Source organism: Pipistrellus kuhlii, unplaced genomic scaffold (genome assembly GCF_014108245.1).
Source record: "Pipistrellus kuhlii isolate mPipKuh1 unplaced genomic scaffold, mPipKuh1.p scaffold_m20_p_2, whole genome shotgun sequence".
Taxonomy (NCBI): Eukaryota; Metazoa; Chordata; class Mammalia; order Chiroptera; family Vespertilionidae; genus Pipistrellus; species Pipistrellus kuhlii.
Window position 1 is genome coordinate 75,211,036 of NW_023425515.1, and position 72,089 is coordinate 75,283,124.

The following is a 72,089-nucleotide window of genomic DNA, read 5'->3' on the forward strand; positions in this document are numbered from 1 at the left end:
TCGGTCCCCAGTGGAGAATGTGCAGGATGCAACCAATTGGATGTTCTCTCTCATCATTGATTTTTCTGTCTCTGTCTCTCTCTCCCTCTTCCTTCCTCTCTGAAATCAATAAGAATATATATAGCATATACTAGAAACCCAGAAAGTAGATCTATACATATTTGGTATGTGAAAGCAAAAAAGGAATGTATAAATGGAAACATTGAATCATCCTTCAATTTTATATCCTTTTCTAAAGTAAGCTTTTGATCAATTTGATTTTTCCTAACAACAAATGTAACTGAACATGGATGTGATGTGATACAAACAAGCCTTCTGGAAATAAAACTTGCATTGGTGGGGCTGCATTTTAAGTGGTTTGTTTTGTTTAATTAGGGGTCAAATTGACACTCAGAGAATTAGCTTGGAATTCTGAGTAATGCAGCAAATATAGGTCATATGGAGAACCAACCCATCCTGACTCTCACCTTCACACTTAGCTTCTTTGATTCAGAGTGTGTATAACTTCTATAAGTTCATGTGGTATTTGCATTAGGAATTGGTGTTCCTTAATATTATCTTGTTCATTTTGAAAACTCCCTCAGAAATTATAATTTCTGTTATCTTTCGTGGTCTCTCTTCTTAGGGAATTAGGTAAAATAAATTCCACCATGTATGTTTATTTGTTTGTTTGTTTGATCTATTCTTCCCTTCATTAGGATATAAAATTCAGGAGAGCAGTCATTTTTTACTATTTAGTCATGGGTATATTAATGATCTGGGACACACTATACTAAGTATTTGCTAACTATATACCTATAAATTAACCCACCAAATAATGATGCACTCTTTTCTTTGATCTCCATTTTATGATGATCAATTCAAGTTTGTCTTTGTTATGTGCTAGATTTTAAAAACAAAAACCACTTAATACATGAAGACTTATATCTCAATATACCATATCCAATTTTGAATAATAGACAAATATAAATATATTAGAGGCCTGGAGCATGAAATTTGTGCACTGGGGGGTCTACCTCAGCTCAGCCTGCACCTTATCCATTCTGGGACCCCTCAAGGGATGTCTGACTGGCGGTTTAGGCCTAATCCAGCAGTCGGACATCCCTCTCACAATCCAGAATTGGTGGCTCATAATCTCATAATCACTCGCTTGCCTGCCTGATTGCCCCTAATCACTCTGCCTGCCAGCCTGATTGCCCCTAATGGCTAACCTGATGGCCTGATAGCCCCTTAACTGCTCTCTTGCCAGCCTGATTGACACCTAACTACTCCCCTACCAGCACGATCACCCCCAACTACCCTCCCCTACAGGCCCGGTTGTTCCCAACTGCCCTCCCCTGACAGTCATCTTATGATGACATGGGAGTGCCCATCTTGTTACTACATGTGGCATGCAACTTGTGATGACATGGGGGCAGCCATCTTGTGATTACATGGGAGTGGCCATCTTGTGATGACATGGGGGTGGCCATCTTGTGATAATGGCCATCTGGCAATGCAAGGGTGTGAGGGTCAATTTGCATATTATCCTTTATTATATAGGGTTGGCTACAAAAGTACTAATACATACATAAGCACTTAGTCTGCCTTAAGTGTACATTCATGACTCAACAAGTATATACAAAACATTAATTTTTTAATTTCATGCCCCTTACTTAGGGACTAATTTTAAAACTTAGTTAAGTTGTATGAGTTCCCTGTAAATGCTAGAGATTAAAATCCTTCTCATTGATAACATTGACAAATATGTTCTTCCATACAGTGGGCTTTCTTGTTGTTTTGTTGATGGTTTCTATTGCTGTATAGAAGATTTTTTATTTTAATGTAGTCCCATTTATTTGTTTTCATCTTAGTTTCCATTGTCCTAGGAGCTGTATCAGCGAAGATATTGCTTCGACATATGTCTGAGATTTTGCTGCCTGTGGATTCCTCTAATATTTTTATGGTTTTTCGTCTTATGTTCAAGTCCCTTATCCATCTTGAGTTTATTTTTGTGTGTGGCTTCACACATGTATGGTGCTCTGGTTTCACTTTTTTGCATGTATCTGTTCAATTTTCTCAACACCATTTATTGAAGAGACTGTCTTAACTCCATCTTATGTTCATGCTCCTTTGTCAAATATTAATTGAGCACACAGTAGTGGTTTAGGTCAATTTCTAGGTTCTCTATTCTATTCCATTAGTCTATATGTATGTTCCCATGCCAGTAACAGTGTGTTTTGGGAAGATAAACAACCTAATCAAAAAATGGGCAATGGACCTAAATAGATACTTTTTGAAAGAGAACATAGGAAGGCCAAGACACATATGAAAACATGCTCAAAGTCACTAATCATCCAAGAGATGCAAATCAACATGACAATAAGATACCATCTCATACCTGTCAGAATGGCTATCATCAACAAATCAACAAAGGACAAGTGTTGGGGAGGATGGAGAGAAAAAGGAACCCTTGTGCACTGCTGGTGGGAATGCAGACTGATGCAGCCCCTGTGGAGAACAGTATGGAGTTTCCTCAACTTCCCTTTGACTCAGTGATCCCACTTCTAAGAATATCCCAAGAAAACAGAAACACCAATTAGAAAGGATATATGCACCCCTATGTTCATAGCCAAGATTTGGAAACAGCCTAAGTGCCCATTAGCTAATGAGTTGATTAAAAAATTGTGATACATCTACACAATAAAATACTATGCTGCATTAAAAATAAGAAATTCTTACCATTTGCAACAGCATGAATGGAACTGGAGAGTAGTATGCTAAGCAAAATAAGCCAATGAGAGAAAGATAAATATCACATAATCTCACTCATTTTAGAATATAATGAACAATATAAACTGATGAACAAAACTAGATCCAGAGATAGAGAAGCATCTATCAGACCGTCAAATCTCAGAGCGAATGTTGGGGAGGGTGAGGGTAAGGGTGAGAGATCAACCAAAGGGCTTGTATTCATACATATAAGCCTAACCAACGGACACAGACATCAGGGGGTGAGGGTATGAGTGGAAGAGTGGAGGGTCAATGGGGAGATAAGGACACATATGTAATATCTTAATCAATAAAGAAAAAAAACAAAACCTAGAACTAGGTAATCTTATTAGTATCATAAAGAGGTTTGTGATTCTGGGCTTTGTAAAATTAAAAATATTTTTTTTTGTTTGTTTTTCTTACCCAATAAAATCCGAAGTACTTTTTCATAGGCAGATTTCACGTGTCACATGCAAAAGTCATCACAACATTTTCACATTTAGAACTTTTTGTGATCCTCAAAGCATTTAAAGGTACAAATATATATGATTATCCCCTTTTATAAATTCAAAAATTAAACAGAAATATAAATGCTATTCTAATGTCATGGTAAAGTTCAGATCTGGGAACAGTGTAGCTTTTTCATAATTACATTTAACAATATATAATACACTAATTCACTTTTTCAATATAAAGGGGGAAAAAAGCTGCCTAGTGTTTTGGGAAATGCTCTATGTGTTGAAATCTATTTTAGTACTCAAATATTTCATTCCATGGCTATTTAATTTCTTGATTTTCATGGCAAGGTAAAATGATGACATCTTAAATTTGCTTATGACAAAATGGTGACATTTTTTAATGTATTAAATTACATCACTTTGTAATGATATTCAGAAAACTCAGGAAGAGCAAATTAATATGACAAAAATTTTGGACTTTTATTTGCTCTCCAATGTTTCTTAACTGCCTCATGAAAAAAGTGTTACCAAAAAAAAATCACGTAACTTATAGCCATGGAATGAAATATTTGAGTACTAAAATAGATTCCAACACATAGAGCATTTCCCAAAACACTAGGCAGCTATTTTTTTCCTTTTATTGAAAAAGTGAATTAATGCATCATATATTGTTATGTAATTATGAAAAAGCTACACTGTTCCCTAATAACACTTTTTTATTAATTGAATATTGATATAAAGCCTGGGACTTTGCTAATTGCTTTACATATTTTATATCATTTAATATTTACAAAATTTCCACAAGATAGGTATTTCCCCATTTTATAGGTAAATTTCAAGCATTTTTAAATAGCTAAATAAATTGTCCTATTAGACATATAATTAATTTATCATCCAGGTTTCTCTGTTTAAACAAAAACTTTTGCCCTTGCCAGTTTGGCTCAGTGGATAGAGTGTCAGCCTGTGGACTAAAGGGTTCCATGTTCCATCAGGCCAAGAGCACATGACCAAGACTAGATTCCCTGCTCCAGTAGGGGGCATGCATGAGGCAGCCAATCAATGATTTTCTCTCATCGTTGATGTTTCTATCTCTCTCTCCCTTCCGCTCTGAAATCAATAAAAAATATTTTTTTAAAAATCCTTTTGTTGTACTTTATAGTACATTACATTATTGTAATTCCACATGTATAGTTACATTTATGAATGACTTATTAATTTTTATAGAAATTAATATTTCCTATAAGCAAATAAGGATAAAAATCACCTTTTCTTATATTTTTTTAATATTGGAATTGGGAATTCTTAACATAAATACAAAAACTGAAATTTTACTCAAAAGAAAGTGTTAAACTACATGAAATTATAATAGGAGTAGATGCTTAATACAAAAGTGTAAATCTCTGACAACTGTGAAACTCTGTTCCCAATATTTAATTGGAAGAATCAGGTTTGACTCCAAAGAATGGATTTTATCCTGTGCATTTTGCAGGCTCTTGACAATTGTTTGCATAGTCAACTAGATTAATTTTTTCCGGAGAAACCTAAACAAAAATATAGGAAAGCAGTGTTTATTCCATCAAGAATTAGAAGAGAAAGAAACACATGTGTACAGATCTCTTGAAATCTGATGTTATCATCAGATTTCAAGCTATAGTATTGTTTATATCAGACTTGTTATACAACATATTAAAAATGAACTCATTAGAAAGTTGGCTAATCCCTGAACACAGAGAGTGTTGCTGGGAGGCAAATGCTAGAAAACCTCATGTACAGCTGTCAGTCTTTTTTTTTTTTTTTAATATATTTTATTGATATTTTACAGAGGAAGTGAGAGAGATAGAGAGCTAGAAACGTCAATGAGAGCGAAACATCGACCAGCTGCCTCTTGCACACCCCCTACCGGGGATGTGCCCGCAACCAATGTACATGCCCTTGGCCGGAATCTAACCAAGGACCTTTCAGTCCTCAGACCAACGCTCTACCACTGAGCCAAACTGGTTTCGGAAGCCTGTCAGTCTTAAAGGGAACTATCAACAGGCTTCAAACCCTTATGTGAATTACATCATTGCTCATAGCATTTAGCAAACTTGGCGTGCGCCAACGCGCACACACACACACACACACACACACACACACACACACAAACACACACACACACACACACACACACAAAAAAAAAAAAAAAAAAAAAAAAAAAAAAAAAAAAAAAAAAAAAAAAAGATGTAAGACACAGCTCCAGTGATACTTCACACAGTGTTTGGCCAGTAGCCTCTAACAATAGTGATAAAATCAATTAAAGGTCATTTTTATTTCTATAGATCGAAGGAAAAGACAGAAAGATAAATAATTAACAGGGAAAAGGTCATAGCATAATAAAAATTCTCAGTAAAGTTAAAATTGTACAAAAAAGCACTTGAAAATATGGTAACCATTAAAGAAAATTTTTTTTGTTTACTTTCATTACAACCACAGTTTCACCTTTTATATTGCCTTAAAATTAATTTATGATAATTATTACAATGTCTATCAGAATATTTGCTTAAGCATGTGGATTTTCATAACTTACCACAAAATCCTTCTAGGTATTATTAAATTTATGTGATAACCAAATTCCTAGAAAAATACAATTTTAAAAATTAGTGGGGGGGGAAAACTGTTAATGTACAAATGGGAATTTATATTTTGTCTGGTCCAAAGGTAAACCAAATAAACTTTCTATCAATATACTCTGCCTGGATTTCAATTGAAATTGAAATTAATCTCTTTATAATGATTGATATTTATTTAAAACTCTTTGACTTTTAAAGACTTGTATAATCTTTAGCAAGGCTATATTTATTTCATTTTCTCACAGTTTAACTCTACTGCACTTGCCATGAACACTACAAGTGAAAAAATTTAAGTAATTAAGGCTTGATGTAATTTACTTACAGGAGATTACTCTTCTATCCCTCCCCCCACCCTTATTTTTAAAAAATAATACCAAGAGGCTTTTGGAAATTTTGCAATGCAGCCCTGACAGTTCCTAGTTCAATCCTTTGCATAGGACTGCTCTGGATTCATCACATGTCAAACAGCCCCACCACGAGATGAACCATCAGTAAAAACTTAGTAAATGCTCCAGGAAAAGGTTTCTGCTTAGTACAACTAAGTTCTCCTGAATATTCACTCATTTCAATTTTCAAATTAAATTAGTCTGGAATAAGGTTTATTTTCTAACTTTACTTGCCCTTGACTGTGGACAATAAATGACACTAATTGAAATTATACCCACAATAAGCTTTGTTTAGGGGAAAAAAACAAATTATTTACTTTTCTTCTTGAAGCCTAATATATTAACTTTTAATTACAGTTTGCCAGACACTTGAAGAAAACCTTTATTTCCTTCTAGAGTAATTTCTAGGCCACACTTAGAAAATTCCTTTTAAAAACCTTTTTTATTTATTTTGAACCAGGCAACAAATGTGATTACTTCCTGAGTGTTGGCTGATGCAGCCATCTCTATATTTTAAGTGACTCTCTTCTGCTTATGGTGACAATTGATGATCAGATTTAATGGTTGCATAACAATCTTAAGTTTACCCTGTAAATATTAGCAGAAGAGACTTTAAAATTTCTCCTTTTTATTAAGCTTAAAATTTACTTTTAAACAGCATTCTCTTTAGCTCATTTGCATATATAGAGGGGTTAAGGGAGGTCTCAGTAATTTTTTTTTACTAGAATCAATTGCTTAACATTTTGGCTTCTCACTTAACTGAAATTATATGAGACCTTGATTATATTTTAAAAAGCTAATTTATTAAGTAATTAAAGTAGTCATCTTTATTGAAAAAGCAAACTTAGTCATTTGACCTATCAAGTACAGATGCAGCCCCATCCCCCAGTCTATCTAAAAGAAGGTTGTCTGGGGCTTTTGTCTTTAAAATTCCATTGCTGAATTTTAAGAAATATTTAGCTACTAAGTCTTGCCCTCCCTTAGAGGCCCAAAACCTCATAACATTTCAAATATATGTATATAAATAAAATATAGTCATTAATTTTTATTTTATAAAGCTTTCCATGTGATTTCAAGTATATTAGATCAGCCTAATTCAAAATTGTTTCTTTTAAGTGGAGATAATAAATTCTTGAACCACACCAGGGCTCTTGGAATGCTCCAAAATTATCTTTTCATTAAAGTCTTGAAATTTAACTTGGAAAGATCATGATATTATATACTATATATTATATTATATTATATTATATTATATTATATTATGTTATGTTATGTTATGTTATGTTATGTTATGTTATGTTATATTCTTTTCATAATTATACTAAAATATAAATTAAGTTTAAACTGGTTTTTATATTTAAAAATTTGATCAATATCATATAATTAATCTATTTCTTTAATTAGACCTAGGTTGAAATTGTACCACATGGACTATAATATATTTTGAGTTACTAATTTTTTCAGAGAAAATACATTAATTACTTTTTCAAGAATTAATTTTTGTACTTTATGTATTTTGTTATTACAACTATATAATTTCTCACAATTTAATTTGAACTTTAAACTCTTAGAAGCCTTACATTTTTGGTAGCAAGTTAGATACTTAGAATTTTTCAGATTAATAATAATTTTATATATTTTAAGAATATATTTCAAAAATATAAGACATTTAATTAATAGATTCAAATTTATACCCCTACCCAGTTTGGCTCAGTGGACAGAGCATGGGCCTGCGGACTGAAAGATGCCAGGTTCAATTCTGATCAAGGACATGTACCTTGGTTGTGGGCACATCCCCACTGGGAGGTGTGCAGGAGATAGCTGATAAATGTTTCTCTCTCATCAAGGTTTCTAACTCTCTATTCCTCTTCCTTCCTCTCTTTAAAAAAAAAAAAAGGCAATAATATATATATTTTAAATTACCCTCTAGATTATTGGAGGAATCACAATACCAGCTATCATGTTATACTACAAAAGCCACTATAATCAACACAGCCTGGTACTGGCACAAGAGCGGGCATATAGGCCAATGGAACAGAACATAGTATCCAGAAATTCACTGTAGCCATTACACTCAACTAATATTTGACAAAAGCGGCAAGAGTATACAATGGAGTAAAGATGATCTCTTCAATAAAAGATGATGGAAAATTGGACAGATAACATGCAAAAAAATGAAACTAGACCTCCAACTTACACCATGTGCAAGAATAAACTTAAAGTGGATAAAAGACTTAAATGTAAGTCCTGAAACCATAACAGTCTTAGAAAAAAACAAACAAACAAACAAACAAACAAACATAGGCAGTAGCATCTTAGACATTTCTCTTAACAATATGTTTGTGGATACATCTCCTAGGGCAGTGATCAGCAAACTGCGACTTGTGAGCCACATGTGGCTCTTTGGATTTTTAGCAAAGGGCTCTTTGGTCCCTTTAATTTTTTAGCAAAGGCCAGCTTAGAAGTACCCTAACTAGGTAAATAACAATGTACCTATCTATATAGTTTAAGCTTAAAAAAATTTGGCTCTCAAAAGAAATTTCAATTGTGGTACTGTTGATATTTGGCTCTGTTGACTAATGAGTTTGCCAACCACTGTCCTAGGACAAGGAAAACTAAGGATAAAATAAACAAATGGGACCACATCAACATAAAAAGCTTCTGCACAGCACAAGAAACCATAAAAAAAAAAAAATGAAAAGGGAACCCACTGCATGGGAGAATACATTTCATTTACGTTTTTATTCCACAAAAATGAAGGAGGTATACAAACTGTTTTCATAAATGAATACTAAGCCAAAATCAACTATCTATACAACTCCTCAATTTATAAAATTAGGTCATGAGGAAGAAAATGACTGCCCCTTGTACTTCTTGTTTTAACTAAAACGCATGCAAAATTTACAATCATCCTACACTGTAATAGCTGTGAGGAACAGGTCTTGATACCAACCTTTATAACTACCGAGTTCATTTATGTTCTTTCTGTGCCTTTGCAATTTATTTCTAATTCTAATGTAACATGCCTTTTTCTCTTTATTGTCTGTAATCTTTCCTTTATAAAAATTTCATTTTAGGCCATTTGAAGAAGAGCATGTGTGATCTTCTAGAGGCAAAGACTTTGATAAGGACCCTAGTATAAGAGGGTTAATAGTTTAATTCAGAACAGATGAATGCGTTAGTCATTTGGAACATTTGCTATATCAATTGCCAGGACACATTTCAGCTTACTTTGAAATAATGGTCAACACATAATTAACAGAAGGGTGCTGTGAAGGTGAGAATTCCAGTGAATACTCTGTTGGCTTTTTTGTGGTTTTAACTTTTAAGTCAACCACATGAGAGGGCAGGAAGTTTAAAGATGACTGTGAAATAAAATGAGAAACATTTCCTATATTGCCCAATGGTTGTTTTTGTCTGTTTATTTTTAATGTTATTATTAATCCAATCAAATAAATTTTCTTGAAAATGATAGTTTTCATATGTTATATATGATGCCAATAAACAATTAATATATTATGTTTTATATTTAATATAAAATATTTCTTGCATACATAAAGTCACAAGGTAGACCAACTTTGGTATAATAATTACAAACATAAAATAAGAATTAATTGCTTAAATATGTGTTTATGCAGCTCAATTTCATAAGGTATTGGTTCTAAATTAGTTTGTCTTTAATCTAGAATTACAAGATCCTAATATTGTTTGAAATTTAAAAGTTATGTGCAATTTTCTTTTACATGAGACACCCTAGCATTAGTCATTTTTGTTATGGACAGATCATCATAATGGGATAAAATTCATGAGTGATTTTATATATATTATTATGACAAGAAAGAAAATGTTCTTTGGTCTAGAATCTCTAGATAGTATCTCAGTGGTTAGAGTATTGGCCCAGACTGAAGGCTCATAGGTTGATCCTGGTCAAGGGCAAGTAAGTTGGTTACAGGCTTCATCTCTGAGCCCCTGACGGAGCGTGTGTGGGAGACAACCAATCCATGTGTCTTTCTTGTCTCACATTGATGTTTCTCTCTGTCTCTTCCACTGCCTTCCACTCTCTAAAAATCAATGGGAAAAATATCCTTGGGTGAGGATTAACAAAAAAAAAAAGAAAAAGAAAAGAAAATACACTTTAATAAAATTGCTAATAATTTTGACCAATTATGAACTTTTGTAAGAGTTACATTTTATATTATTATTTAAAAGCTAAAACCTATTTAGTTACCAAGATGTGGTGTTACAGCCTGCCCTATTCTTTAACCCATCATGTTGCCTGAGACAATGGATCCTGCTGTATTTTACATGGGTAAGGGTTTGCATGTTGTCTGCATATTTCACAGGAAACTTCTGCAATTTTATTCCTAGGCTTAATTTATTCACTAGGATGCTGGGACAGTGAGGGACACTGGTTGATAGAACTCAATGGCTCTAAAATCTATTAAGTCTATGTGCAGATTTAAAGTGAATATTTTGAAGAATAGGTAAGACGGGCTCTTACAACAAAAGTGAAAAATGCATCTTCAGCTTCTGGCTGTCAACAGTATGAGCTCAAGTCCACACGTGTGACTTGGCTTCTTTGTTCGGCAGACACCGAGGAACACCTCTGCTGTGTACTCCCGGTTCTGCTTTCCCTGCTGCTCCAGGCCATCCGCCGGCCAAAGTGTGTTAGCCAAGGCTCTTGTAATCCAGCAGGCCAGGTCTGCATACTGTGTGCATACTTACTGTCTACACTCTACAGTAGGGGTGTCGAACTCAATCAGAGAAGGGGCCAAAATCTAAAATCCAGCCTAAATCGCGGGCCGAATGGTTTACTGAACAGTCATAAACTGTCATTGTGATGGAAACGCAGCGGAGTGCAGTGATGACAGCGTGGTGCGGGCCACATTGCAAGGCCTGGCGGGACGGATTTGGCCCGCGGGCCTTGTGTTTGACACATGTGCTCTACAGGGTTGTAAGTGATTTCCTGAACAGCCCAGACTTCACTTCTTTTTGCAATTTTCTATCTATAAACTACGATTTACCATGTTTAACTCATATGATTGTCATAAAGCACAAGGTTCTTGCCATTGTACTTTTTCTATAGTTTAGATATAGCTACTGGAATTATTAGGGATAACAATTTTTAAAAAATATTTGTGCAATAAATATAATATAGTTGCTTTATTATTATATATTATATGATATATTCATTCCAAATTCTTACCTTCAGAAGGTAACAGTAATAAGAACCTGATACTGCTACCTATGTAATATCTCAAAACATTACCAAATCATTTCTCTAAAGTTTTCCTGTTATTTTACTTTTTTTGAAAAATCAGTTATTTGCTAAAATGTATAAAACTGATTTCTTAAAAAGATATCTTGCTTTTTCCTACTCCTATTCTAATTAGTAACTTTTGAATAGTGATATTGTTGTCTGCATGTTTCTCTTCCTCATTAACAGATGGTGTACAGGAGGTATACATTGTTTTCTGATCTTACAGATAAAGTTGGATTTTGGTTCAGATGGTAATTATAGTAAGTTAAAAGACCCTATTAATTTATAAATGGATTTAATAAAATAAAATATTTCATGCTGTTGCCTTTTATAAAAGGCATTCATGAGATTTGGGCTTTTTTCTTAAATCATATATAAAGTAAAAAAAAAATGTTTTATGTATTGTCTCTTTGTTTTGTGTCTTCATCATTTGCTACAATGCTTTCAGTTTGAGATAAGTCAGAGATGCATTAAAATAGTTTTGAAAAATAAATTTTATGGTATGAACTTCCTTCCCCACAAGCTCTGAAGTTCTAGCCAGCTTAGTACTGAGATTGTTACTCAATAAAATAACATAATTATATTTAAATATACTTTTATATATTAAATATACTATTATTATAAATTCATATTACACAGAAATGGGTAAAATTACAGGTAAAATAATGTAGTAACTTTCCCTTATGTAACACTCTTAATAGAGTATGAAGAGAAATAGCTTGTAAGCCTAGGTAATATGACAATTATATCCAAATATGACAACTCATGGTGGCTTTTCACAGTTGTTTTTAGCAGTTTTCCTTCTACAAAATGTACTTGCAAGCAGTTTTTCAAATAAAAGTGAAGCTTTAAAAAATAATCATCTTCATAGCTTTTCTTTCTCTCTCTCAGCAAATTGAGTGGCAAGGGCATTTTCCCAAATAGATTAAACTACTTTTTTCTTTTCTAAAATTTGTGTATCACTCACCCATGTCATATCTATGAATAAAATGTACTGTTTTCTTAACTATTTTCATACTTTAATTTTTTCATTTGGCTAATGGAAATATAAATTTAATATAAATATAATATAAAACTAGAGGCCTGGTGCGTGAAAATTGGTGTACTCAGGAGGGGGGAGAGGGCGGCCTCAGCTTGGCCTCTACTTCCTCTCACAACTGGGACCCTCGGGCAGGGTCCTTGGCCCTGGCCTGAGATCAGGGCCTATTTGGGCTCCCCCCCCCCCCGCCTCTGGGGCTACAGGCAGCTGGCCCGACCCCTGCTGCTGCCACTGCTTAACATCTGTGCAGTTCTGCCCCGACCCTCCCCCCCCCCCCCGCCACTCACGGCCTCCCTATGAAGGTGACAGGCTGGGGTGCAATGGCTTGGCTGGCCTGGGCCTCCCTCTTTTTTTGCTGGGGGGGAAGGACCAGCCCTGAGAGGGGCTGTCTGCCTACTTGATCACTCCTAACCACTGATCTGCCTACCTGATCACCCATAACCCCTCTTCCTGCCTGCCTGAATTCCCCTAACCACTGGTCTGCCTACATGATCACCCCTAACCACTCTGTCTGCCTGTCTGATTTCCCTTATCTGCTTGCATGAGGGCTGGGCCAGCACTGACTTCTGGTTGGTCAACCTCTGGTCATTACTGGTCTTTATGACCCAGGGTTTTTATATATTAGGATTTTATTTAGGCTAATCCCAGAACCCAACTAGTATTTTACTGCTTTTTAAAATTTTTACTTTTATATATTTTTTCCAATCTAATCAGTTTAGTTATAAACTCTACCTTTCAAAATGCATATAATAGTAGCAAAGTCTGAAGTTATCCCATTTTATTAAGGTGAATTATCTCATTCATAATACAGTGCCAATCCCCCAAAATTTCAAACTAAAGATAGTTTATTTGGGGGGCTTTATCTCATTCATTGTCACACTGGGTGACTCACTAACTCTGTGATATCAGGAAGGTTACTTACCCTCCTTAAATTTCATTTTGCACTTTGGTGAAATGAGTATCACAATATAATTATAAGAATAAAAGGAGTTGATACATATAAAACATTTAGATCAGTACATAGAAAATAATAAATCCAAGAATGTTAGGATATTTATAACATATAAGTGAGAATAATTACTACTAATAAAGGAAACATACCTGTGTCTGCTACACAGCTTAAGACATTGATCATAACCAATATCCTAGAAAACTCCCATGTTCTTACCCCAAATCGTACCCTCTTCATTTCTTTTAAGACCTGGTAACTCTGAATACTGTGTTTACCACTTGCATGCTTATTTTTATACTTGCCCCACACACATGTGTATCAGTCATGTGGTATATTTAGATAATATATTGTTTAATTGATCATATGTTTGATCACAGATTCAGTGAATGTGCCAGGGATGTGCAATTGCATTGGGCAAGTTCTATGCTTATCTCTAGGAACCCTTGAAAGTCTGACTTTCACTTTGGTCACCAAAAGGGGGAGTGTGTTGCTGGGACTGACCAGCAGACCCTGAGCAATGGGTAAATGGATTACTCTGTCACATGTTTCTGTGAAAGACAGGGTTAAGGGACTGCCTGGATAAAGGAACTGGACAGCCCCATTGGCCTGCCTCCTTAGGCTTTTATTGTAGCAACAGCTTGAACTAAAATTACTCTCTAGATACAATCAGCTGGGTAAGTGAGAAAGCACATGCTCTACAACACATGTGTCAAACACAAGGCCCGCTGCGGGCCAAATCCGTCCCGCCAGGCCTTACAATGTGGCCCGCACCGCGCTGTCATCACTGCACTCCGCTGTGTTTCCATCACAATGACAGTTTATGACTGTTCAGTAAACCATTCGACCCGCGATTTAGGCTGGATTTTAGATTTTGGCCCCTTCTCTGATTGAGTTTGACACCCCTACTCTACAAGGTTGGGTCTAAAGACTAAACATAGAGATTCCAGTAAAACACCCAGGGGCTCGGCCTTGTTTGGAAAAGTTAAGGCAGAAGCTACCACCTTCAGCAAGGCCCCCCTGAGATCCCTGACCTTTCAGAGAATTCTCCTTACAGGCTCCCAAACAAGTCCCCACTGTGGGTTAACTAACTGGTTGATGGTTTATAATGTTCTGCTTAAAATGCAGAAGTCCCTTGGAAGCACTCAAGCTTAGTTATTGATGATTGTATAAGTCTCTGTTCTCTAGAGAAACAGAAAAATAAGAAATTATATGTAAATGTGAATGGTTCAAACATACCAACATATAGAAATGTTCTTTTCTATAGAAACCCATTTTAAATATAAAGACTTTAATAGAGTCAGAGTAAAGAATATGCCATATTTAACAGTACTTAAGAGAAAGCTGGAGTAACTACAGTAATTTCAGACAAAGATTTCAGAACAAGGTATAAAGGGACATTAAGTAATCAATTCTCCAAAAAAACAAAGATGTTAAATGTCTATGAACCTAACAACAGTGTCACATTTCTTAGATGTTGGAACTGAATTCTTTCAGAAGTATCAGCTTTGACATATATTAAATGTGACTTGAAGATGTTATATGGAATGAGTTCTAATATTTAAATTATATACAATTCCTCCAAAATTTAACAAACTGATAATTCTAATAAAAAATAAAATATTGACATTATAAATACATCTAGATAAATTCTTTCTCTACTTAAGTGATTTGTATCCAAACCACTGATTTTGTAAAAACAAAACAGCAACAAAACACCATGGCTTTTCATGATATCCTGCCTGGATTCTGCAGTTGTATTACATTTATAAACCAAAGTTAAAGTTATACAGATAATTCATAGGTATATTCTTATTACTTAGGAAAAAGGCATTAGAGATACTTATTTTTAACCTTGTTTCTCTCTTCAGGATAATTTTATTAAATATTGCAATAAAAAAGACAAAGAATAAATTCTTATTCTGTATTGCCCTAGAGCAATGACAATCAGCTGGTGAGCAGTTTGCCTAATGAGGCAGTTATGACACTCAAAAGGTTCCCTGAAATAAAAGTTATTTGGTATTCACAAAAGTATATCACAGTCTCTTTTTCATGCACTATGGTATGGGCCACGGAATATTACATTAACTTAATGTAATTTATTCTGTTCCTTAAGATTTTAATATATATATATTTACTATTTTAAGATTTGAGATGCAAACATTTTTCTAACTTACAAAAGAGAAAGGAAGAATGTGCTGTCTACTTTAAAATCAAATATATTTGCATTCACTTTTACATTAGAAGTGGTGCTTTAATTAGTTTTCAAATTACACTCTAAAAAATTATTCCATCAAAAAGTTTATTTTATGTATATACTGTATCTCACACTGGCAATAATCATTATATTACATGCATACATCATAGTGATCATCTAGAGAGTTTTTCTTAATATTGTCTGCTGGGTCTATTACAAAACACAGTCACCTAGATTCTTTCTTTTTTTTTTTTTTTTTTTTTTTTTTTTTTTTTTTTTTTTTAATTTTTTTTTTTTTTTTTTTTTTTTTTTTTTTTTTTAAATATATTTTATTGATTTTTTACAGAGAGAAAGAGAGAGGGATAGAGAGTTAGAAATATCAATGAGAGAGAATCATCCATCAGCTACCTCTTGCACATCCCCTACTGGGGATGTGCCTGCAACCAAGGCACATGCCCTTGACCAGGACACTTCAGTCTGCAGGCTGATGCTCTCTATCCACTGAGCCAAACTGGTTTCAGCTCACCCAGATTCTTTTCAATAAGTCTGGGATGGAAGTTCATTCTGATGTATAGTGGAAAATAAAATGATATGTGTATTTTTACCCAATAATAATATAAGTTAAATAATTTTGGAGAGATGTATGAACCAAGATTATGTAAATTATATAAATACAAAATGGTAGATACATAGTAGTTGGTAAATAAATGTGAACTAGTATATTTACAAGAGGTCAAAAACTGACAGCAATAATGAGTGGATTCCAAAGGTCAATTTATATAAAAATAGAACAATTACATGCAGCATGTTCAAAAAAACAAATAAGGAAATTGACTAAAATGTCATACTATTTTAGGACAAGAGCATACAGAGAAATCCTACTATCACCATTGTCAAAATTTTAGATGGAAATTTAAAAAGCTAGCTGAAATATCCCAATCAACCCTTTTATAGCTAATAAATAGTATAAATGTGCTTTTCATTGAGACCTTCCTTTTCCTAAGTAAGTACTTTCATAAGTTTAGACAGACAGATTCAGGGGGTCACAATCACTTTAGTTTTCTCCCTTTTCTTCGCTCAGCAGTTACTAAGGGTACCTTCTAATTTCTTGCCATCATTCATCTCATCTGTAACCAGTGAGCCAGTTACTGTATATACAAATTTGTGTCTGCATCCCATGCAGACAAAATCAACTTGCCTTTTCTTCTACATGTTTACCAGCAATATTCCCTATCTACAAATGCAAAGCTTTCCATTTTCACTTTCCTTTAATATATTGTACTCATTCTAATCTTTCTGTAACTTGGGGAAGATAAGCAAAGTTTGAGATTTACTCCCTTTTGACACCCACATTGTGAGAGCATACTATATTGTGCAGACTGAAAAATTCATTGAATGAAAAATGATCAAATAAAAGATGCCTTATCAAATATAAAAAATATATCAATAACTATCTTCAAATATTTACACATGACAGTGATCATTGGAATATAATTATTTTACACTAATTATTTTATAGATAGCTAAAGAGAAAGTAGATCTATTCTGATAACCTATATATAGTTATTTAATGTATTACATTACAAATTGAAAACAACATGGTTTGTGAACATATACCCTGTTTCCCCGAAAATAAGACCTAGCGCATGGAAAGATAAGACATCCCCTGAAAATAAGACCTAGCACAACTTTGGGAGAAAAATTAATATAAGACACTGTCTTATTTTTGGGGAAACAGGGTAGTATTTCAGCGGCATGATAATTTGAAATTGCTGAAGGACTAATGTAATCACACATAATTTTGCTTTCTGCAAATAATAATAATAATAATAATAATAATAAAGTTGAAACTGAGGCAAAACCAAAAAGGTCTTCCTATTCTTCTTCTATATTCATTATTTTTGTGGCGAATATCTAGCTCATGGGGAATAGTTTCTATTGCATATCATAAGTCAACCTTTCCTCTACACTTTTCCTCAAGTGAGAAACCGGAAGTCTGTATGGGAAATAATTTATGCACATTAAAAGGCATATAATGTTTAAGAATCTATAATAAAATTAATGTATAAATAAATATATGTGAATATCTGATTATAGCTAAACATTTTTCAAAACAATTATGACTCACTTTAAATACTATTCCAGGTGATGACATTTTTACAAACATATTGTCAAGTTACATTTCAGAGATATACTACTATTATTAGTTAGAACAAGGGTCTTAAAGTCTGGACCATTTTTATTAAATACTAATCTTGCTAAATAATAAAACTTAGCATAGTATTTTGCAGACCAGCTGTAAAAAGAATGAACTTCACAGCAACTCAGCTGAATTACTAAATGTTTCAACTGCAAAGAAGAAATAAATGTGTAATTGACCAAATAGTGTCTATAAGGAATGCCAAGCCTCCCTTCAGGGAGACAGTTTTGGGTATGAATATCCTGTTTCCTTTACTTACTGCAAGTAAATAAAACTACCTTGTGACAAGCATGTCTTTTTTTTTTTTTAATTAAGCACCACAAGGGATAAAAATCCTTTGAGTTGGATAACATTATGTCTCCAAAAATTATTTAAAAAGCAAACATTTTATTGAAGTCTATTGCTGGAAAAGAACTAAATTCATACATGAATAAAAATTAACTCTATAGTTTACTTTAAGGCTTCTTCTTATTAGGTATAAATGTTTCCCCCAAAGTATACTAAACTGAAGTAATTTTGAGCCAATATTGTAAGACAAGGTATGGAAAATTATAAATGAAATCATAATTGCCAATGAGACAAGAATTTCATTAGTCTGGTTTTATTGGTTTTATTTTTATCATACTATTGAGTATATGAGCATGGCTAATTAAAAAGATATTTTAAATTAAAGTTTTAGCTAAATGTTTTAGCAACCATTAAGTAGACTTTTATAAAATTTCTTTTTATTAGAAGAATCAATTTGTGCCACAAAAGATACAAAACGTATACACAGGGTATGTACTTGTTTTCAAGGTTGTAAATAACTTTATTTTAAAGTTCTTACTGAGATGTTTTGATATTCTATGTAAATCTTTTAGAATCTCAGCTTCCCCGGGCTCATTGTGAAAATATAGAAATATCGAGTACAAAGTATACATTTATTTTTCTATTTCTTGGTTAAAGTTTATGGCACAATTAAAACAAACTTTATACAAAAATGTCAAGAAGCCCTTATGATATGAATAAACTTAAAATGCTTTATTTCCATTTTCCTGTTTATATCAAATCTGTGAAATGTATTTTTAAAGTTTAACGAAAAATAGATATATATTAATAGCTTAGGGTTACATGCACAATAATTTTAAAACTGTTACATTGAACAATAAAAATTTGTCATTTTATGGAAAAATATTATTTGAAACTTTGACAAAAGTGCACATTTTCAAGTCCTTGTACATTGTTTGCAAGAACATGAAAAATAAGTTTGTTTAAATATGTTTTGCTTTTGCCTCTTATTCTTTTTTAAATTGTTGTTAAATATTAGATGTTACAATAGATTTTATAGCAATAAATTAGTATTACTACATCAGAGAAATCATTGTATGTCATCTTTATTTCTTATCTCTGGATAATTATTTATTCTCTTTTTAAAAATATTTTTTCAAATTTTTTCAAATTTATTGTTAATAAATATAATATAATTTTAAAGGGTAAATATTATCTATACCAAGACTCACATAACAAATTTTAAATTTTCTTTGTTTTATGCATCTAAAAGCTTTTCTCATTCTGCATTTTCTGATTTTTTTGTTTTGTTTGTTTGTTTTACTCAATTGAAAAGGCACCTTCAGTATTATACCTGGAAATTTTTCAGTTTCTACTACTATGTGTCTGCTGGGTGATTTGGGCTGCCAACAATAAAATATAAAAATAAAAATCACAATTGATACTGATTTTTCTTTAGAGAATTAATATAAGAAGCAGAAATTTTAGCTCACTCTTAGGGAAAAATTAGTTCACTTCTGTATATCTTAACCTTTAATGCAAAGAAAGTTACAGTGACTGGTGACATAATAGCAGAGGCCTATTTCATTTACCTAGCCTCACTATTTTGTTGTTTTTTCCTCATAATTGCTTACATTAATCTATATAGAGTGTGCCTTTATCTAGACTCGGGGCATGTTAAGAGAGTTTCAAAAGTTTTTATTTAATTCTATACTGAGAAGCCTATCAAAATTATAAAATTTCATAATAGCTTAAGCCTGTTACATTCTCAATATTATTATTCTCAATAATGATAGTTATTGTTTGTACTACAATAAACATAATGAAGCTTCCTTTTTTAGATCCCACATTTAAATAATTGTCTTCATAGCTTAAATAAGAAAAAGCAGGACAAACTGAAAATCACTGACTTTTCTTGACCACTGAGGGAACTTAAAAGACAAACAATTCCAGAGTCATACTGGATCATAAACTGTTAGGAATGCTTAATGGTAGTTCCTAAGCTCATGTCTGAGTGTGGACTAGAATGGAAATAAGAAAGTGCTGGGGGCCACACAGTCTTAGAAGGGTCCCCACACTTTCATGAGTTTCCTGCAGAAAACATACCATATTCACACAGTGAAGATTTGAGAATGAAACCATTAGCCTGGCTCTGGAGGATGGGAGGAAGAGTAACCATTCTGAAATATATCCAGACAATTCTAAAATGTCAATTTCCACTCTCAAGGAAAAATACTTTACCAAAACTTTATCCAACCTAGGGAAAGGAAACTTTCCCCCCACAGGTGCCCCTAGCCTTCCTGTCTCAATAAGATTGAGAGGAAACAAGTATCACTTGTGAAGGTCAAAGCACAGGTACCCATGACCAATAAAGACTGAGATTGAATTACAGGGCTGCAGACTGGTTTCTGTTCTTCACACTCTCACACTACCAGCACTCCAGTAAATAAGAGTGAGTTACAGACAAGTTAGGTAAAATGTACAGTGTTTACTGAAGGAGAACTTCTTAAGGAGATCCAAAGACAACAGATGTAGCAAAATAAGGATATCAGAGAAATTCAGGCATCTGGTTCTTACAACTCCAAGAAACTTTAAACACCACCCAGAATAACATAAAACTACATATTAGCCGAAACTGATTTGGCTCAGTGGATAGAGCATTGGCTTGCGGACTGAAGTGTCCCAGGTTCGATTCCAGTCCAGGGCATGTACCTTGGTTGTGGGCACATCCCCAGTAGGGGGTATGCAGGAGGCAGCTGGTCAATGTTTTTCTCTCATTGATGTTTCTAGCTCTCTATCCCTCTCCCTTCCTCTCTGTAAAAAATCAATAAAATATATTTTTTAAAAAACAACATACTAAAATTTTAAACAAAACAATACAAACCATGTTTATATATAGAGAAAAAGCAAATTCTATGGGGAGAAAAAACAATAATCAGAAACAGTCTCAGATATGGCACAGGTGTTGAGATTATTAGACATGGAATTTAATAAACTATGTTTGATAATATTATGGTCTCTAATGGGAAAAAAAGAATACATAAAACAAATAATGTAAGTAGAAAGATATAAATAATAAGAAATAACAAGAAGAAATAGTCAAAAGCACAGTAACAGAAGAAAATGCTTTTGATGGGTTCATCAGCATGCTTGACAAGGAAAAACAAATTAATAAATTTGAATATAGGTCAATAGAAACATCCCAAATGAAGTAAAAAATATTTTCATTCACAGAAAATTTAAGAATCATGTGACAATTTCAAGAGGTATAACATTCAAAGTCAGGAATGTTATAAGCAAAACATTTACATTTAATTATATCAAACCAAACTTAAGAAAACCAAGACATTGCCCTAACCAGTTTGGCTCAGTGGGTAGTGTCGGCCCACAGACTCAAGGGTCCCAGGTTTCATTCTGATCAAGGGCATGTACCTTGGTTGCTGGCACATCCCTAGCAGGGGATGTACAGGAGACAGCTGATTGATATTTCTCTCTCATCAATGTTTCTAACACTCTTTCCCTTTCCCTTCCTCTCTGTAAAAAGTCAATAAAATATATATTTTTAAAAAAGAACACCAAGACAAACATAAAATCTTGAAGGAAGGTGGAGAATTAAAATATCCTATCTATGTAGAATAAGGGAGAAAAGGCTATGGAATTCTCATCAGAACCAAACAATTATAAAAAGTAAAGTATCTAAAGTATTAAAAGAAAAAAGAAGTGTTAAAAAAACCAACAAAAATTGTATAACCAGTTGAATTATACATTAAAGTAAAAAAAAAAAAATACTTTCTCATATATTATAAGAAAAAAAAAAAGTGGGGTGGGGGGTGGGGAGATGTATTGTCAGTAGACCTGACCTGAGAAAAATATTTAGATGTTTTTGAGAACAGAAAAAGGGGATAAATGGTTATTGGGTAGAAAGTCATATCTACATAAAAAGGCAGTGTATCACTGAATTAGAAGATAAGCCATCGAGTGGGAGAAATGGAAGAAAATATATTTAAAAAAAAACCACAGCCAATAAATAACTTAAATAACTGTTATTCAAAATATACATAGAACTCTTCAAACTTAATAATAATAATAATAATAATAATAATAAAAGAAAACAGCCTGATTAAAAAATGGCCACAGACCTTGAGAGATCTAAGAAATATATAGATGGCAAATGACAAATGAAAACATGGTCTAGATCATATGTCATCAAGAAAATGCAAATTAAAACAACATTGAGATCACCAGCCACCTATTAGATTGCCCACAATAAACATCACTGAAAACACCAAATGCTGATGGAAATACCTAGTAGTCCAGCCACTTTGGAAGACATTTTGGCATTGACTTTTAGAGCTAAACAAATGCTTACCATGCAATTCAGCCATTTTGCTCTTTGGTATTTACCCAACTAAGTGAAAAACTTATATATACATACAAATCTATTTGCAAATGTTTAGAGTAGCTTTATTCATAACTGATAATACCACAAACTAAGAAGTAAGTGAATGGATAAATTATGGTACATGCAGACAATGGAATATTCCGCACTAAAAAACAGAGCTATCAAAACATGAAAAGATGCATAATACTAAGTTAGAGAAGTAAATCTGCAAAGGTCACATAATATATGATTACAACTACTTGATATTCTGGTAAAGGCAAAACCATGGAGAAAATAAAAGTATTAGTATCTATATGATACTATAATGATAAAGACATGCCATTATACATTTTTTTCCAAATTCACAGAGTTCACTACACCAAGATTGAACTTTAATGTAAATATGAATTTTGGGTGACAATTATGCATCTGTTCTAATAATTATACCACTCTGTGGCAGCCATTGATAATAGAGGAAGGTATGCATGAATGAAGGCAGAGGGTATAAACAAATCTCTGTACCTTCTATCTCTATCTCTATCTGACCTCTATTTCTATTTCTACCATCTATGTGAAACAATCTCCCAACAGTGGGTATCAAGTATGTGCTACCTTAAGTGACTCTGGAAGAATCTGTAATAGTAGAGCCAAAAGGAACTGAAGAGAAGTATTGAATAAGTATTCAAACTATATCCAAATATGACCATACCCTGGTCACTGTGTCTCTTAAAACTATTAAAGCATTTATCCCCACATACTCTCATCACAAACAGGATCCTCTGTTCTATAAGGTTTCTCTTAATCCAGATTTTTTTGTTGGTTGAAGCCTGTAATGTTGTAAACACTTACTATAATTTGACATTGCTACTTTAGCCTAAGGAGATGATAACTTTTCCTGGGGAGTTATAACATTATTTTTATTTTTCTTGAACTTATATAATTTTATTTTTCAATTTTAGTTGACATAAATGATTAGACATTATATAATTTACATCCCTATGACTATTCTGTAACTAACAATTTGTATTTTTTAATCCCTTTATCTTTATACCCATTTTCCTAACACTCCTCCAAACTGGCAACTGACAAAATATTTTCTGTATTTTTGAGGTTGTTTTTATTCTGTTCTGTTTGTTCATTTAATTTGTTTTTTAGATACCAAATACAGATGATATCGTGGCATTTGCTTCTGATATATGACTTATTTCACTCAGCACAATACCCTCTAGAGCCATCCCTATTGTTGCAGATGGCAAGATTTCATTTATTATATTTATGTGGTTGAGTCATATTCCATGTACCACAACATTGCTTCTTTATCCATTTATCTATTGATCAACGCTTATGTTACTTTCACATATTTATGATTTTATAGCAGTTTTATGATGATGTATTTTTAATAATTTTTTTAGTGTTTATACTTCTTGTTTAATTTTTTTATTTTGGGGTCTAATTACATATGGAGGCATTTCTTGTTTTGTTTCATGTAAAATTTTTAAATTTTATATTTATTGTTGCAAGTATTATAGATATCCCCTTCTCTCCCATTGACCCCTGCACCCAAATCCATATTTCCCCAGGAAGTCACCACACTATTGTCTAAGTCCATGGGCTATGAATATCAGCAGTTGGGAGCCAGCAGTCTTGGATTGTGAGAGGGATGTCCAATTGCCCATTTAGCCTGATCCTGGTGCATGAAAATTTAGTCTTGGAGCCCTCAGGAGTAGGAGGTGACCTGGTGATCAGGGGAAGGTGAAGCCCCCATCACACCTTTGCTGCTTCTATTGTTTACCGAGCAAGCCTAGGCCAGCCCTGGTTACCTGAGCCTCAGATAGTTCTTGGCGGCTAGGCAGTTGTCATCTGAGGCTTGCCTGCTCCTTGGAATGGCCCTGGACAGCTGGGGGGGCTGAGGGCTAGTCCTGGTGCACTGAGTGCCTGCCAACTCCCCCACCCCCATTGGGCTGAAAGGACTGGGGGACATGGGTGGGACTGAGTGCCACCATCTTTTTTACTGTATGATAGTCAATTTGCATATTCCTTCTTTATTAGATAGGATAGTATCCCATGGTATAATGTACCACAACTGTTTTATCCACTGGTCTGCTGATGGGTACTTTTGCTGTTTCCAAAGCTTAGCTACTGAAAACTGTGTTGCTATGAACATAGGGATGCATACATTATTTCTGACTGGTGTTTCAGGTTTCTTCTGATGTATTGCTAAAAGTGGGAGAACTGGATCAAATGGCAGTTTCATTTTAAAGTTTTTGAGGAAACTCCATAGTGACTGAACCAGCAGACTAGGGTTCCCTTTTCTCCACATCCTTGTTAGCACTTGCCATTTATTGATGGTAGCCATTCTGACAATTGTAAGGTGATAACTCATTGTTATTTTAATTTGTAGCTCTCTGATGATTAGCATTTTTGAGGACTTTTTTTTATGGGTCTCTTGGACATCTGTATGCCCACTTTGGAGAATTGTCTAATTAAGTCCTTTGCCCATTTTTAATTGGATTGTTTGCCTTCCTTTTGTTAATTTATCAGCTCTTTATATATTTTTAAAATTAAGCTCTTATCAGATGTATCATTGACAAATATGTTCTATGATGCAGTGGGCTCCTTTTTCATTTTGTTGATCATACTATCTAACCTCCATATTTTAAAATGTTTTTGAGTGTTTTCACCCTGGTTGAATTCTAATTTTATGCCATTGTGATACGATTTTCTTGATATGATTTCAATTATCTTGAACTTGTAGAAACTTGTTTTGTATCATAATATGTGCACTTGAGAAGAATGTATATTCTGCAAGCTTTGTGGTAAAATGTTCTATAAATGGCCAGTAAACCTACTGGGTTCACTGTGTAATTTAGAGTCATTGTTTCCTTGTTGATTTTTAAAAATATATATTTTATTGATATTTTTACAGAGAAGAAGGGAGAAAGATAGAGAACTAGAAGCATCGATGAGAGAGAAACATCAACCAGCTGCCTCCTGCACACCCCCTCATGGGGATGTGACAGCAACCAATGTACATGCCCTTAACCAGAATCGAACCTGGGACCCTTCAGTCCACAGGCCGATGCTCTATCCAATGAGTGAAATTGGCAGATTTTTTTTTTAAATCAGAAGATCTATGTTGTAAAGTCAGTGGGTTGTTAAAGTCCCCTACTGTGACTGTATTGCTATCAAAATCTCCCTTAAAATCCACCAGAAGTTTTAAAAATGCATTCAAATGATCCTATATTGGAGGAATATATGTTTAACAGGGTTATATCCTCTTGTGGGATGGATCCATTTAGAACTTTTTAAAAATCTTTATTGTTGAAAGTGTTACATTGGTCCTCCTTTCCGTTTAGTGTATGTAGTGACTTTTTTGTCTCTTGTGCTAGCCTTCATTTTGAAGTCTATTTTGTCAGATTTGACTTTTGCTATCCCAGCTTCTTTTTGTTTCCATTTACATGACTTTTCCCCATCCCTTCACTCTTATCTGTGTGAGTCTTTTGTTCTCAGGTGGGTCTCTTGTAGACAGCATATTTTGGGTCATGTTTTTGTGTCCAGTTAGCTACCTGATATCTTTTGATTATAAGATTTAATTAATTTACATTTAGGGTTATCATTGACAGGAATTTATTTATTGCTATTTTAGTTACTTATACTTATGTTTCTCTATCTATTTATACTTCTCAGTATAGCAGTCCATTTAGCTTTTTTGTTTGTTTGTGTGTGTGTGTGTGTGTCTGTGTGTGTGTGTCTGTGTGTGTGTGTCTGTGTGTGTGTGTCTGTGTGTGTGTGTGTGTGTGTGTGTGTGTCTGGGAAGTTCTTTATTTCACCAGCTACTTTGAAGGATAGCCTTGCTGAATATAGTAACCTTGTTTTCCAATCCTTGTTTTTCATTACCTTGAATCCTTCTTTCCATTCCCTCTGGCCTGTATAGTTTCAGATAATAAATCAGCTGACAACGTTACAGGAGATCCTTTGTAGGTAACAGATTGCTTTTCTCCTGGCACCTGTAAGGTTCTCTCTTTGGCTTTAATTTTTGGCATCTTAATTATGATGTATCTGGGCATGGGCCTTTTGGGTTCTTCTTTCTTGGAATTCTCTGTGCCTCCTCAACTTTTGTGACTTTTACCTTCATCGGGTTAAGGGAAGTTTTCTGCCATTCCTTCTTCAGAAAAGTTCTCTATCCCTTACTCACTTTCTTTGCCTTCTAGAAATCTAATGTTGCAAATATTGTTACATTTCATATTATCCCACAGTTCCCTTAAGCTGACCTTCTGTTTTTAATTAGTTTTCCTTTTGGGTCCTGTATTTTAATCCATTGATATGATCCTTAGCTTCCCTAAATCTGCTACATATTCCTTCCAATGTGTTTTTGATTGGTGCTAATTCATTCTTCATTTCTGACTGGTAATTTTGCATAGTTTCTATTTTTTTTTTCTCAATGCTGTTGAGCATCCTTGTAATCATTATTCTGATATCTACATTTGATTTTTTTTAAATCTCCATTTCATTTAGTTCTTCTTCTGGAGAATTCTCTTGTTTTTTCATTCGGGCTTATTCTTTATATCTCTCCATTTTGGCTGCCTGTTTGGGTTTTTGTCTGTATATTATGTGAATCTTCTTTGACTCCCATTAACTGGTGCAGGAAAATATCAAAGGTTGTTTGTGACTGGCCCTGAGTACAGTTTGGAGCTATTGTAAGTCCATAGCTTGTGGGTCCCTCTGCTGGGTGTGGTTTTCTTTGGAAAGGATCAAGATGGGTACCCAGGTCTACTTTTCCTAGCCTGAGGTCCTGAAGCTGATTAGGCAAAGACTCAGAGCCTCTAGACATCTATAGCTGTCTGCCATGCTCTAAACAGTGCTGTTTGTTTGTTTTCACTTCTTTTTCTTTTTTTTAAATTCTCACCCAAGGATATTTTAATTTAATATAATAAAATTTTATTTTATTTTGAGAGAGTGGAGACAGACAGAGAAAGAGAGAAAGATTTATTAGTTGCCTACCACACACATGACTACCAGTTCCCAAATTCAAGCATGTAACTAAGGTACATGCCCTACACCTGGAATCAAACCCTTTGGTTTTCAACCACTGAGCCAAATCTGCCAGGGCTTGACAGCTTCTTTTAATGCTGAAAAAAGAAATCATTTTATGCATTAGTTGTACCATTAAGCTAAATAGTCTTTTAAAAAATAAACCTCAATATATCCCCTGGCTTTTCTTTTTCAATTCCCAGCCAAGGCAAGTGACCAGATTGCAGGCTTTATCCCCAATGTGGGGCATGCAGGAGGCAGCCAATGGATGGATGTTACTCTCTCTCCCTCTTTCTTCCTCTCTCCCTTAAATCAATAAAACATATTTTAAAGAACAATACAATAAACTAATCTCTATAATATGAAATGTTTCTATTGAGCTTACATGTATCTTAATATGTGTTATATTCTCTACCAGTGTCATTTGGGAGATCAGAATTTGACCCAGGCTTAGATGTCAAATTGGTAAATCATCTTACATTTTGTTTTACAAGAAAACAAAGCTTTTAGCATTTTTTATGTAAATCAAAAAAATCATGATTTTCCCACATTTCACAGTAAACCTTGAGATGCCACAATGTTCCAAAAGCATAGTTTTCATTCTTTCATTATTACATTTGATCCCTAGTTTGAAAATTATTGTAATTTTATTTTGATTATTTACTATAGAGAAATATGCCGTCTTAATCTTAGTCTATTAAAAATTAATGAACTTGAGGACAACCGCTTTGATTGTCCAATAATATGTATATAATATCCTGGCCACCAAAGTGATTCTTTCTTGTGCAATTTTTTTTTAACTTTAAATTCACTCTTAGCCAGGGTTGTGAAACCAAGAATACAGTTAGAATCCTATCTTAGATCAAAAGCTTTCTATTTTTTCATTCTTCAAAATTAATCAATGAAAGTAGAAAGGCAAAGCTCCCTATTGGTCAAGAACAGCAGTAGCATCAGGGATCCAATAATATTGACACCATTATTATGAGCATTTATGATCACAAAATTGACTTTATGCATTAGTCTAATAGTGTTTTGGTGTGATTTCAAGCACTGAAAAATACCGCCCTCGGTTAGGTGGAGTAAGTCCCAGAGTCAGGGCCTATTGGCGTAGAGAAGACTGAAGAAGGCTAAGTCATGGCCTGGCTCTAATGTAACATATGGTTTGGAAATAAACACATACTGCTTGTACGGGAGGAGGCATACTCTGTGGTGGGTGGGATGCATGATAGAGTGGAGCAACTATGTAGAGTTCAAACTCTGTACAGAGCCTAGCTGTTTCCAGAAGATATAGCCTTGGGTCCTAGAACAGAAGCCTAGAAAATAAGACTTTGGGTTTGAAAAGAATGGGATTCATGACAACAGCCAGAGGCTTCCTCTTTTCCCAACCTTCTGCGGAAATGATAAGGGAAAAAGTAGCAAAACTGACAATGGCTTGCTATAAAAATATGTGAGATTATTCCTAATAGTGGGAGATATTTGATAAATGTTAGAATTGTAAGGGATTATAAGATGTTTTTAAATCCACACATATACACCAATAGACACCTTACATATTATGTTTGTACATGACTTAAATAGTACTGCCCTTAGGATATAAATAGTAATACTATTTCTGTGAGATAAACTGGTTTCTAAGCCTAGTTTCCTCAGGTACTGCTTGGCCTCACCATTGGGGAGATTTAGTAACTAGACCAGTGGTCTGCAAACTCATCAGTCAACAGAGCCAAATATCAACAGTACAATTGACATTGCTTTTAAGAACCACAGTTTTTAAACTTAAATTTCTTCTAATACCTCTTCTTCAAAATAGACTCGCCCAGGCCATGGCATTTTGTGGAAGAGCCACACTCAAGGGGCCAAAGAGCTCCATGTTGCTCTGGAGCTGCAGTTTGCTGTCCACTGCCTTAGACACATAAAATAATTGCCTTAGTTGAGTTCACGTCATCTATCCTCTAGTTTTGATATGGAGTAAAGGGTTAAAAGACTTTCAAGTTCATAGCAGAGTTTCCATTGGATAAAAGGGATCACTCTGGTCCACTGATACTAGCTGGAGCCTGGAATGCACTGATGTCATGCACATGTCATGGAACACTGCTGAAAGCATAGCGATGATTTGCATCATAACTGCCCTTGTGGTGTCTTAGGCACTGGTCAGAGAAGTGATTGCTGAAGTCTCTCAAGTGACTTGTTATTGGTTGTAATCTGTTTATATTGATTGTACTTGTTGTAATTGGATTTCTTGTCATCATCAACTTACAATATGAAAGTAGAGTTTGGGTAGAAAGGTACTTGATTTGAGTGACTCTATAGAGTTGAACCATGAAGCCTAAGGAAAAAAGAAAACATCTGGAAAGCAAGTATTTCATCAAAACTGCAAGGATGTCAGGAGGTATGAGTTAAGCACATTCTCAGGGCCCAGGGTAACCAAGTAATGTTTTCTAAAGAAAGAGAGGGAGAGAATTTCAGTTGTGACGAAGGAAAGGAGAGAGGGAGAGATAGATAAATGGGGAGAGAGCTATAGAGGGAGAGGAAGGAAGGGAAAAGAGGCAAGATGAAGGCAGGATGGGGGAGTGGAGAGAAAGTTTAAGAAAGAGAGAGAGAAAGGAGATGAGAAGAGATCAGGGGAAACAGAGAGCAGGGAAAAGGAGAGGCAGGAAATAACTTGGAACACTTAAAGCTAGTTGTGTAAGGAGAGTATAATGTCAGAAACATAGACTATTGAGATTAAATGTGGAACTCTTCTGTGAAATGTAAGAAAAAATGGTAGGGGAGGGTGGGGGTAAGTGGGAGTGAGCAACCAAAGGACTTATATGCAAGCATATAAGCCTAAACAATGGACACAGGCAATAGGGAGTGAGGGCATGAGTGGGAGGAGTAAGGAGTAACGGGGGGGGGGGGGAGAATAAGGACACATATGTAACATTTTATACAATATAATAAAATAAAAATATATAAAAGAAAGAAAAAAGAATAACTGGGATGCATGAAAACACAAAACCACACAACAATCTGATAATAATAGTTAAAGTAAAGGGATGCTTAGGTTCTTTCTGGGAAAAATGGGAAACCTAAATAATTTGGCTACTATGGAGATTAAAACCGTTGCTCACTGGTGGGAGGGTGACAGATTGGAGCCACCCCCAAAGTTCCAATGGTAGCTCACATTCTAAAGAGGACTAATATTTCTAACTTAGTTGGCATTTCTGCATCCTCCAGTGGACCTTCAGAAAAGGCTGTCTTCATTTCACTTTAAAACAATATTAGTGCATGTTTAGAGATGTTATTAAACACAAAATATGAGACATGCAAACATACATTCAAACTTATTCACATATACACACATATACTAGTAGAATATAAATAAGTCAAAGAAAAAGTGAAATTAATCTAACATAATTGCTCACCAGTTATGTACCAGATCCAATTTTTTGTCTCTCTAAAACACATAATATCTCTACTTTATTAGAATAGATAAGCCTTTAGTGACTAATATAAAAATGGATCTATTTCTTGCTTATACCACAAATCAGCACATAAGCCTTGGGGCAAGTCTCTTCCATGAGATAATTTATGGGACTAAGCTGATGTAAACTTTATCATTAACATGCAGCTTTCAAATAGACTCCAGGAAATCAACATCCCAGTCACCTAAAAAAGGGAGGTGCATTGAGGGGCACATAGAAGATGTCTGAGACAGTGTTTGGAAGGGGCACATGCCATTTCTTTCGTAGAAATCACATTGTCAGAACTACCTGTAAGGGAAGCTAATATTATAAATATAATATAGTTGTATATACAGATAGAAATTAGACAGCAGTCTGTTCTATTTAAAAATAACCTTCTTTGTGCAAACCTATGATATTCATTATCACAGTAAATATGAATGCACATATAATACTTTTCATAGAAACCATATTACCCTGTCCAGAAAGGTTGAGGCCATGTGTATGTTTAATGAATATTTACATAGTAGACCTTTTTCATTAGTATTATTGTTATATACTTTGTATTGCTTTACATCATTTTTTTACTTTATATTTATTGTTTACACTATTACAGATGTTCCCATTTTCCCTCCCGACCCCTCATCTTTGGCAACTCCGCAGCAAACACTCACCCCCTTCCTTGTGGCCATCACAACACTGTTGTCTGTGGGTCATGCATATATGCTTTGGCTAATCCTTTGACCTTGAACATTTCCCATCTCCCCTCTCCTCCCCTCTGATAGCTTTCATTCTGTTCCATGTGTCCGTGCCTCTGTTTCTATTTTGCTTGTCAGTTTATTTTGTTCAATAAGATGCCACCTCTGAGATCATATGCTATTTGTCTTTCTCTGACTGGCTTACTTCACTTAGCATAATAATCTCCAGGTCCATCTATGCTGTTGCAAAAGGTATGATTTCCTTCTTTTTTAAAATTGCATAGTATTTCATTGTGTAAATTTGCCACATTTTTTAAAAACTTATCTACTAATGTACACTTTGGATGTTTCCAGATCTTGGCTATTGTAAATAATGCTGCAATGAACATAAGAGTGCATATTATTCTTTCAAATTGGGGTTCAATTTCATTAGGGTATATTCCCAGAAGTGAGATTATTGGGTCAAAAGGCAGTTACATTTTAATTTTTTTTGAGGAAATTCCATACTGTTTTCCACAGAGGATGCACCGTCTGCATTCCCACCAACAGTGCACTAGGGTACCGTTTTTTCCATATCCTCACTTACACTTGTTTATTGGTTTATTAATGGTGGTTATTCTGGAAGGTATGAGCTGATATTTCATTTTTTTGTGATTAAAAAATCATCATTTTTTATATAATGGAAGAGGGGGACAGAGAGAGAGAGAAAGAGAGAGAGAAAGAAAGAGAGAGAGAGAGAAAGAGAGAGAGAGAGAGAGAGAGAGAGAGAGAGAGAGAGAGAGAGAAAGAGAGGGAGAGAGGGAGAGAGAGACTGTTGTAAGAGAGAAACATCAATGAGCTGCTATTTGCATGCTCCCCAAATTGGGATGAAACCCCAAACCTGGATATATGCCCTGACTGGGAATCAAATCCAATGGAGCCACACCAACCAGGGTTTCTCTATGCATTTCTCTGATGATTAGTGATGTTGAATTTGGAAATGTGTCTATTCAGATTTTTGCCTTCTTTAATTTTTCCTGTTTTTAGTTTTATAATTTATTATATATTTTGGAAATTATCTCTTAATGTGATGTAACATTGGTAAATATATCCTCCACTACAATGTAACATTGGTAAATATATCCTCCACTACAATATATCCTCTTCATTTGTTGATGGCTTTTTGTTTGTTTGTTTGTTTGTTTGTTTTTGCTGTGCAGCCAGCTTTTTGTTTGTTTAAAAGACAGATAAATATACACGTAACAAACATGGACCACATGTCTGTATTTCTAATTTCTCAGCAAATTAGCAGCATAGACAAAAGGCAGTGGCCCTAACTCCAGCTGGAAAGCAGGAGCAGCTTCTTTTTCAGATGACTTATCCTGCATTTCTTTTAAAGACAAGCTAACTGGTGCTAATAGGGATGGACAACTGAGTTGGATGCAAAGTGAGGTTGGGTTCTAGACAGAACCCAGAGCTGAGCTAAGTGTTTCTTCCCATTAGCTGACACAAGGGGTGGATGGGATGACAATGGGAGAAAAGGGGTGACATATGTAATACTTTTAAGATTAAAGAATTGTAAGGGAAAAGCGCTTACACGGATTGGAGCAAACCCAAGGAGATCAGTGGACAAAGGTGTTCTATTTGAGGCAATAATAGAAGAGGGACTAAGTGAATTAGAGTTTTATCAGGGAAACATTGCAGAACATGTTCCTAGGACCTGAGAAATGGCATGTTATATTACCAGGAATGTGTGAAAGTACTAATAATTTAAAACAGGACAAAAGTGGTAGGATACTCAAGAACTAAACTTGAGATAGAGTACAGACATACACAAGTCAGAGACCCCATCACATCCATATATTTTCATAGCCAATATTTAACATTCATAGACATCTCTTATCAGACCCATTTGCACTCACATCATTCATTAGAGTCTTCCACAAAGCATATAAATTCTCCATGCTCCATAGAAAGATGAAATTTCTCTGACTCCTAACATACCCTGTTTTTAAATTTTATGGAAACTGAAGGGTACAATATATGCTTTCTATGTGGTTTCTTTCTCTCATCATTGTATTTGTATAATTTATTCATTCTGAATGTGATTTCAGTTTGTTTATTCAAGGTATATCATTGCATGAATGTAATTTTTTTATTCATTATACTTTTCTGAGCAGTTGGTTGCTTTCCATCTGATTTATGTGAAAAGGTGATGTTCTGGGCATTATATTTACATGTACTTTACAATATGGACATTTCTGTTTGGGGAACACTTAACATTTGGACTGCTAGGCCTTAGCTTGCATATTCTATATTAACCCTTTCAGAACTCAATTTTTCACCATTTTATTTCTAAGGCAATCTTGTGTTACTGCATACTTAATTTACACACTCTTCTCTGCACTCTCTGCTCTTTTTTCAAAGTACAGGATCTACAAGATTATTTCTCTTTCACAACTTGCTTTCCATATCATCACATGCTTTTTTTAATTATTGATTTTTTACAGAGAGGAAGAGAGGGATAGAGAGTTAGAAACATCGATGAAAGAGAAACATCGATGAGCTGCCTCATACACAACCCCTACTGGGGATGTGCCAACACCCAAAGTACATGCCCTTGACCGGAATCAAACCTGGGACCTTTCAGTTCGCAGGCAGAGGCTCTATCCACTGAGCCAAAAACTGTCTTGGCAATATCCTCACACATGCTTTAATTACTTCCTCACATTTTGCAAATGCACTACTTCCACCAGCTTCAAAGGGAATATTCTCAGTAATAACATTCCATATTAAAACTACATAATATGTAAAACACACACACAAATCCAACAGTATAGAAAAAGCAATGTACACACATAAATATGTGCTTAAACAAACATACTGATACAAAGCACACATGTCATCCATGTCACATAAAACATATCCCATATTCATAATTGCTAACAACAAATCAATCACACATTATTAAATCTTAACCCAGTTTTAACCAACAAATATGAACTTAAACAGCAAGCACATTACATCCACTGTACCATACTGCTAAAATGTGAATAATACATTTACCAGAAACATTCATGAGAGATGATGATATCTTAAACTAGGGGTGTCGAACTCAATCAGAGAAGGGGCCAAAATCTAAAATCCAGCCTAAATCGCGGGCCGAATGGTTTACTGAACAGTCATAAACTGTCATTGTGATGGAAACGCAGCTGAGTGCAGTGATGACAGCGCGGTGCGGGCCACATTGCAAGGCCTGGCGGGACGGATTTGGCCCGCGGGCCTTGTGTTTGACACATGTGTCTTAAACAGTTAAATAATGAGCATTGAGCTTTGTTAACAATGAAACAGAAAGAGTAACATGAGAACAATGAATAATTTATTCGAAAATTATATTTTCACTTCTCTCTATATATGTACCTCAATTTAGATACCAATATATACATGTAGAATGCTTCATAAAACTTGCATCACATATTCCCTTTTTGTACATTTTTTTATGAGAAAATAGTGTTGACATCCACTATTTAGTTCATGCATACTGTCTTTCAGGCATACTTCTAAGTACATGATAATCCATACCCATCACCAGAAATATCACCTACAAGATATCCAATCCCAGTGACATCCACCAAACACAATTTTAATAAATGTTTACTTAGAGTTTAGAGAAAATGGAATTTTAAATGGGAAAGCCATCTTAATTTTTATGACAACAATTATCACATGTGGTAATAATGCCTAACATGTAATGTCCACCCAAAATGTAGTTTTTTAATTGACACACACCCCACAAAAATGCCTCAACTCAATGTGCTTTTTTATTCCCTGACCAGGACCCTGGAGCACTCAAGAAGATGTGCCTCAGCCTCAGTCATTTATGGAGACCCAAGGCTGCCAACAGGCAGCAGGAGAAAATGCATCCACCTCTGAATATTTCTCCTGTGTTTCCTTACCATCCAAGCTTTCCCATCATGATGAGGATGGTAAGGGATATACAAAGGTGGGATCTAAGCTTGACCAAGAGATGCAGCTCAGCTGCTCGGCCCAGTCTCTACTGATTTCTCTTTCCCATGATAAACAGGAACAGACTGTACTAAGTACTAGACTGACAGAGTAGTACTAAGACTTCTTCAGAGGGACAGGTAGAGAGTGTGCCTTCAACACAGAGGAAGATCTCTTAGCTCACATTTCCAACTTAACAGCATGGGGACTGCTGTGGCTGAGGTAGTGGACAGTGCTGATATGTGTTTGCAAATTTACTCAGAATCTGCCCCTCAGGAAGCAAAAACTGATATCCTCTTCACACACTCACACATTTGTATTCCTTCATACCAGGTAACTCCCCATTTCTCCTTTTAAATTTTTCTCTCAAACACACAGACCTTCATTCCACACCTGTCTTCCCACTCTCTAGTAGCATTACGTACATACACTCTTACCTTGATTTCTTCACACTTACCCTATTACACACTAAATCTATAAATTACTTACATGCTATCAAACAGATAACCTGTTTTAAAATCCTCCTTCTAGGCCAAACACTTAAAAACTCATATGCCTCTAAGAAAATGAACTTTGATATATTATCTTTCTAATCCATACGCCACTTCAGCCACCAAGACTTTTCCCATTCCCTTTTAACAAAATCAAAAACACTCATGGCATATATCCCAGAACATCCATACAACTCCACACAAACATATTTACATGATTATGCCATGTACATTCCTCAAATAAAGCATACCACACACATTATTACACCATGTAAACACCCCAAGTGAGGAGGCATACCACACACAGAATTCTGAAATATCACACAGAGATATCCTTTCACTCTACATGTTCCCATATGGCATGGCCATCTTACCTCCTACAGCCCTCTCACACACATTCTAGTTTTCTTATGTTTGAAACTTTATTTCCTAGGATTCCATCAATTACAACAAAATGTTTCCTATCTTGGAGACCTTAATATGCCTGTGTCCCAGTCTACACGGAAATGGAAGATCATGGAGGGGCACACAGGAGGTTTGTATGGTGATGCCTGTTAGTGGCATATGTAAATTTCATTTGTTTTCATTGTATAAATGTAATGTCATGGTGAGAACTACCTTTAAGGGAAGCTGATAACTATAATATAGTTGTATGTCCAGGTGGAAAGGAGAGAGCAGTCTCTATTCCATTTAAAAATAAATTTTTTTGTGCAAACTCAGTCACCCATGACACATATTGACACAAAGCATATTTCTGTGCATTTTATATTTTCATTGGAATCATTTTACACTTTCCATAAAGAGAGAGCTGTGTGTGTATTCACTGAACATGTCACATAGCAGACTCTCATTGTTTGTTTAATGGACAGATAAATACACAGATAACAAGCATGGACCACATTTGCATTATTTTTATTTAATTGCTCAGCAAAGTTGAATTTAAGAGAAGATACTTTGCAGAACAGACACAAGGCAGTGGCCCTGACTCAAGAATGGAAAGCATAGAAGGTCTCTTCTTCGGAAAATTTAGTCTCTAAAGACAGGCTAACTGGTGCTGGTAAGGAGGGACTATTGAATAGTACACAAAGGGATTTGGGATATAGACAGAACCCAGAGTTGAGCTGAGTGGTTCTGCCCATTTGTTGAAAATTAAGTCAACAAATGGCCTCTCAGTACAAAACCTCAAACACTTCTGCATCATCTTCAATATGATCAGCAGTGAAAATAATGTATTTCAAGGGAAAACACTGAAAAGGACTAGAATGAGTGCAAGGAGATCAGTGGAGAACAGTGTTTGAGGAATTAATAGGAGATGACCTAAAGGGAGGAGAGTCTTATCAGAGGAAAATGGAAGAGTATGTTCCTATGAGTAAGACAAGGGCATGTTATGTTACGTGAAGCACTAATAACTTAAAGTAACACAAGTGGTAGGATACTCAACACTGAACTTGATGTAGAGTACAGAGATACCCAGTTGAAGATCCCATCATATCTATATATTTTCATAGACAAAGTTTTACATTAGCAGTCATCCCTTATCAGTCATCCCTTACACTCACTTTCCCCATCATTCATTTCCTTATAGTCCCCCACATGCATCTACATTCTCCATGATCTATTTTTTTTGTCTATATCATACAAGCAGTTAAAATTTATTTGTCTTCTAACACACTTAGATGAGTATTTCTGTTTTTAAATTTCATGTAAACAGAAGAACACAATATATACTTTGTATCTGGCTCCTTTCTCTCATGGTTTTATTTGTGTGATTTATTCACATTGTATGTGATGTTAGTCTGTTCATTCAGTATATCATGCATGAATATAATTTATTTACCGATTATACTTTTCTGAGTATTTGGGTTGCTTTGAATCTGAGATTACTTAGAAAGTTGATGTTCTGAACATTACATTTTTATTTGGTGAATGTTTAAGGGTTAGACTGGTAAGTTTTAGCTTGCATATTCAGTCTTAGTCCCTTTAGAACTCAATTTTTCACAATTTATTTTCTAATGCAATCTCCTGTTACTGCACAGTGAAATTACATTCTCTGTACTCTCTGACATCTTTTTCAAAGCCCAGGATTCCTGCTCTTCTACAACTTGTTTTTCACATCCTCGCATTCATTAAACATTTCCTCATATTTTGAAAAAAATACGTTAATTCCGCATATCTCACAGAAATATTCTCGATAATAACATACCATACCTAAACTTCATAATGTATTAAACATGTAGACAAATCTGTAATGATAGGAAAGCAATCTACACACATAATAATGTGTTGAAGTAACTCACAGACACAAAGCACACATGCTATCCTCATTCAGACAAAAACCCATGCCATATTCAGATTTTCAAACAACAAATCAATCATACATTATTAAATTTTAAGCCAGTTTTAAAAATTTATTTTAATTGATTTATTTTTTTTCTTTAACACTTTTTTAAGCCAGTTTTAACCAACAAATTATTAACTTAAACACGAAGCACATTACACTTACTGTGTATATATATTTATATATTGCTAAAAATTGGAATATTGCAATTACCAGACACATTAATGAGATGTGATGATAATTATAAACAGTTAAATAATGAGCATCAATCTTTGTTAACAATGAAACAGGAACATTAATATAATAATAATCAGCAATTAATTTCTTCAAAAATTAATATTTATATTTTTACATATCTCTATTTATTTCTAAATATAGATACATATGAATGCAGAGTGCTTCTTGAAACATGTACCATGTATCAACTATTGGTATAATTTTTTATGAGAAAATAGAGTTGATATCCATGTCTAGTTCCTAACATACTGTCCTTCAAACATGATATTAAGTGTTTGATGATGCATATAGATCACCAGAAAAATTGCATACAAGACACTCACTCCCACTGACATCCACCAAACACACCATTTAATGTGTTTACTTATAATTTGGAATAAATGGAATTTCAATGGGAAAGTCTCCTTAAATTCTGAGAGAGTAATTGCCATGTGAAGTGATAATGTCTGATATATAATGTCCACCCAACATGTAGTTTTTTAATTGACACACACCCCACAAAAATGTGCTTTTTTATTCCCTGACCAGGACCCTGGAGCACTCAAGAAGATGTGCCTCAGCATCAGTCATTTATGGAGACCCAAGGCTGCCAACAGGCAGCAGGAGAAAATGCATCCACCTCTGAATATTTCTCCTGTGTTTCCTCACCATCCAAGCTTTCCCATCACGATGAGGACGGTAAGGTATATACAAAGGTGGGACTTGGGTTTGGTCAAAAGATGCAGCTCAGCTGCTCAGCCTACTCTCTACTTAGTTCACTCTCCCCTCAGTTCAGGAGAGGGCTTCAGGGCAGATGAATAAGAATTATGAAGAGTGACCAGTAGGGAGTGTGCCTTCCAGGACAGGGCAAGGTCCCTCCGCACAAATTTTCAATAAAGCAGCAGAGGAACAGCAGTGGTTGGGATAGTGTGCAAGGCTGACATGTGTATGGGAGTTAACTTAGAAACTTCTCTTCAATGAGCACAAACTTGGATCATTACACACTCATACATCTGCACTCCTTCATATAAGCTACTACTGGCCTGGTGCATGAAATTCATGCACATTAAAAGGGAATTAATTAGAGGAAATAATTTAATATTGCTATTCTTTGTCTATGATAAAAGTGATGGCGAAGAAGAAATAAAATTAGTAAAATGTATATGAAAATATCCCTCATGTCAGAGTCTGGGCACACTGTGGGACCTACCCGTGCATGCCTCTAAATTGCAAGAGACCCAGATCTGGCTGGCTCCACCCCTGTCAAGCCCCGCAGGGCAGGGGGTGCAGCCTCAGGTCCCCCGGCTCAGCCTAATGTCCCCCGGCCCAGTGCTTTCTCAGGGGTGCAATCTCAGGTCCTCTGGCCCTGGTGCCAGGGTGGGAGGTGCAGCCTCATATTCCCAGGCCCGTACTCAGCAGCCCTGCATGAGGGCGCAAGGGTGCAAGGGCACAAGGGTGTGACACCCATTTGTCTAATAGCTCTTTATTATATAGGATTGCCTCATTGCCCCTCCTTTTCACTTGTTCTCTCAAATACACAGGTTTATAACCCATCTATAATAGCATTACCTAGATATATCCTTACCTTCATTCCTGCATACAATCATTTTCAGACTCACCCGTGTACACACTAATTCCATAAATAATTAACATTCCCATCACACAGATAATCTGTTTATATCAAACCCTAGAAGACTTTCATGTCCTGAAGGAAATGAATTTTCATCTGCTGTGTGTCTAACCATATGGCACTTCAGTCACCAGCCTTTCAGACCTTCATGAGCTGAACAGTCTGAGAGCTCAAACACACCTTCACTAACATCCTCAGTCTTGCAGTAGCATAGTAATACCCAGTACCACTCCAGCACTACTCACATGTGCTATCATAACACATAATAAATATGCACACAACTCATTAGCCATTGCCTTTTAGCAACATCACAAAACATTCCCACATATGTCCCAGAATATAATAGACCTCCACAAGTACGTACATCTAATCCTCATTCATTCCCACATAGTTATACCATGTAAATATATCAGATAAAGCTCACTACACCCAGAATTCTGCAATGTCACATACAGATGTACTTCACCTGCTCACGTAGATCATGGCCCTTGTAGCTCCTACAGCCGTCACACACCCATTCTAATTTTTTTAATGTTTGACATTTTCTTTCATAGGAATCAAGGAGACACCTGTACCCAAGGACCTGGTGCAAATGGATATGTCCTCTGACTATTTAGATACCTCCAGTTCTTCACATTCATCTAGTAATAAGGAGAGTGGGCTCAGGAAAATTTACTATATGCGTGTACAAATGAAAAGGGGTGTGGCTGTCTTGTACCATACAGAGTTTGGATGGGAACCTCCCTCAAAAAGGATCAAAATGGAAAAAATGATCTACACTACAGCGGTCCATAGAAATGCCCCCCTCTCTCACACGTCTGGGGAGAACCTCCTCAATGACCCTGAGCCCAGAGTAGACAGTCCGGCCCAAGAGAAAAGGGAGAAGGCTGGCTGGTGCGCAGCACCTTCAACTCCGGTGTTCTATCGCAGGGTCCCGTTGCAGAGGCCGCTGGACAGCGGGTTCAGGTGCCTGGCCTGCTGCCACGTCTTTGCTAGCCTAGCGGCCCTTCAGCAGCATGTGGAGCATGGGGTCCAGGAGGGCTTCAGCTGCCATTTGTTTCATCGAGCCATGGCTCGTCTAAAAAAGCGTAAGAGGAAGAATAAGAAATTAGTAAAGTCAACATTAAGTTGCCAGGAGGAAAAATAATTTGACAGGATGACAAACTTGTACAACTAAACAGATTGTTTTCAGCCCCTAAAAGAGAGGAAGTGAAGCAGGTTAGACTCCACGGAGGAGGCTTCATTCCCCTCAGCAGACACAGTATCCAACCTTTTTTCCATTTCTAGCACCACCATCTCTGCGACCACACCACCAATCTGAGCAGACAGCTGCTTCTAATTCTAAGACTAAGGGACCAGAAGGCAGACCACACCATCCCAGATACTGCCTTATCCTCTTTCCTAATCTATTGATTATACCCACACTTACAGCATCCATAAACACATGCTCGATGCAAAGGAGTGTAGAGTATTTAATAGTACAGATCCTAATACCCCTCCCCTGCACTGACTTCCACATTTCCACGAAATTGGACTTTTTAAACAATTTTACATATTTTTCTAAACCTTTCTTTAAATAAAGATATAGCTTTTCAAACATCTCCCTATAATATATTCACTTGCATGAATATTTTGCTGGAAGAAATATATGATTAAAAGAAAATAAGGTATTGCAGGAATGGAATCAAAAGCAATTATAGCCCACCCCTTATTTTCTATGCACTTATATACACACAGGTGCATATACACTTCTTATATTTACATATATCCATGGGGAAGGATGGAGCACAAAATGAGTAGTTTCAAAATATTCTGATATGAATATATATATAGGTGTCCAAAATGTCACAATGAGTATTTAAGCTCAATAACTTAAAACTCAAATAAACACAACTTGCATGTTTAATTATTTGTATGTTTTTATAGTTGTTTAAATTTACACATTTTCAAAGATCATTTCAATTTTTGTGCCTCCTAGAGGCTCAGAAACAAACAAAAAAGAAAATTAACATTCACAAAACTAAACAGGAGAAAGGGAATCAAAACAGTTCCCCTTTTACATAATGATTTTTCAATTTGTAGCATTTATCCTGAAATTATTAAAGCTTAAAACTGCACTGTGACATTTGTACAACTGCATATACATGTATTATCTTGAAACTGTACAGTTTGTGCTCCATCCCTCCCTATGAAAATGAATGTATACGAACTGCATATGCACCTGTTTGTCTACAAGTACAAATAATCTAAGTTATTGATTATAGTAGTTGCTATTGGTTTCATCTTACTAGTACTTTTTTCTTCCCCTCTGAAAAGAAGCTGTTTTCTGACTAAATATGTTGGCATGTCAGTCAGACCAGCGAAGTCATTACTTCTCCACCATCAATGAACCTAAACATAAACATACATTCATGTTTGACCAATCTGTACTGATAACTTGGAAAGTTAAAACAGGAGAGACAGAGATTGATGGGTGGTGGTGATGGGAGTGGTGTTATCCTTTGTCTGCAACTCCAGTTAAGGTTTTTCCACTGCTAGACTTGCTTTAATTCCTCTCTTTTGAAAGACCAGGCTGATTTAATGGTGACTTTAAGACACTAAGCCTTCACACTAACTTTTAAACAAGTTCTTGATTGTTTTTCCTCCATTAGTCTAAGCCCTTTACTGTCGTCTGTAGCCTAAAGTTCCTTAATTGATACAAATTCGTATCAACATGATCATTCTTCCATTTTAATGTTTGAAATTATATAACTGAGAAAGGAGTGACACATTATATTCTGCTGATTTATATGGAAAAAATAAGGGATATGCATGTAGTCAGTATGTATAATTGGTTAATTGGAAAGTGTATTAAGTAGACATAGTACCCAATCTTTTCATGCATTTATGCTACCATCATCTCTAAACAATACCAGCAATATTAGCAGATAATTCATTTTTAATACCATTTACCACTTTTCTGAGGGAGAAGAAAGCAGATCTCACCATCCCAGAAACTGCCTTACACATTATTCACAACTTTATTATACATCCCGCATATACCTTCCATGAATACATACTTAATGCAAAAAAGTTTTACATTTAGAATTCTGCATACACAATTCTGATAATAAAAATTGTAATACCCCTCCCCTGCATTCACTCCTCACATTTCTATGAATGTGGTATTTGTTAAGATAGAATATATTAGAGCATAGCATGTGATTGCAAAGTAATGTGTATTTATCTGTTCCACTAAGAATATTGTTAAATGGCCAAATATTGTTAAATGCTACCAATTTTTGTTTTGAATTTACTATTTATTCTTATTTTCTTTATGATAGTAAATATTTGTAATATCTGCATATATTAAGCCATTTTATTTGCATAAAAATGCACATATGTATTCTTTTGAGATTCAAAATCCTCCATATGCTTGTCTTCATTTTCTTCCTCATTCCAATATACCTAATAATAATTATACTCCAAAATACTTTAAAAAAATTTAGTATTTTCTACAGCGCCTACCAGAGAGTGTTTAAAGTATCTAAATTATAGTTTGTGTAGTAAGGATAACTTTTAATTTTCTACGGGTAGAAAATTGAGCCCCTATAAAAAATACCATACTATTGTCCTTCTCTATATACTAGATGTACCGGTTTATAATGGCAGATTTTGTAATCAAAGAAAACAGGATAATTTCAATAGAAACATCAAAATTACTTTGCCATGTCTTCTGGCCAGTTCTGGTCCTTTCTGGAACATCTGGTTGTTTTATGATCAAAACGTGGTTCAAATTGATTAATTGTTGTTGGTAGTGTTCAGTATTAAGGGTTTCACCTGGTTTTAGAAGCTCATAATAGACCACACCTTCCTGATCCCAACAAATAGAAAATTGTCTGCTTTATGAAGAATTTTGGCCTTGCAATTGATGTTGATGGTTTACCTGGATTAACCCATGATTTTGTGAGTTTGGGATTCTCAAAAGAAATCGGCTTTTCATCATCAGTCACATGGATGCAAAAAAACTTTATTTTGTGCCATTGAAGCAATATTTTACTGATGACTTTTCGGTTTTCCATTTGTCTTTAGTTCAATTGATGTGACATCCATTTTGTTTCCTTTAAAATCTTTCCCATTGCTGGTTAATGATCGCAAATTGTATGCTGAGCAACGTTTAGTCTTTCTGCAAGTAGTTTTTGAGTTTGACATGATCTTCATCCAATAATGCTTGTAATGGTTGGTCTTCAAACTTTTTCGATTTACTTTAATGTTCTTTATCTTTCACATTGAAATAATCACTTTTAAAGCATTTAAACCAGTGTTCACAAGTATCTTGAAATTGGACTCGTCCACCATAAGCTTCCTGAAGTATATGATATTTTTTTCTTCAAAATAAATGAATTAAAACTTCCTGCAAATGCTCTTTTTTTATTAGGGGGAGAGCATGAAATTTTTAAGCATACAAATATCTATGATGTGAACACCTTCAGCAAATTTGACATATGAAATTTTAAAGCTTGTTGTCAAAATAGCATACATATCAAATGCATATATATCAAATATATATATATATTATCAAATATATATATTATCATATATATATATATATATATATATATATATATATATATATTTCCATCTATTGAAAAAAGTTCGCCTTATTAACTGGTACACCTAGTATACATTTGCTTCATCAGTTCACCTTCTTTTTTACCCAATCTTCTTATCACTCTCTCCAGTGACAGTTGTCATTCCGTTTTATGTTAAGTATTCTTCTGTTCTTTTTTTGTCAAATTATTTTGTTCATTAGAGTCCACATATAAGGGAGATCATATAGCACTCTCTTTTTCTGATGGACTTTTTTTTTCACTCAGCACAATGTCCAGATCCATCCATATTGTCACAAAAGATTTTTTTCTTTTATATGACTGAGTTGCACCTCTTTATGTAAATATAAAACATATTTTAAAATTTATTTTTTATTTTAAAAAATCTTATCCTTGAAAGTTATTAAATGAGTCCCCTTTTCTCCCCATTGACTCCTTTTAGCCTGCCCATGACCCCTACCCCAGCCTTTCACCACACTACTGTCTCTGTCCATGGGTTATGCAAATGTGCATGCAAGTTCTTTGGTTGATCCCTTCCCACAGACACATACTCCTGCCTTCCCTCTGAAATTTCATAGTCTGTTCCATGCTTCGGTGTCTCTGAATCTATTTATCAGTTTATTTTATTCATTAGATTCCACATATTAGTGAGATTATGCAATACTTTTCTTTCTCTGACTGGCTTATTTTGCTTAGCAAAATATTCTCCTGGTCCCGCCATGCTTTTGCAAAGGCTAAGAGATGCTTCATTTTTACTGCAGCCAATATTCCATGGTATAAATGTATAACAGCTTTTTTATCCACTCTTCTACTGAGGGGCACATGGGCTGTTTCCTAATCTTAGTTATTGTAAATTGTGGTGCTATCACCATAGGGGGTGCAGAAACTCTTCATGATTGGTGTTTCAAATTTCTTATAATATAATTCTAGAAGTGGGATCAATGGCAGTTTCATTTTTAAATTTTTTGAGGAAACTCCATAACTGTTTTCCGTAGTGGCTGCACCAGTCTGCATTCCCACCAGCAGTGTACTAGGGCCCCTTTTCCTCCATATCCTCACCAAGACTTGTCATTTGTTGATTTGTTGGTGGTAGACATTCTGACACCTGTGAGGAGATAACTCATTGTCATTTTAATTTGTATTTCTCTGATGATTAGTGACATAGTGACATTGAGCATTTTTTTCCATATGTCCGCTGCCATTTGTATGCCCTCTTTGGAGAACTGTCTATTTAGGTCCTTTGCATATTTTTTTAAATTGAATTGTTTGCCTTCCTGTTTTTAAGTTGTATGAGGTCTCACTGCATTGGGCCTAAACAGGCAGTCGAACGAGGGGTACCAGATTAGAGAGGGTACAAGAGGCTGCGTTGAGGGACACCCCCCAGTGAATGAATTTTGTGCACCAGATATATATATATATATATATATATACTTTTTTTTCATCTTTTTTCTTAAAAGGAGACTAGAGTAGGCAGCAAATAAGCCTAAGTCTGGTGAGTGAAACTAATTAAGCTATTAATAGAAGAAGAGAATGAGCAATAAGAAGTAGAACAAAATCATAAAATAAGAAATAAAAACAAAAAATGGTTAAAATAATAATAAAAATAAAGAAAATAAAAAAATTAGTTTCTTATGTAAAAGATTTTTTTAAAATGAAGTAGTGAAGTTCATTCTCTTTAGCTGAATATTTAATGTCCCATGGGGACTGGTCTAAGACCATTTTCTACTGTTTTATCTGCCATGTCTCAGCTTCCTGCTAGATAGTCAGCACATGTTGAAGCTGGTGATCCACTGATCCTTAGTGTCAGATGCCATAGCCTGGGTGTCAGCCAGGTGGGACCACTCTGCCTACATTTTTTTTTCTTTTGTCTGCTTGCAGTTGTATTTACACAAGCATCTATTTCTGACACTGCCTTTGGGTAGATGTGTTTCTGTATTAGTTTTGGGCAGCAAAAGTCCCCCCAACCCAGCTCTGAAGGGCTCCCTGATAGTATTTGATATCCTTGTCTCCCTGCCTAGTTCTAGTCTGAGTCTGGCTATACTGTTGGAGGGGACTGATCTTCAGGAAAAAAAATGTCTGTTTATGGTTGGAGGGATCATACTGTCCCAGAGCTGGCCTCCTGATTGCCTCTCCCTATTTTGTTACCTAGCTTCCACAAAAGCACCTTCCCCTGCATCACAGCTACAGTGAGTATTTGTGATTAAAAGATCCTGGGTTTAGTGAGTAAAAGCAAGGAGATTATAAAGACAAAACAACCACACAGATATGCACATGACTGTGTGGCCAGTGCAGAACTCCAGGCTGCTTTTCTGGGTGCAAACTCCCATGACTATAGGCTTAGATCTAGGGTCCCCCACTGCCAGCACCCCCGTGGACACCCCTCCACAGTTGAGCCTTACACTTATCCCCAAGGGGTATGGTGTTGGTTTAGCTCAGTCCAGGCTGCAGATGTTTCTACCTACAGCCCAGATCCCAGATCCCACGAAGTTCCTGGCCAGCTCTGACCTTTCTGTCTACAGATTGTGTCCCCAGCTGTGTTCGATTGGCCAGTTCTGGGCGGATGTCATTCAATTTAGCTGTTTGTTCTATCTGCTTCATGAGAAGGCACCAGACCCCCCACTTATTTGACCATGATTTTTGTCTCTCCCTGAACAAACTTTGTGGATCCCATGGGTGGGAGGCTGGAATCTTTGTATTTGTGGGTTTGCAGCCATGGCAAACCCTGGCCAGTGTCCGAGGTTTTCCCGGATGGAGGAGAAGGTGGGCCCCCAGTCACAGCTGCTCTTCCCTTCCCCAGCATCATTTATTGAAGAGACTGACCTGACTCCATTTTATGCTCTTATCTCCTTTGTCAAATGTTAACTTCACATATGTTTTGAGTCAATGTCTGGACTCTCTGTTCTGTTGGACTAATTTATTTGACTGTTCTTAAGCCAGGGCCAGGCTGTTTTGATTACAATGCCTTTGTGTAGTAGAATTTGATATCTGGTATTTTGATCCCTCCAAAGTTGTTCTTCTTTCTCAATAGTGCTGCAGATTTTTTTTTCTATTTTTATATATTGTATTGATTTTTTTCAGAGATGAAGGGAGAGGGATAGAGAGTTAGAAACATCGATAAGAGAGAAACACTGATCAGCTGCCTCCTGCACTCTTCCTACTTGGGATGTGCCCACAACCAAGGTACATGACATTGGCTGGAATCAAACCTGGGACCTTTCATTCTGCAGGCCAATGCTCTATCCACTGAGCAAAACCAATTAGGGCAGTGCTGCAGCTTTTAAGGGTCTGCTCTGGTTCCACATAAATTTTTGGGATACTTGTTCTAGATTTTTTAATTAAGCTGTTGATATTTTAATAGTAATTGCACTGAATATGGATATTGCCTTTGGTAGTATGGAGAGTTTAATGATTTAAATTCTAACAATCTATGAACATGGTATATTCTACCACTTATTTATATATTCTATCTCTTCTTTCAATGTTCTGTATTTCTCAGAGTACAGGTCTTTTACCTCCTTGGTTAAATTTACTTCTAGGTATCTCAATTTTGTTTTGTGGCAATGGAAAATTGGATTATATGATTGCTTCCTTTTTTAAAATTTTATTTTCTATTTCTGAGAATTCACTATTGGTGTATAAAATACCATTGATTCCTGGGTGTTAATTTTGTATCCTACTACCTTGCTGAATATATATATATATATTCAAATTAGATCAGGATGCCGTAATGGTCATGACCTGCTCAGGAGGAGGGGCCAGACACAGCCCAAAGCCTGAGAGAAAAACACACAGGGGCACGTGCTCCTAGGCCCTGCAGTATGGCTGGGGGCAAGCCCCCAGCGGGGACACACACACACACACACACACACACACACACACACACACAGAGCGCCTGCTCCGAGCCTCTGAGGCACAGTCTGACATGCCCTCATCCTTCTCCCTATCTCATATCCTGGAATTATTGTTCCTTATTTTGACAATCACTTGTGTGAACCAAGTAGCACCATCACATCCCAGTTAAAAGATCATCAATTACATTATAAATACACTTTCACTTCACCTCAGCCACTATTTCCAAGGCTGTACTCTGAGCCTTATCACCGCCTGCAACTGCTAACATCAGAAATCATAATATGGCTCAGGACAGCATTGCTCAGTGGTTAGAGTGTCCACCTGCCCACTGAAGGATCTCAGGTTCAAGGGCACAGATCTGGGTTTCAGGTTTGATCTTTAGCCTTGCTCAGGGCAGATGCAGGAGGAGACAACCAATTTATGTGTGTCTCACACATTGATTCTCTCTCTCTCTCTGTGTCTCTCTCTGTCTCTCTCTCTCTCTCTCTCTCTCTCTCTCTCTCTCTCTCTCTCTCTCTCTCTCTCTCTCCCTCTCTCTGCAAGAATATTCTCTAGGGAAGATTAACAAATAAAAATAAGTAAATCATAGCATTTTGTCCCTGATGTCCTATTATATGATTTCCTCTTTTTTTTTTCCTGGCCTATCAATGATCTCCTCCTCCTCCTCCCCATTCATATTATTCTTTGCATAGGCTGGGCTGTGGGTTCACCTGCATCAGTGGAGAAATAGAGCCCCTCTAGGTATTTCAAACAGATAGGATTTAATATTGGGGATTGTTTACCAAAGAGTTAGAAAAGACACGATAGAAGAGGGGGGAAAAAAAGAAGTGAAGTTAAAGATTAATAGCTACAGGAGACCATTCTCACTCTCATGGATGAAGGAGCCAAACCAGGCCCTGCTGAGGCTGCTGAGAACTTCCTTCTGCCATTGGAACGGTGCTGCCAAGGAAGACAGCAGCCTGTGGACTGCATTGCCTCTGCCCCTGCCCCTACCCCTGTCCCTGTCCCTGCCCCTGCCCCTGTCCCTTCCCCACCCCTGCTGAGCCCAGTAAAGAGCAGAGAGTGGAGCTTCTCCACTGAGTCCATGCTCCACAGTGAGAAATTAGCTGCCAGGGGCATCTAGGAAACAGCTTCTGGTGATGCCAGCTTTTGTGATGACTATCAATAAATCACAAGGACAAACTCTAGATGAGTAGGAATATTCTTACCTGAACCTGTTTTCACACATGGTCAATTATATGTTGCTTTCTCTCAAGTTTGAAGAGCATCTGATGTTAAATTTAAAGTTGTAAATACTTCATCACAAGGGAAATTAGTCAAATACTCTATGCAAGTCTTTTTACTCCAATGTGGTATACAGGAAGATATAATAGATTTAATCAATTTATCAGTCATTGTTTATATCAAACTTTTTATATCATGTTTTTCTTATTTGTATACCATGTCTTTGTTGTTATATCATGTTGTTATTGTTTATTTATTAATAAAGTACATATCAATTTCATATACATTTTACTAATTTTCTTTCATTTCTGGCACTTCTATTATAGAGAAGGGGCAAATAGCAATATTAAAATATTTCTTCTAATTAATTCCCTTTTAATATGCACAAATCTGTGCACTGAGCTGCTAGTGATGGTTATAAGATTACTCAAGGATCTTAATGAGAGCTTCAAGTTACTTAATGAGAACTTCAAGGGATTTAGTGAGACTTAAAGAATCTTAGTGAGAGTGTCAAAGCCTTAAAAAAAGGCTAGTCATAAATTAAGCATATACTAACAGAAATAAAGAATATTAGAGTAGAGGATTCAGAGAATCAAATCAATGATTTGTAATATGAGGAAACAAGAAAAACATCCAGTCAGAAGAGAAGAAAGAAGATAGTGTAAGGAGCCTCTGGGATAACTTCAAAGGTATCAACATTCACATTATGTGGGTGCTCAAAGTGATGAATAGTAAGGACTTACAATTAAGATTACTCTACCTTGCAATTTAGAATTGAAGGTCAGATTAAAAGGTTCACAGACAAGAAAAAGCTAAAGGAGTTTATGACCACCAAACCAGTACTACATAAAATGTTGAAGGGTATCATTTAAGAAGAAAAAGAAAAAAAATATGAATAGGAAAATGGCAATAATTACATATCTATCAATGATTGAATCTAAATATCAAATGAATGAACAAGAAATCTAATGAACAAAATAAACTGAGGAATAAAACAGAATCAGAGGCACGGAAACATGGAACATATTAATGAATCTTAGAATGAAAGGGGTTGGGTGTGTGTGGGAGGGAGGGAGATTAACCCAAGTTCTTGTATGTGTATATTCATTACCTATGGACACAGACAATAGGGTTGTGAAGTCCTGGAATGGGACTGGAACTGGGTGCAGTGGAGCAATGGTGGAGCAAAGAAGGACATCTGTAATATTTCTCAACAATAAAGATTTAAATAAAATTTAAAAAAAATAATAAAAATATAATCTTTAGAGAAATGATAATTTAAATCATTTGCCCATTTTTTAGTCAGATTAGTTTTTCTTTATTGATTAAAGTGTTGCATATGTGTCCTTATCCCCCCATTGCTCTCCTCCCCCACCGCACTCCCATTCTTGCCCTCACCTCCCTCATGTCTGTGTCCATCGGTTATGGTTATATGCATGCATATAAATCCTTTGGTTGATCTATTCCTCTTACCCCCACCCAGCCTTCCCTCTGAGTTTGAGCATCTGATCTATGCTTCTCTGTCTCTGGATCTGCTTTTGTTCATCAGTTTGTGTTGTTCATTATAATACACAAATGAGTGAGAACATGTTATATTTATCTTTCTCTGACTGACTTATTTCACTTAGCATAATGGTCTCCATCTCCATCCATATTGTTGCAAATGGTAGTAAAAAAAATCTTTTTATTTTTTACTGCAACATAGTATTCCATTGTATAGATACACCTGTTTTTAATCCACTCATCTGCTGATGGGCACTTAGGCTGTTTTCAAATCTTAACTATTGTAAAGTGTGCTGCTATGAGCATAGGGCTGCATATATGCTTTCTGATTGGTGTTTCTAGCTTCTTGGGATATATTCCTAGAAGTGGGATCACTGTGTCAAATGGGTGTTCTATTTTTAGTTTTTTGAGGAAACTCCATACTGTTCTCCACAGTGACTGCACCAGTCTGCATTCCCACCAGCAGTGCACGAGGGTTCCTTTTTCTCCACATCCTCACCAGCACTTGTCCTTTGTTGATTTGTTGATGATAGCCATTCTGACAGCTGTGAGATGATACCTGTTTGTCAGAGATCATATCCAAATGGCCAACAAACTTATGAAAAGATGTTTAACATACTAATCACTGTGAAAATGATGTTTGTTTTATTAAAAAAAAACAACAAAAAAAACCAGAAAATAATAAGTACTGTCAAGCTTGTTCAGAAATTGGAACCCATGTAAGTTGTTGGTTGGAATGTAAAATGGTACAGCGGTTATGGAAAATATTATGTCAGTTCCTCAAATGTAAAAATAGTATTACAATCTAATTCAGCAATTCTATTGATGGCTATTTATCTACAAGGTTTGAAAGCAGAATCCCAAACAGATATTTTCACATTTAAGTTCATAGCATCAATATTTATAAGATATAAGAGGTAAAAAAAAAACACCAAGAACCCATTGACAAGTGAATGGATATATAAGATGTGACACACACACACACACACACACACACACACACACATATACATATATATATACATATATATATATATATATACACACACACACACACACACACACACATATATATATATATATATATATATATATATATATATATATATATAATACAACCTTAAAAAGAAGGAAATTCTGACATATTACAACATAGGGAACATTTAGGACATTATGCTAAGTGAAATAAACTAGTCACAAAAGATAAATACTGTATAATTGCATTTAAATGAAGGATCAAAGTAATCAAATTCATAGAGATGGAAAGTAGAATGGTGCTTACCAGGAGTTGGGGGAGAAGAACATGAAGAGTTTGATGAGCACAGAGTTTCAGTTTTACAAGTTGAAAAAGTTCTGGGGATTGATTTTATAATAATGTGAATATAGTTAACATTGCTGAGCTGTACCACTTAGAAATGGTTAAGATAATAAATTGTTCTATGCATTTTTACAATAAAAATAAAATAAAAAATAAACCAAAATATCAAGAAATAAAACATGCAATTATATAAAATTCTTAATCAAAAACACGAAAGAGAGAAAAACAGAAGACAAAAATAATCTTCTGTCTCCCTACAGCTTACTCCTACATTTTTATATTATTTTGTTTTCAGATCTATATATTTTCACCTGACTTTTGTTCATTTCTATATTTGAGTAGCCTGCTATAATCTGTTATCTTGCTGAAAAACCAGAAATGTAGCTACTGATTCTTTATAAGTCTATTTTCATATTTTTATTTTAGAATTTAAACAATTTATGACATATGCTATAACATTACATATTCATATTTAGAATATTTGATTACAAAGATGTCCTCTAACTTTAAAGAAACAACTTTAGTAAATAAGAATTGATTTAATTGATAGAGAAAACTCAGCTTTTTTTCTCTATATCTTATTTGTAAGATATAATAGACATATTATTCCAAGTAAAATATATAAAAAATAAACACAAGTTTTAAAAATAATATCCTGAATATGTTTTTGCTTAACTCATAAATATTTAATTTTTTAAAAATCTTTACAAACTGTTATATAATCACTACAATCAAATTTAACTAGATAAAAAAATATTAACATGGTGGGAAGAGAAGTAAATGTGTTTAAATGATATGATTTGCTTTATATGACTTTATTGTAGGTAATTTTCCATTTTCAACTTATTACTTATCAAAGCACAAACTGTCAGTTTCAGGTAATTTTTGTCAGTGAGCCTCAATAAAACATGACTGTGATGCACAACAGATGGTATTGTAATGGATTATCTAATTGTTTCCATTAGGTACAATTTTTAATCTAAAATAGTCACAAAGAAGAACAAAAATTATACATTAGCATTTCTGAAACAAAATTAATATAATTAGATGAGTCAATTCAGCTTTTAAAATGTGAAAAATTGCTCATTTAATAATTGTGTTAACCTGAGGAAACCCAAGTGATCAAAAAGAGTAATGCAAAATGCACTTTACTGCAGAAATTACCTTGGAAATCCAAGGGACATATAATTAGAAAAATAAAACAAAACAATGTGCATAACTTAATTTAAAAAATACTTTATTGCTTCATCAAGTCATAATATTTTTGTTGGTGGAGGGCCTCACCTCTATGTTGATGGCTGCTGACTGATCAAGGTGGTGATGTAGAAATTCCTTAAAATAAAATAACAATGAAGTTTCCTTCCCTCATCAATTGACTCTTCCTTTCATGAAATATTTCTCTGTGAAATCTAATGCTCTTGATAGCATTTTACCCATAGCAGATTTCCTTTCAAATTTGCACATAATCATCTCAAACACTGTTGCTATTTTTATCAACTAAATGTATGTAATATTCTAAAGACTTTGCTGTCATTTCAAAAATCTTCACAGCATCTTAATCAGGAAACTTCATTTCAAAAATCCATTTTATTTGTTCATCCATAATTAGTAACTCCTCATTTGTTGCAAGTTTTTTCATGATATTGAAGGTATTCAGTTACATCTTCACGATCCACTTCTAATTCTAGTTCTCTTGCTGTTTCCACATCTGCAGTTACTTTCTCCACTGAAGTCTTAAATCTTTCAAAGTCATCAGTGAAGGATGGAATCAACTTCTTCTAAACTCCTATTGATGTGTTGACCTCTTCTCATGTATCATGATTTTTTTTAATGTTATCTAAAGTTGTGAATCCTTCCCAGATCTTTTTAATTGACTTTGCCCAGATTCCTCAGAGGAATCATTATCTATGACAGCCAGAATCTTACAAAATGTATTTTTTAAATAACAGTACATGGATGCAGAAATTACTCCTGGAACTCAAGATTGAAGAACAAATGGTGTGTTAGAAGGCATGATAACAACTTTAATCTCATTGTATGTCTCCATCAGAGCTCTTGGGTCAGCAGGTGCTTGTAAATGAGCAGTAATATCTTGAAAGAAACATTTTCATTCTTAGGAGTAAATCTCAACAATATTTAATGATTCACATTATAAGAAGATGTGCTGTCCTCCAGGCTTTGTTGTTCCCTTTAAAGAGCATAGAGCATTCTTAAAGGCCCTAGTATTTTCATGATGGTAGATGGGCATAGGCTTCAACTTAGTCACCAGCTGCCTTAACCTCTACCAAGAGGAGTCAGCCTGTCCTTTTAAGCTTTAAGTCAGACATGACTTCTCTTCTCTAGCCATGAAGGTCCTAGATGACATCAACTTCCAACATAAAACTGTTGTCTATACTGAAATCGGTGTTTAGTGTAGCCACCTTCTTACCCCTTACACCGAACAGCTGTTGCCCTTTAAACCCCCTCCCCAACCCCCACCTTAGGTTCTGCCTTCCCAATTCACCCATATTTGGTTCTGATTGGTCAGTTTCTATGCCAGTCAGCATCAAAAGCTCCACCTCTTAGAAAGCCATTGGCTCTTCTGGGAAATCCAGAACAGCCCTGCTGACAGCTATCTCTCCTCTGGGCCTTTCTCTGGGCCTGCCCTGCAGCCTCCCCAGCAGTTTCTGATCAGGTCTACCTCTCTCTCCAGGCCTTGCCAGCAGCCCTGCCTCCCTCTCCAGGCCTCTTTCTGGGCCTGATCCACCCTCCCACCCCGCTCACCTACCTGCCACCAGCCTTGCTGTGATAGGAGCCTGTGGCCACAGGGGAGAGACAGAGAGGTATTCCACTTCCTGGTGATTGGTCATCTTTCTGATTGTTTAGGTTGTGACAGCTCTAGGCTATTAGTATAGATTATTCCTGTCTGACAATCTTTGTTTTATGGTGGATTATTACATTAACATGTGATATGCTGAGTTTTATAGCCACCACCATACTTGTGTTATCTATTTATGGAACCATTATCTCACCCCTTTTTTTCTTATTTCTTACTTTCTTTTGCATCAATCAGGTATTTTCATATAATTTTGCTTTTCTCATTTTTTAATCTTATTGGTTTTCTGTCCTTAGTTATTGCTTTAGATGTTACTCTAGAGATTACATATTTTAATCTTTCTGAGCAATGACTAAACTTTATAGCAATTGAACTTTTTTCCTTCTACTTTTTCTTTTTGCTGCTGTTACTGTGCAGAAAGGAGTGCATAATAGAGGCCTGAGGCTGCTATCTTTAGAAGGGCCTGCTTAGCTTGCATCTGGAAACTTTGATTCTGAAATGCTCCCTAACTGATGTTGTTTCTCTGTGCCTACAGTGTGATTTATAGTCAACATATGCTTTCCTCTGAGATTCCAGTAGTTGAGCTATGTATGCCCATATGAAAAGTTCCCAATAAAAAACCTAAACTCTTCATCTCAAATGGTTCCCACTGAGTAGAAATACTGCACTATGTTGTATTTTTTCTGTTGTGGGGGTGGTACTCTCATTGAGGGATGAGAGTATAGGAAACCTGTTCTATACGCCAGACTCTGCCTATGTCTTTTTCCCCTATTGACCCCTCTTTGTATCTTGTGTTACTGTGTTACTATGTTTTAGTAATAAATATGAAACAAGGGACCAACTATATGCTGAGTCTATGAGTCTTTCTAGTAAGTGTTCTGAAAGTGGATGGTCTTGGGGACCTCCAGACAATCTACACTTATAAAAGTGAAATATGCAAATCAATCATAACTCTGTGACACCCACCAGCCAACCAGGACTGAAGTATGCAAATTGACCCAACAAAGATGGTGTGGAGTGTCTGAGCGGGCAGGACACCTGCTATGAGAGGGAGAGCAGGGGGTGGATGGTGCTACAGGAATGGTGCGCCAGCAGGAGCGGAGCAGGCTGAAGGCTCTGGCTCGAGTGAACACTGAAGGCTTCAGCTGGAGTGAAAACTCCAGCCAGCAGGAGCAAAGATGGAAGGTAGCAACCATAGTTGAAGGCCTGGGTCCCAGGTGCCAGCAGCCAGGGGAAAGAAGGCCTATTGTAGGGATCTTCATGCAACAGGCCTCCAGTTGCTATATATTTTATGTGCACATATGTCATAAATTTCATAAGATTTTATCATTACTTAAAATGTCATGATCTTGCAAGCTTCCTTTGTCCATCTTTCATGTATTTCCCATTTATCCATCTGGGATCTTTTTCTTCTTTCAGAACTCTCTTTAGTAACCCCTTAATATATATCTGTTCTTTTAATTTTTATGTTTGGAAATTGTTATTATTTTACCTTTATTCAAGAAAAATATAGTTGCCACGTATAGGATTCTACACTAGCGATTTGTTTTTGCGTATCACTTATGAAACTAATGAAGATTTTTCTTTAAAAGTTTTAAGCTTTTCTTTTGTCTTTATCAGCACTTGATTATGATTCAATTATAAGTGCTTTTCTTTAAATTTGTTTTATTTAGGATTTAAAAACTTTGTTTAATTGGTGGTTTGATGTATGCCACAGACCTATAAATGTAAACTTCATGTATTTTTATTACTTCATATTAACCAATCCAGTGTGTTCATGTTAATGATATTCATGGATTCATGGGGTTCCTTGTGTTTATTTCTCATGTTTCTCCTTTCCTGCCAAAATGTCCCTTTACTGTTAATTGTTTTGTTATATTTACACATAAGTTATTTTTGAATAAATCACTGTAAAACTGATTTCTCTTGATTTTATGTTTTCTTAATATATTATGATTACTTATGCATATATATAAACTTAACATTTAAAATGCTTATGAATAGTGCTTTATATACATATCCAAATGTTTTTTTTTATTTTTTTAAATATATTTTAATGATTATTTTACAGAGAGGAAGAGAGAGGGATAGAGAGTTAGAAACATCAATGAGAGAGAATTACCAATCAGCTGCCTCTTGCACACCCCCTACTGGGGATGTGCCTGCAACAAAGGTACATGCACTTGATCAGAATTGAACCTGGGAGCTTTCAGTCCCCAGGCCAATGCTCTATCCATTAAGCCAAAGCGGTTTCCGCTGTTTTCTATTTTTACTTTTGCTCAATCATTTTAGAAAATATTAATCTTCATGTATAAAGATACATAAAATTTCTTATTTTCAACTAACTGAAAAGTAGCATGTTTCTTTTAGTTGTCAGAATTGTGGAGATTTATTCACTTATTATTATTTTTTAATCTTTATTGTTGAAAGTATTACATAGACCTCCTTTCTCCACATATACTATCAGACATCAATCTTTGAGAAAGTAATATCAATTAAAACTAGGTGGTACAACTGTTAAAAATTACTAAATAGGCCAATGAAACATGTTAGTCTTCCAGCCAGCTCCTGTCCTCCCTCGCCCAGGACCTCATCCACCCCATTGTCTGTGTCCATGGGTCATGCATATGCGCAACAAGTTCATTGGTTGGTCTCTTCCCACCCACCCTCCGCTGCCTTCCCTCTGAGGTTCCTGCCTCTGTGCCTCTGGGTCTCTATGGAAACACTAGAGCTCTTGCAGCCCCTCGCGTCGTTGCCAGCCTCGCAGCTGAGGCTTCTTTAGGAGGGCCATCCGGATGGCCATCCAGAATGTCGTCAGGATGGTTGTTCAACTGACTTGTCTAATTAGCATATTAGCTCTTTATTATAAAGGATATTTACAAAATTACCTTTGATACTCTATTCTGAATCAGAAAATCCATGTTCCACATTAACCAAGTGAGTTAAGAATTGTGAATGCTCATTGGAAATACTCACATAATCCAAAAAGAGCATCTGAGATAATACACATTGGTTTGTAAACACTAGTCTTTATGAAAGCCTTTAGGCTTTCCATTGTATAACTGCACAGAAGTGAATAAGCAATGTTACAGATAGCATTGTATAAATATAATGACTTTCATAATTTGATTTATCCTAATTTATAATATTCAATATCTTTAAATGCTTAACTCTTGTATTTGAAGATATCTCAAAATAAAAATTCAAAAAATGTTATTATGACCCATTTTCTATATGAACATATGTTATTTATATACCTTCTACAAGAGATATAATATACAATCCATTTTGGGTGCATAATATCAAAAGCAGTGTTCCCTTATTTGATTTTATATAGTTATTATATCTCAATTTGTTTCATCTCTCTCTTAGTGTTGCCAGAGTTGGCAATAAAATAAATAAATACAGCTAAGTTAGTGTGTCTCAGTGGTTTAGTGTTGACCTATGAAAGAATAGGTCATAGTTCGATTCTGGTGAGGGCACATGCCCTGGCCGATCCTCATTAGGGGGCATGCAGGAGGCAGCCAATCAATGATTCTCTCTCATCATTGATGTTTCTAATCTTCTCTCCATCTCTTTTCCTCTCTCTGAAATCAATAAAAAACATATTTTAAATACATAAATACATACAGTCAAATTTGAATTTTAAATTGAAAAAAAATGTCTTATAGCATATGTATGCTCATGAAATAATTGGAATATACTTAAATTTAAAAAGTGTACTTTGCTTAACTAAAATCCACATTTAGCCCAGTGTCTTATATTTTATCTGGCAAACTTACTCTATCCTTAAGGTCAGAAGTGTATATTGGCCAGAGGAAATAAGTTTTGTGAAGATAATGGTTGATTTAAAGCCAATTTATATAAAATATAAATCATCATATAAAGTTGATAGTTACAATAAACCTGAACAATAGAGAAGAACCAGAAGAATAAAAATGCCATTATGCAGAATACAGTGGGGCTTCAAAACTTTAAAGATTGAGAAGGAAAACCCTGCAAGGGGTTGTGGAGGGGAGTTTAGTAAATCTTAAATAACACAGAAGCATTATATTGATATACAATATAATGCCAAGCCTGACATCATTCTAGGATTGTTTAAATATACTTTAGTAAAAATAGAAATAAAGTCCCAAGCACTATCTAATTTCACACTCACAGACACAAATAAATGAGAGCATAAACTGGGTGAGTATAAACAGGCAGAAAAGTAAAAGGAATTTCCGAAAGGTTATTACCTGAAATATCAGCATGAAATACAGTTAACTTAGTTGATGAGCATGTTAACTGATTTGATTTACATTAGCTATGCTCAGTTACAAGGCTGTGGCTTGCTTTAGTCTATTAAATAAAGGCGTTTTGCATCAAACAACTTTGTACTAGAGACAAATGTAGGTTAATCAATAAGGACTAGTTTCTATTTATGGTGCTATAGTTTGCAAGAATTTAAAATCAACATTCATGAAACATTCATATGATTCTGTTCATGGGCATAATGTCAAAGATTTTTTTCTATGTTCTCAAACTATAATTTCTTAAATACTTTACCTATTTCATAGTTTTTTCCCCCACTTATTTTTATGAACTTAGAATTTCCTATGGCAAATTTTCTAATTGTTTTTCTCACTACTGTAGTTCCAAATTCCAGCATGCTCCTACATATCAATGTTCCTCCCAAGTTACCAAGAAAATCAACATGCTTGAAATTCCCATCTTCCTTCATCTCCAATTGAAAATATAAGTGTGATAAAATAATTTTCACTCTCTTACACTTTTATGCTCCGCATTATTTCCTCCATGGACAGATGAATGTGGGAACATTATAAAGCATAAGACATAAGGTATAAGGTGTAATAAGGGCTAATGTTCTTTTGGTAGTTTTTACAATATTATTTCCTATACATTATCAAATCTAATAATAATGTGTAAAATTTGCTATTATATTCTGATCAGGAATTACATATCACAGTTTAAGAGACTTGGCCAAAGTCACACAGAAAAAAAAATTAAATTTGAATTTAAGCTATTTTCAAATTCGTAGGCTTACTCAGAGATCCCTGTCCACGCTGAGTATAAATTCTACAGTCAAAATGTTAAATTTAGCTAGGTTGTAATAAAAATATTTATAAATGCTTCATTAGAAAGGAAAAATGAAAATGAGTATAAAGAATATTGTAGAACAAGTCTCTAAGTTTATATATTTTAATATTGTTTTATTCAGCAACTAAGCATAGACACAGTTATTCATTAATTCAATTATTATTCATTTCTTCGTGCATCCAACAGTTATGATTGAACATGTAAAATATGTAAGATGCCTGAATAGAATAGATATTTACCTCTTGAGGGGGTACTGAGGGGAGAGAGGATTAGTCATTTATTCTGAAAGATACTTCTCTAGCCTTGACAATTTCCTTTAATATCAAGAACCTATCCATACACCAGTGGGGGGAAAGCTTACAATTAGTAGCAGTGAGAAAAGATTATACATATAAATGAAGTTTTGATATGCAGTAAATAGAGATCAAAGAATTAACTTAATGTACTCGAGGTGAAAAACTGAATTATTTAATTTCCTGGAATTTGTACTTGCTGTTTCTTCAGCCTAGAATTCTTGATCCTAATGTATAGGTAGTTATTTTTTGTTTGTTTTATTTTTAAAAAAATCTTTATTATTGAGAGTATTACAGATGTACTCTTCCCCTACTCTTCCCACCTTCCATATGGTTCCCATCCCACCTCAAGCCTTCAACATTTTATTGTCTGTGTCCATATGTAATGCATATATATATATATATATATATATATATATATATATATATATGATCTTTGGTTAATATCTTCTTGCCCTCACACCCCCTTTCCCTCTGACAGTTCTCAATCTGTTTCATGTTTCCATGCCTCTGATTTTATTTTATTCATCAGTTTATTTTGTTCATTCGATTTCTTGTTCGTTTATTTTTATATTCAACTAGAGGCCAGATGCATGAAATTCATGCACAAGGTGGGAAGGGGGTGATGGTGTCCCTCAGCCAAGCCTGCACCCTCTCCAATCTGGGACCCCTCAAGGTTTATACAGGCAGTTGGACATCTCTCTCACAATCCAGGACTGCTGGCCTGCCTGCCTTCCTGATTGCCCCTAACCGCTTCTGCCTACCAGCCTGATCACTCCCTAACCCCTTCCATGCCAGCCTGATTGATGTCTAACTGCTCCCCTGCCAGCCTGTTTGCCCCCAATTTCCCTCCTTTGCTGGCCTGTTAACCCCTAACTGCCCTCCCCTGCAGGGTTGATCACCCACAACTGTCCTCCCTTGCAGGCCTGGTACCTCCAAACTTCTCTCCCCTGATGGCCATCTTGTGGTGGCTATCTTGTGTCCACATGAGGGCAGGATCCTTGACCACATGGGGGCAGCCATTTTGTGTGTTGGAGTGATGGTCAATCTTTATATTACTCTTCTATTAGATAGGATACAGGCAAGGGGCATGGGTGGACACCAGCTGGTTTGCCCAGAAGGGTGTCCCAGATCAGGGTGGGACTCACTTGGGGCATGGGACAGCCTGGGCAAGGGGCCTGTGCTGGTTTGCAGGCTAGCCATGCCCCCCGGTGACCCTGATATCTGGAATTTATTTACCTTCTACAATTGAAACTTTGTAGACTGGAGAGAAGCCAAGCCTTCTGCTTGCTCAGGGGCTGTTGCCATTTCGGTTTGGATTTGTTTAACTTCTATAATTGAAACTTTGTAGCCTTGAGTTGAGGCTTAGGACAGCTAGGGCAGGCAGAAAGCTTGGCTTCTTCCATTTCCTGGGAAACTCAACCCTCCCTCCTGTTCTCTGTGGCCACAGCCATCTTGGTTGGGGTTAATTTGCATACTGACTCTGGTGGGTGTGGCTGGTGGGTGTGGCTTGTTGGTATAGTGGAGGTGTGGGCAATTTGCATATTACTCTTTTATTCGATGAGATTGTTGATAGATATTTATTTATTGCCATGTTATTGTTCATATTTTTCTTCTCCTCCTCCTCCTCCTACTTCTCCTTCTTCTTCTTCCTCTTGCTCTTGAAGAATACCCTTCAATGTTTCATGTAATACTGGTTTGGTGGTGATTATCTCCTTTAGCTTTTTCTTATCTGTGAAGCTCTTTATCTAACCTTCAATTCTAAATGATAGCTTTTCTGGGTAGACTAATATTGGTTGTAGGTCCTTGCCAATCATTGCTTTGAGTATTTCTTGCCACTCCCTTCTGTTCTACAAAGTTTCTGTTGAGAAATCAGTCATATGGGCACTCCCTAGGTAACTAACTGTTTTTCTCTTGCTGCTTTTAAGATTCTCTCTTTGTCTTTAACCCTTGGCATTTTAATTATGATGTGCCTTGGTGCGGGCCTCTTTGGGTTCCTCTTATTTATGACTCTCTGTGCTTCCTAACTTGTAAGTCTATTTTTTATAACAGGTAGGGGAAGATTTCTGTCATTAAATCTTCAAATAGGTTTTCAATATTTTGCCTTCTTTCTTCTCCTTCTGGAACCCCATAATGCAAATGTTAGTATCCTTAAAGTTGTTCCTGAGGCTCCTTCATTTTTTTTTTCTCTCTTCTAATTGGGTATTTTTACTGTAGTTGGTTTTGCTCAATGGCTAGAGCATCACGCTGCAGACTGAAAAGTCCTGGGTTTGATTCCAGTCAAGGGCACATGCCTAAGTTGTGGGTTCAATCCCCAGTGGAGGGCATAGAGTTGATCAGTGATTCTCATCATGGATGTTTCCATCTCCCTCTCCCTTCCTCTGTAAAATCAAAAAAAAAAAAGAGAAAATTTTACAAAATCCTTTCAAATACTCATTAATTCCTTTGAAGATCTCGTTAATTCCCTTGAAGCTCTCATTAAGATTCTTAAGTAACCTTGTAACCATTGTTTTAAACTCTGTATGTAGTGAACTCCTTTTCACGTCCTGTGTAGTTCAGGATTCAGGTTCAGGAATCGGGTTCTGGAGGAGTCCGCACACAAACGAAAGAGACTAGAAAATTTAATTTAGAAATATTGGAGTTTATTTTGGAGCCAAACTCAAGGGGAAGGACTCCACTTTGCTTTGGCCTTGTGATCCCTTTTATTAAGGGATCCACCCATAGCCTGTAATAGCCAATCAGCAAGGGAGATTAATAGCCAATCACAATAAGACTAAAAGGTTGAAGTTGCTTTAGCTACCATTGTCTCAACTAAACAGTGGGTAGTTGTCTCTGTCCTTACAGAGCTTCAAAGGTTAACAAGCCTTCTGGGTTCCTTGTCCACACCTCTCTGCTAGTGAAGACAATGGGCGGCTTCCAACACTGTATCCAGCAGCTTTTTTGTTTCCATTTCTTCCATTTGTGACGTTTCTTTGTTTCCACATTTTGTCTGCTTTTTTGTGTTTGTTCCTATGTATTAGAGAGATTTGTTATGTCTCCTAGAATTGATAGAGTGGCCTTATGTAATAGGTGTCTTATTGTCATAGTTTGGTAGAGTGGCCTTGTGTAATAGATTTACAAGTCATCCCAAAAAATGGTTTTGAATTTTAAGAGTGGCCATGTTTAAGTGGCATCCTATTTAATGCATGGATGCCATAGAGTTATGGGGATTGTCGAAAGCAAACACCTGACTCTGGGAAGATATGACAGCATATATGCTCATAACACAAATACCCCATAAGCAGCACAGGGGTTATTATACTGGTAACAGAGTGGACTAGGGCCTGTGGGAGGCAAGTGTTGTAGTAATACTGAGAAAGTGAGGTTTTCCCTATTTGTCAGGGAAGGATGTGATTAGCTTTTTTTTTTTTTTTTTTTTTTTTTTTTTATACTTCCACAGTCTGCCTGGGCATCTGGGCATGGAAACTTCCTTCTTAGGGAGAAGCAGGGACTCTGTCTTGCCCCTTTAATAAAGAAGCTTGTTTGGCGGGGGGAACTTTTCTGCAGTAACAGAGTGCAAAAGAGAATCTATGGTTAGGTCATTCGAGGTCCTCCAAATTTTAACAGATAGCAAGTCAGCACATGTGATGGCATTAAATTTAGTCTTTACATCACAAGCTGATAAAATAAGCATATGTTGGATTTTACCTTCAGGACAGGAGAAACTCAAGGGTAGGATGAAGAGTCAAATTTACGGTCCCCTGTTATGTTGTCAACAGTGTTTTTTTCTTGGCCAGTAGTCCACACTAATATGTCGCAGTTGCCAGCTATTACTTACTTGAGGATGAGAGAGGGGAGAAGGAAAAGGAACCTTAACAGTTAAACTGTTTTTTTTCGCTTATGCAACTTTTTTTTTTATAGAAGTAAATGTTATTTCATCTACAAAGGAAAAAAGAAAGTTGTTCTCAGATTTACTTGTAATACTAATGCTAGAAAAAATGGAGCAATAACTTTTTGATTTTTGAGTAAAAAAAATGTCTTACCTACAAATTTAAAAATCCAAATAATTTATTTGTTGTGATGACAATATAAAATAATTTACATATATTAGTGTTTTTAGAAAATATATCTTTTATGTGTCTAAAATAGTTGAAAATTGCATTCTGATTAAATAGATATTAATCAAAATAACCAGCTAAACTGTGGAAGGATGTGAGTTATTCAATAGAAGATAATGAATAATGAAACAATTAGACTTAAATAATATCCATGATTATAAAACAATGTAAAATGTTTATGAAAGGTATTCATATTCACCATTAGATTACTTGACAAAAAAAAGGAAAAAAAAGATTAAATGTGCTAAATTAAGCATTTTACGAGTGACAAGGACAATATACATATATAAAAGTTCAATTATATTTGAATAATTTAAGGAAGTTTACAAGTGCTTATAAAATATGCTTATAAATTATGCACTTAAAAATATAAAATATGCCCTTAAAGATATATTCAGCTATTCATCATAACATATAACTATTTATATGTATATAAAATATGAACTTACAATATATAGACAATACATACTCATATTCTTGAAATAAATACACCTTGATATTACTATCTAAGTATCTTGACATAGGATTATGGATCACATTATTTTAATCATTTTAGTTTTCTGTACTTTCAGCACACATTTTAATAAAAAACATGCTTTAATTTTACAAGCAAAAAAAAGTAACTATTGTTTTCTTATAAATATTTTTGTTAAAAAAATTGTTTTCTTCATCTGTTTCCTCAATTATTGTTCAAATTTCTTCTGTTGGGGTTCTTAAATATGTGGAGGACAGAGATTACTTATTATACTCCTGATGGAAATATTATTGGTATAAGGATATTTAATCCCTTTATCATCATTCCTGGGTTCTTTGGTTATTGGATCCCACAGGCAAATTGCTCCTTATTCCTATTCCTCCAACCCCCTCCCCACGCAGTATATATTTAACACAAATTTAAAAGTCTGTTTTCAAAGTTCCAAGAGTTTTTGCCATTATTTAACTGCAGCTGAGGGAACCTGGGGATAATGCTACCTTAGGAAGTATGTGGTAGCTGAGAGGAGCTGACTCAGGATCTCTGGGGAATAAGTGATTGTACAAAGACTCCACTTGCTCCCTCTCCTGTTTGCCTGTGTGACTTGGTGCTTAGCTCAGAGATGCCTATTTTAATGAATGTGTTACTTTCATAGTTTGTATATATTGTGAGAAGTGCTTCTCACCATGTGAACTTTACTGCATCGTTGTGCTTGGAAGTTTAAAAATAAAAATTTTAAGATGAATACGCACTCAAATAGTCTTGAAACTCTTACTCTTTTCCATCAACATTTTTAATAAAAACACTGTAGTCATAATAATAATACTGACATAACTATAAGGTTTTACTAAAATCAACTAAATTCTGTGTTTGCCAGTAATTAATTAATTTACTTACAATTATTTGATCCCTCATACACAGAGTATAAATAAACTTTGTTTGGCATTAATTGCTTTATGATCTATTAGCTGTCAACCCAGTAATTAGTAAAACAAATTCAATTTCAGATTAGATCTCTGAAGTGCCTGTATAATGGGCGAAAAGCAGCCAGACATATGGTAGAAAAAAGGAAGTGGCCTTTCAGATGCAGAAATTAGTTGTTTTAGTGAATCTAATTAATCTATTTCTAATATTTATTAGTTTCAGTTGTTCTGTCACCAAATCACAAACTATCAGGTATCGTGGCCCTCTGATTCAACAAAACTGTCCTACAATTCTCAACTCACATTTGCCCAGGAACTCAGATTTCCTAACATCAATAAGAAGGAATTTTAAGATTCCTCAAATCTCTTGCTCTCATCTCACTGTCAGCTGGTATATCTGAAGAAAAAAAGAAGGAATATTTTTGTTACCAAATTTATAACAGATATATAGATACAAGCATATATACTTTTATCTCTATTACTTTATTCTTCTACTATGGTCTATTAAATCCTATATTAGGGACTTCATCCCTCTAATGACAATCTTTTCAGAAACTTTCTGAAAAAATGTTCAAAGTAACTGATCATCAGAGAGATGCAAATTAAAACAAAAAAGAGGTATTACCTCACACCTGTCAGAATAGCTACCATCAACACATTAACACATGATACCAAACAGAAAGAATGTATGCAACCCTGTGTTCATAGCAGCACAATTTATAATAGCTAAGATCAGGAAACAGCACAAGTGCCCATCAGTTGATGAATGGGTAAAAATGCTGTGGTACATTTAAACCATGGAATATTTTACAGCAGCCATCTTGGACCACATGGGGGTTGCCATCTTGTGCAAAGGAGTAGGGTCAATTTGTATATTACATATATATAAATAAAGTCAAGATATATATATATATATATATATATATATATATATATATAGAGAGAGAGAGAGAGAGAGAGAGAGAGATAAATATAGATATAGATATATAAATTTAAGATATACATATATAAAAATTATATCTATACTAATAAAATATAAACATGTAAACTGACCATCCCTCCATTATGCCCATCAGTCAATCAAAGTGAGTATGCAAATTAACCCAGTAAAGATGGTAGTTAATTTGCATACAATGGCATGGAGTGAAAACTGAAGACAGCATAGAAGGAAACAAAGCACTGCAGAAGGAAGCAAAGCTGCAGGAAAGCAAGCAGGGTGGTGGAGACAGAAGAGAAGCAAGTGAGATGGCAGAGATAGAAGGGAAGCAGAGCGGTGGAGGAAGCCTTATTCTTGCAGAAATCTTCCTGCAATGGGCTTTTAGTATATATATTGACACAGAAGTATGAATGCTCCACTGACCAACTTTCCATTGAAACTTGGAAAAACTATAAAATCAGTCATTGAAAGCCTTTGGAAATGGTCCCAAGACTATAATGCAAATAAACATCTATTCAAGAATATCTTCAAAATTGGTTTTTAATAAAGGTGAGTATTTGTGATGTTTGAATCAAAACCACTCCCTCCTTTCTCCCCCCTACCCCCATCTTAATGTGAACTCAACTCCAGACACCCAAAGTAAAAAAACACGGGGTTCGCTTTCTTCCCAGATCTTAGAGGGAATATTTTTTCTTGAGAGGAATAAGATGTCAGTATTTCTCATCCAGCTTTTAGATGGGTTCTAGAGTTCATTTCTGGCTGAGATAACAAAACAAATCTGAATAAATATGGAAGAATAGAAAAATACAAGTATATTATCAGACTATCATGGAAGTAAATTAAAATCAATAGCAGAAAAATTGAGAAACCCACAATTATATAGAAATTAAGCAACTTATTCTCAGATAACCAGTGGATCAAAAAAGAAAGCAAGGGAAATAAAATACTTTAATATTAATGAAAATAAACACACAAAATTGTAAAACTTATCAGATGCAAATAAAACAGTGCTTTAATGGAAATTTATATATGTAAATGAATGTATTAAAAAATGACAACAGCACACTTTGCCCTTGCTTGTTGGCTCAGTTGATTGAGCATTATCCCACAAACTGAGGCATCACTTGTTTGATTCTCAGTCAGAGCACAAACCTAGGTTACAGGTTTAATCTTTGGTCAGGATGTGTGTAGGAGGGAACAAATTGATGTTTCTTTCTCACATTGATATTTATCTCTCTATCTCCCTCTCATTTCCTCTCTCTCTCTCTAAAGTCAATAAAACACAGAAAAAGAAGAAAAACCTCAAATTAATAATCTAACCTTTCAACTATGATACTAGAAAAGCAAGAGTACAATAAACCTAAAGCAATTAGAATAAATGAAATAATAGATATTATAATGAAAATGGATGAAGTGGAGAACAAAAAATAGAGAAAATCACTAAGACCCAAAGCAGTTTCATTGAAAAGATCAAGAAAAGTAACACAGCTTTAGTTAGAATGACCAAAAAATATGAGAGAACATTCTAATTACTAGAATCAGAAATGAAAGGTGTAATACTACTACTTACCTTACAGGATTATTAAAAAACATTTTTTAAAGAATACTATGAACAAAAAAGGAAAAAAATAATTAAAAAAGAAAAAGGGAAAAAAAGAAGGGAAAAATTGAGGAGGGTTTGAAGAATACTATGAACAATGGTACACCAACAAATTAGACAACTTAAATAGACAAATTCTCAGAAAGAACTACCAAATTGACTTAAGTAGAAATAGAAAAATCTGAATAGACCTGTAACAAATGAAGATATTTTATAAGTAATAAAAAAAATCTACCTACCAAAAATGCACTAGCCCAAATGAACACTACCAAATATTTTAAAGTAATTATTTCACATTCTTCTAAAAGTAGAAAAGAACAATACCTTTATGATATTACTAGAGGCCTGATGCATGAAAATTCATGCAAAAGTAGGCTTTCCTTCTCCTGTAGGCATCTGGGACCTGTGCTAGCTGCCCTCAGGCCACCCAGAGGCACCCAGGACACTGGTTGGCTTCCCTCCAGCCCTGGCTTCATCAGAAAGGATGTTTGGATGACTATCAGAAGATGCCCAGTCTAATTAGCATATTACCCTTTTTTATTATAGACTAGAAGCCCAATGTACGAAATTCATGCAATGGGCTTGGCCATTGCAAGACTGGCTTCATTTGGAAGGTATATTCTCCAAAAAAAATTTGGTAAGGGGAGAAAGGCTAAGTGAAAAAAATCGGAAAAGAAATAAAGAGAAGTAGAGGAAAGTGAGTAATAAGAAGACAAGGCTGAGGAGGATGAGAATGTGGAAAAAACAATTTGACAAAATACTACACTATAAACCTAGGCAAATGTTGTAAAATTAAAAGGTACAGGTTTATTGTATATACTTTCAAATTTTCAATGAATTTGAATGATTTAAAATAAAAACACAGAGAAAATAATTTAACTTTTATAACCCAAGGCTGAAAGCACCAATGGAAATTGATAATGTTTGCTGAATAAGTGAATGTACATTATTAAAATTTTATTATCTAGGGATTGATGTAGTGCATTTTCCTCAAAATGTAGAATCAGGAGATTTTTGTGCCTCTTGAATTAAAAGTATAGTTCTGGAAATCAATCAACATATAAACCAATTGACATTTTCCCATTATTTTGCCTTATAATTTAAAAAGTTTAAAGTGAAACATAATCATCAAATTTAGAATCTGCATTAACTCAAGTTCAAGATCAAATATATTTTCATTATTTACTTTAAGGTACATATATGTATATAATTTTTTATATTTATGCTCAAAAACGCAGATAGGATTGGGAAAAAAAATGCTATGCTATTCCAATGTTTCTTGCTGTAAAATAAATTGCTTCAAAACCCAGTGACTTATAACAACCACTTTATTTAGCTCAAAATTTTGCAGATCAGAATGAGAAAAGTTGAGCAGGGATGTTCTCACTTAAGTTCTCTTACAGAATTATAGCCAGATGTTTATGGGGCTATAGACTGGTTTGCCTTGTTTGGGCATTCTAGATGACTCCCACTGGCCACTAGGACCAGGCTATTGATCAGGGTGCCTATAGGTGGCCTCTTAAGATAGTCCATCTTCCTAAATGGAAGCTTAGTTGCTCAGGTAAAGCTTTCCACGGGGCTCCCAGTGGTTGTTTGTATTTTAAAACTGGATTCATGGAGAAGGTCACCTACTATTGTGTTGCCCCCTTGTCAGTCTTAAACTTATTATAGTAATATAAACTATCTATATCCATCCTTATGCCAACTGGAGTGAACGTGTGGAGGTCAATCCTTTCAGCTGTAGCAGCATACCTTAGACATCTTGTCAGTGACTGGTGTCACTCTGAGTATCACTCTCTTTTGCAAATCCAAAGCCACCTTCCAATCAGCCCATAGAGGACATCTTGCCAGAGACATACACCAGAATCCTTGTCTTCCTCCAGCTTCCCTGGAAATTTTCCCCCCAAGCATCTTTTTAAAAATATATATTTTATTGACATTTTACAGAGAGGAAGGGAGAGAGATAGAGAGCTAGAAATGTCTATGAGAGAGAAACATCGACAAGCTGCCTCCTGCACACCCCCCACCGGGGATGTGCTGGCAACCAATGTACATGCCTTTGACCAGAATCGAACCTGGGACCTTTCCGTCCGCAGACAGATGCTCTACCACTGAGCCAAACCGGTTTCGGCTCCCCCAAGCGTCTTAATAGCTGTCATGGATCTAACAGTAACATAGATTGATGTGTGTTTTTCAACTTCATTTTTATTGTTGACACTATTACAGATGTACCCATGTCACCCTGCTCGCTTTGTGCACCTCCACCCAGCCCCCGGCCCCCTTTCCCTCTGGTCATCACCACACTGTTGTCTGTGTCTACGGGTTATGTATGCATAATCTTTGGCTTATCTCTTCAACTTCTTTCATCCAGTCCCCTGATCCCTCTGCCCTCTGACAGCTGTCAGTCTGTTCCATGTATCCATGACTCTGTTTCCCTTCTGTTCATAAGTTCATTTTGTTAATTAGAATCCACATATAAATGAGATCATATGGTATTTGTTATTCTTTGACTATTTTTCTTGATGGAGATATAGGAAATTACCTAGGAACTAGAAATACTGAAGGAGTTGTTCAAATCACAGCTCTCATTGGTGTTAGTGGAGTCTCAGGAGCTTTGCAGTACATGGCATTGAAGTTTGGCAGAGAAAGATAACTGGGGATAGGAAGGTGGAGGGGGAAGGTCTTTTGGAATTCCATCTCACTTGACCATGTATTGAGGTTTGTTGCAAGAAAGTTTTCTGCTCTTAACTTTTTGAAACTACTAACATATGCTATATTCCAATACATTAATTCATTTTTTATGTAACATTGATATTACTTGCCCAGAAGTAAATTACTGCAAGAAAGGAATTCACATTCATCATTACTTCTTTGATCCTGTTTAATGTTAATGCTTGGTTGTATATCCGGTGTTGCAAAGGGAAATGCTGTTGAATTACAGTGTTTGGCTAAGTCACTTACCACATTTCAGGTTGGCATTTTGCACAGCTATAACTTTAAAGCTTATATTTTACAAACTCTTAAAAAATAGACATCCT

General features: G+C 35.3%; 1 protein-coding gene across 1 annotated transcript; it reads left to right on the top strand.

Moving 5' to 3' along the window:
* Nucleotides 1-29,847: 29,847 nt before the first annotated feature.
* On the top strand, nt 29,848-41,475 carry LOC118722981 (protein FAM170A-like). The gene is made up of 5 exons (XM_036445122.1): nt 29,848-29,917; nt 35,485-35,634; nt 36,578-36,679; nt 39,248-39,397; nt 40,883-41,475. The coding sequence occupies exons 1-5, from the start codon at nt 29,848-29,850 to the stop codon at nt 41,473-41,475; spliced, it is 1,065 nt and encodes a 354-aa protein (XP_036301015.1).
* The last annotated feature ends 30,614 nt before the right edge of the window (nt 41,476-72,089 follow it).

Excerpts from the sequence above, each read along its gene's own strand:
- LOC118722981 (XM_036445122.1), top strand. The coding sequence starts at position 29,848 with ATGAAGCCTAAGGAAAAAAGAAAACATCTGGAAAGCAAGTATTTCATC. Across the intron at positions 35,635-36,577 it reads TTCCCATCATGATGAGGATG|GATTCCATCAATTACAACAA; the intron begins GTAAGGGATATA and ends TTTATTTCCTAG. Across the intron at positions 39,398-40,882 it reads TTCCCATCACGATGAGGACG|GAATCAAGGAGACACCTGTA; the intron begins GTAAGGTATATA and ends TTTCTTTCATAG.